The sequence below is a fragment of the Fragaria vesca genome, linkage group LG3 (assembly GCF_000184155.1).
Source record: "Fragaria vesca subsp. vesca linkage group LG3, FraVesHawaii_1.0, whole genome shotgun sequence".
Lineage (NCBI taxonomy): Eukaryota > Viridiplantae > Streptophyta > Magnoliopsida > Rosales > Rosaceae > Fragaria > Fragaria vesca.
Window position 1 is genome coordinate 14,031,174 of NC_020493.1, and position 70,427 is coordinate 14,101,600.

General features: G+C 38.0%; 7 protein-coding genes and 1 pseudogene across 7 annotated transcripts; 2 read left to right on the plus strand and 6 right to left on the minus strand.

Annotated features, from left to right (window-relative positions):
• The first annotated feature begins 3,929 nt into the window (after positions 1–3,929).
• LOC101292784 (protein MOS2-like) lies at positions 3,930–7,425 on the plus strand. The gene is made up of 3 exons (XM_004295755.1): positions 3,930–5,223; positions 5,884–6,518; positions 7,070–7,425. Exon 1 carries the CDS (start codon positions 3,930–3,932, stop codon positions 5,214–5,216), a length of 1,287 nt encoding a protein of 428 aa, XP_004295803.1. The 3' UTR covers positions 5,217–5,223; positions 5,884–6,518; positions 7,070–7,425.
• A 5,558-nt stretch (positions 7,426–12,983) lies between these two features.
• Positions 12,984–16,006, minus strand: LOC101293082 (annotated as a pseudogene).
• A 3,360-nt stretch (positions 16,007–19,366) lies between these two features.
• Positions 19,367–23,054, minus strand: LOC101302432 (transcription factor bHLH122-like). Its single transcript, XM_004294312.1, has 9 exons — positions 22,824–23,054; positions 22,522–22,586; positions 22,340–22,412; positions 22,000–22,040; positions 21,617–21,721; positions 21,228–21,276; positions 20,463–20,528; positions 20,302–20,370; positions 19,367–20,196 (listed from the first exon to the last, which is right to left on the minus strand). The coding sequence occupies exons 5-9, from the start codon at positions 21,625–21,627 to the stop codon at positions 20,173–20,175; spliced, it is 219 nt and encodes a 72-aa protein (XP_004294360.1). The 5' UTR covers positions 21,628–21,721; positions 22,000–22,040; positions 22,340–22,412; positions 22,522–22,586; positions 22,824–23,054; the 3' UTR covers positions 19,367–20,172.
• Positions 23,055–25,272: 2,218 nt separating this feature from the next.
• Positions 25,273–27,769, minus strand: LOC101302730 (protein LHCP TRANSLOCATION DEFECT-like). The gene is made up of 2 exons (XM_004294313.1): positions 27,487–27,769; positions 25,273–25,629 (listed from the first exon to the last, which is right to left on the minus strand). The coding sequence occupies exons 1-2, from the start codon at positions 27,754–27,756 to the stop codon at positions 25,372–25,374; spliced, it is 528 nt and encodes a 175-aa protein (XP_004294361.1). The 5' UTR covers positions 27,757–27,769; the 3' UTR covers positions 25,273–25,371.
• Positions 27,770–29,419: 1,650 nt separating this feature from the next.
• LOC101303016 (peptidyl-prolyl cis-trans isomerase FKBP12-like) lies at positions 29,420–31,282 on the minus strand. The gene is made up of 3 exons (XM_004294314.1): positions 30,965–31,282; positions 30,282–30,727; positions 29,420–29,568 (listed from the first exon to the last, which is right to left on the minus strand). Exons 1-2 carry the CDS (start codon positions 31,226–31,228, stop codon positions 30,389–30,391), a joined length of 603 nt encoding a protein of 200 aa, XP_004294362.1. The 5' UTR covers positions 31,229–31,282; the 3' UTR covers positions 29,420–29,568; positions 30,282–30,388.
• A 1,825-nt stretch (positions 31,283–33,107) lies between these two features.
• On the minus strand, positions 33,108–35,448 carry LOC101303307. The gene is made up of 2 exons (XM_004294315.1): positions 35,277–35,448; positions 33,108–34,458 (listed from the first exon to the last, which is right to left on the minus strand). The coding sequence occupies exon 2, from the start codon at positions 34,358–34,360 to the stop codon at positions 33,860–33,862; it is 501 nt and encodes a 166-aa protein (XP_004294363.1). The 5' UTR covers positions 34,361–34,458; positions 35,277–35,448; the 3' UTR covers positions 33,108–33,859.
• A 20,184-nt stretch (positions 35,449–55,632) lies between these two features.
• Positions 55,633–59,655, plus strand: LOC101293383 (microtubule-associated protein TORTIFOLIA1-like). Its single transcript, XM_004295756.1, has 6 exons — positions 55,633–56,352; positions 56,501–56,692; positions 57,064–57,163; positions 57,242–57,909; positions 58,003–58,863; positions 59,203–59,655. Exons 1-6 carry the CDS (start codon positions 55,633–55,635, stop codon positions 59,398–59,400), a joined length of 2,739 nt encoding a protein of 912 aa, XP_004295804.1. The 3' UTR covers positions 59,401–59,655.
• Positions 59,656–59,688: 33 nt separating this feature from the next.
• Positions 59,689–68,095, minus strand: LOC101293674. The gene is made up of 13 exons (XM_004295757.1): positions 67,921–68,095; positions 67,486–67,537; positions 65,693–66,416; positions 65,335–65,526; positions 64,179–64,855; positions 62,808–63,264; positions 62,574–62,669; positions 61,944–62,036; positions 61,681–61,875; positions 61,192–61,284; positions 60,894–61,106; positions 60,711–60,800; positions 59,689–60,235 (listed from the first exon to the last, which is right to left on the minus strand). Exons 1-13 carry the CDS (start codon positions 68,093–68,095, stop codon positions 60,074–60,076), a joined length of 3,219 nt encoding a protein of 1,072 aa, XP_004295805.1. The 3' UTR covers positions 59,689–60,073.
• Positions 68,096–70,427: the final 2,332 nt, after the last annotated feature.

Sequence of the window (70,427 nt, forward strand, 5' to 3'; positions counted from 1 at the left end):
TCATGTATGTGGTATCCCTAGTTTTTATTATTAATTTTCATCTTGCAACTCAAACTATTTTTCTTGTTTGTTTGTATTGCTTGAATTCACTCGTTGTATCAATTCAATCTCATATAAAATATTGGAAGAAATTAAACAGAATTTGTGTGAGAGTATAGTCTATTTGAGGGTTATGAAGAATTCTTGCATCATACCAAGAAGAACATCATATCTCCCAAATCGCCCGGTTGGATCAACCTCCACAAATAGTTATTTATGTGGATTGAAAGTATTTTGATCCTTGATTACCATCTTCAATGGTCAATTCGAGTTAAAGATTCTTAGTAAATGCAAAGCACACAACAAACTCAATGCCAATAGTATTTGTATTCTATTGTTTGGTTTCCAATTTGGCAAGAGATTCTTTTATAAGTAAATATAATATGGTGAATTTGGGGATTTTGTTTAATTCATTTTCTATCTTATATGGTCTGCTACTACGGTTTAAACTCTTTAATTTGTAAGTGATCTTTTCTCAAGAAGGCTTGGTTATTATAACCAAGGGTTTAAACTCTTTAAAAATTTAAACTGTAAGTGATCTTTTCTTGAGAATGCTTGGTTATTATAACCAATAGGATGATATTGCCCTAGTCTCTATCTGACCGGGAAACGAGAGGAAATCAATCTAATGTTTCTTGAGTGAGTGGCCAAATTTATATTGCGTGTATATAAGCTCTTAAGCCTCGTTGGTATGCGGAATGTTGCGTGTATGCAAACTCTTAAGCCTTGTTTGGTACGCAGAAAGGAAAATGGTTCCTTTGTCTTTCCCATGAGACTCTCTGTAACAAAAAAAAAAAAAAGGTGGAGTGTATGTAACAGATTACAACAAAGAACAAAAAAAAAACAAATTAGGGCTCAAGGAAATTATTATTTAAATAATTATAGATCACATTTAACATTATAGGAAAAACGAAACAAAGAAAACATCCAACTTAAGGTAGAGCAAAAAGCAGTAATATACATTTTGCGGTTGCCTCTAGCATTTGCGGGGCTTCTTATCAATACATGTAACTAAAATAGAAAGCCATAGTCTCAAGGGAGGACAAAATTTCTATCGGTTTATGTGACTTGTTCATGATGATTCTCAATCATATTAGTACATTTCCTATAACGAAGAGGCTTATAGAATCCTAGCACACATCTCTTTCGAATTGTGATAATTTACTTCAATTGTATGTAGTAGTGTAGTACTATGTACGAAAGTGAACAAGAAGAATGAATATGCAAGTAGTTTTTCAATCTCAGAGAAATCTTAGAGCATATGCAGCGGTTCAACTCCATCACACCAAAAAACATGATATTTGCTAGATTGATGCCAAGAAATAATACAGCAGGGAAAAATTAGTTCCAAATGCATGGGTGGGACTCACTCCACACCATCAGAAAATCAGAGAGGCAAGCAACATTTGCATGCCGGTGTGATGGCCATCAACTGGCGGGATCCACGCACGTGGGCTCCTGCCAACAGTTTTTTTTAATTTTATTTTATTTTTAAATCTGGCAACAGCTTTTATTTTTATTTGGGGAATTTTCATATACACCTAATTTTGAAGAGTGGTTTTTAAATAAAACCCACTTAATATTCATATCTGATAGACATCTAAAATGTATCAATTATGATAAATATTATGTTCTATTTTTTCTAAATTTTACACAATTGCCATCATTCAACTATAACATATAAAATATAATAAATAAGCTTAATTGATGCTGTCTTAAATACCTTGATTATGAGTTTTTCTTCTAACACTAACATTTTTCAATCAATTTGCAAGAATAATGCAGTTTTCTTTATTTTTATGAAAAAATCTAGATTAAAGGAATTCATCCTCTAATCTATACATAAGGTAAAATATAATATGAATAAAACATCTAATCTAAACTCTAAACCCTGAACCCTATACCCTAAACCTTAAACCCTAAACCATATACCCTATACTCTATACCCTATACCCTGAACCCTATACCCTATACCCTATACTCTATACCCTATACCCTAAACCCTATACCATAAACCCTATACCCTGAACCTATACCCTAACTCTATACCCTAAACCCAACCCTATACCCTAAACCCAATTTTGGGTTTCTTCTTTTTAGGTATATTATCATATCATGCCCTACTTAATAGGTACAATAGAAACATAAGTAGTAGAGAGTAAAATGTTCTCTCGATTAAGATGAGAAATGATATAATAATATACCTAAAGGAAAGAAAATTAATCAAAGAATAAGAACGTGTACCTTACAATTAGACATTTTTCGACTATGTAGAGAGACATCAAATGTGAGTTTAGGAATGAAAAGTATCATCCTATTACAAATGACATACTTTTGTATATAGCATATATATATGCACTCAAGTTAGTAATAACAAGGTAAGAAATTAAAGAATGTAATTGATTATGACAAAGTTAAATCCAACTAAATTTTAGCTAGTATTTGAGTTTCAAATTGATGCTAAAATTCAGAAATATACCGAATTTAGTTTTCTACTGTCTGAAGGGTAAATTAGAGAAACAAAAAAAATGAAGAAAACTATTAATTATAGACATTTGCTCTATATGGTATGTTTGTTTATGTGGAGCGGGTGTAAAATAAAAGAAAAATATGTATGGGTTTATATTAAAAGAGGTCTAGTATTTTGGGTTTTTATCTAATTTTCTCTTTTTATTTTTATGTTCCTCAATTTCAATACCAAATAAAAATTACAATACCAATTAAAATTTCAATACCAAATAAAATTTAGCTTACCAAATATTACAATACCAAATAAAACTCCACAATTGATTGATCGGAAATCCTATAACATTATTTGGGTGATCACAACATCTGACAATGCCACGTGTCGTATTGTGATTGATTAATTATAATATATGAAATCCAAAAAATAAAATATTAAATCGATGAATATTGATTGTTAAATTGATGGAGCTGCATCGCTGCATAAAAACAGGCCCAGAAAAGCAACTTACAGTGAATAGTAATTGATGGTTTGATGGTTTGATGTAGGCCTCATCATGGGCCGGGCTAGGGCCGGCCCTACCCTAAATTTTAGGGCTTAGGGTAGGGTCGGGTAGGGCCGGGCCGGGGCTCAAATATGCAAGCCATTACCCGCCCTTAAAGCCCATTTTGCTAGGGCTAATAGGGCCGGGTAGGGCCGACCCTTTGAATATGGCTAAATAGAGCCAAAATGGCTGAATATGACGTTATTTTGTTTAACGAAATAAATTCATGAGTTTTAATTTTTTTCCTCAAATATTACCTCAAGGGATATATGTGATATAATACCCTATTTTTAGTCATATATATACATTATATTTAACTTAAGATATCTAGAATTATTAATCCAAGTAGTTATATTCATATATTTCATTAACTATCTCTTTAAATCACTAAAAATCAATCGTTATTTAACAAAGAAAAATACAAATTAAAGAAATAAAAATTACAAGATTAGTTGTATTGTATAAAAAAATAAGAAACATATTAAAAACAATAGAAAATAAGTAATTATTAGGGCCTAAAGGACGGGCTTTTAAGGCCGGGCTTGGCCCTAAATGGTTCAATAGGGTAGGGCCGGGTTTCATTTGCTTGACCCTTGCCCTAACCTAATTGAAAAGGGCTAGGGCCGACCCGCCCTAACGGAGGGCCGGGTAAGGCTTCAGCCCTATAGGGTAGGGCGGGTTTTAGGTCGGATTAGGGCCGAAGGGCCAAATGATGAGGCCTAGTTTGATGGAGTTGAATGAGTGCATATGCTCTTAAAGATTTACCCATTCTAAAAAAAAGAAGAATTTTTTACATTGGGCCAAAGAACCCACCCAAGGTCGTCACGGCAAACTATATTAGAAGCCGAAGTCAAGAAAGAGTTGTCAAAATAATTCGAAACCATGAAACTCTCCTTCAATCTGCCCCCGAAATCGAAATCCTCTTCGAAGCCAAACCCTATCAACCCCTCCAATACCTTCGACGCCGCCACCGCCCGCCAAAACGGCGACGTTTCCAAGCAATTCGTCAAAGAATTCGACGCCTCCAAACCCCTTAACGACGGCCCCAAAGCCCCGGTCATCGCTCCGATCGAAAACGAATGGCGGCCGCACAAGAAGATGAAGAACCTCGAGCTTCCGATCACCGAGCCCGGCGGCCAGGGGCTCAAATTCGAGCCCGAGTCGCTCTCCATCGAGCCGGACTCCAATATCTCGTACGGCCTCAATGTCCGGAAGACGTCGGAATCAGAGAACTCCGGTAACGGTAGTGGCGGCGAGCGGCTGAGATCCGGCGGCGTGGAGGAGACGCTGCTTGAGAAATTCAAGAGCGATTTGGAGCGGTTGTCGGATCATAAGGGGATGGAGGAGTACGAGGGGATGCCGGTGGAGGGATTCGGTGCGGCGCTGCTCTCCGGGTACGGGTGGTACCCCGGGAGAGGAATCGGGAGGAATGCTAAGGAGGATGTCAAGGTTGTGGAGTATACTAAGAGCACGGACCGGCACGGGTTAGGGTTTCATAAGAATTCGAAAGAGAGAGAGAAGAAGAAAGAGAGAGAGGAGGTTGCCAAGGAGGTGAGGATAGTTTCGGGTAGGGATTATGTGGGGTCTAGAGGGAGGGTTGTGGAGAGACTGGGGAATGGAAAGCTGGTTTTGAAGCTTGCGAAGAGGGCGAAAGAGGATGAGGAAGCGGAAGTTAGAGTGAATGTGGATGATGTTGTGGAGGTTGGTTCGAGAGAGGAAGAGAAGTGGAGGAGATTGAGGGAGCAGGAAGTGAAGGTGGGGAGGAGTGACAAGCCGAGGAGAGAAGATCAGAGGAGTTATTCAACGTGGCTTGCTAGGCATATTCGGGTTAGGGTGATAAGCAAGGACTTGAAAGGTGGGAAATTGTATTTGAAGAAAGGGGAGGTAGTGGATGTGGTTGGACCGAATACTTGTGATATATCTATGGATGGGAGTAGGGAGTTTATTCAAGGGGTGTCGGAAGATTTTCTTGAGACTGCACTCCCAAGGCGTGGAGGACCGGTTCTTGTATTGACTGGGAAGCATAAGGGGGTTTTCGGCAGTCTGGTTGAGAAGGATTCTGATAGGGAAACTGGTGTTGTTAAGGATGCTGATACCCATGTCTTGCTCAATGTGAAGCTTGAGCAGATTGCTGAGTTTACTGGAGATCCTAGCTACCTTGGATATTGATTCATAGGTAATTCATAGCTTAATTCAGTTCTTTATTACTTTGTTTGCTAGCTGAAATTCTGATGTGTATGCGTCTCATGATTTACTGCTTGTACTCCTTTGTTGGAAACGTGGAAGTTTATTAATTTTCTTTTTCAATGGGTTTGAATGGTTGTGAGGATTTTATTTCTTGACAGTATAATCACGTCTGTGAATATATTATTAATTTTTCTTTGACATTTGTTCTCGTAGAGAATCAGCTCACTCTTTGAACCTCAGTCCTTACCCCCTTTAAACCTCAACCCCAAAGCTATTTAGCACTTCAAACACATTTTGCATTCCGCATTATGAAACTAAGTTTCAGAGAATGCTCTTGTAAAGTCTGACAGAAAAAAACAGAGAGAGAGAGAATACTCTTGCAGGATGAAACATAAACATCAGCTTCTCACATTAGGGTTTGTTAGCTGGACCATAAGCCAGACCCTGCTTACCGTCTGTCATAAGGTTATGATGTTTGTAATTGGACCCTAAACCAGACCCAGCATGGATCTCTCTATCAATCAATAATTTATGTCCTCTTGGAAAGGCTTGAACAGTACTAGATTCTGACAGCTGGTTAGATGTTTTTGTGTAATGATCATGTATTAGTTGAATCAGTAGCCTCACTCTGCATAGGTATTGTTTTCAGGCTTTTGATTTTAGCATCTCAGGGGCTCTTTCTTTGGGAATTTGTGGTTAAGCTTTAAATCAAGATGTGAGACTGATGGTGAAGAGATTCCACATTTGGATATTATGATAGGTGATGTTTAAAGTTGCTGTAGTTCACAGAGTATTACCTAGGTAAGTGCAGAAGACATCGACAGTGTCCTTGTACCTGTGATGGTGGGGAGTTGGATTCTTCTCCTTTCTGTTCAGAGATGGCCCTTCCATTTTGCAATAGTTGTCCTAAATCATTCTGTTCTGTCTTGTTTTGTATTTATTAAATAACAGGTTCCTTTATCTAAATCTTAGCCTCTTCTTTCTGACTGTAGACATTTAATTTATCAACTTTCAGGGTGTATAACTTTGGACATGGAGAGTACCATTCATTCAGGTTGATACCCTGTGTGTTCTTGGGACCCTGATGTTAATGTTAGGTGGTGTAAGGGGTAAGTTTTATAGTTTTCAGAAGGTGTGGACAAAGAATAGACGATGCATTATTGTTGCACGTGAGAAGTCTATCTTATTATTCCAACATTGCCATTTCTACCCCGAAGCAGCTACTCAGTGTCATTGCAACTAGTTATCTCTTGTTTCAGAGCGAAATATGGATGTTCTGTACAGGTACTTACCCGTGAATTGACGTTCATATTTGCGGGAACATGTATCATCTCATTTCTTGGAAACTTATCGGACCTTTATTTTTCAATCTATAGGCTCCCTAAGATTCAGTGCAGTTTTCTTGATCAAATGATGTTGTGCAACTCTTTCAATCCTGCCATATGTGAAGTCTGTCGATTTAGGATTTAGGATTTTGAGGTGTGAGTCTATTTGATTGTGGAATTCAGTTGCTAGTCCATCTTTGCCAACATAATGACTGGGTCTTCTAGGCTCCTATGCTCATTATTGATTAATATTTAATATTATAACTGCATTCCTTTTACATAACAACAGCTGCATTTTGTCAAAGAACTCATCATTCTGTTGTACATATTGGGTTGTCCACTGTTTATGCATTGTAAAATGGAAGGGCAATACAGATCTGTTTATGCTCTTGTTTTCTATGTAGTTGACACAATGTTGTTATGGGATGCTGGAATATCTTCTGAATGTTGTTTTTTTTTCTTGGTTTTAGAGTGATTAATTAAAAATCTATTTTGTCATTATTATTTCAGATCTAGTTGAAATGGCTGATCTGGGTCCTTAGTTCATAGAGGTGTACGAAAACTGCAGAAAATTGGAATCTAACCAACGAGGTCCAATATGTGCCAATCTGCAATGATGCCATTGCCCGTAGTGAAACAGGCCTTGACAAGGGTGTTTCTGATGCACAATCTAAGGCCGTGATGAGTTTAACTCTGCTAGTTTGATTGAAATCTAAATCTGGGGAATCTTTCTGTGCTTTACTTTGACGGTTTGAAGATTTCCCGAGCTTGTTAGTTTATGACCTTATGGAAGGCGTAGGATAGAGGTTGTGAGAGGTAAAATACATAGTGTTGGTGCAACACTTACATTTTGTTCTCTGTATCTGTATACCATTTTTTGGGTGCTCGCGAGTGCTACTCGAGAATTGCCTGGAATCAAAATTTATGATCATCAACAAAGTCATCAGATGCTTGTTTCTGCCAACCGTATTTGTGATTAGCCACAGTTAGCCGTTGACGTTATTTGATCTCTCTAGAAATTACAAAACAGGTTTCTCTTGTGATGAATTCATCAACCTGAGGATGTTTTAGAATCTAATGAATCACCCGCTATCAGAAACAATGAAACTGCCAACAACGGAGCTTGACAAGATAGTTTGAAGGTGTCTTGAATTCGGAGTGGATCTGATGATATTTGCCAGTGAACTTACCAACTCATCGAGTCCCATTACAACAATAGAAATACAAAGAATTAGGGATTCCTTGGCCATTAGAAGCGTTGAAGAGTTTTTCCAATGGTTATGTCCTCGATAGATACCCTAGACTCCTAGAGTTCTGCAAAGCTGAGTTTCTGAGTGTGATTGTGGTTTTGTACTCGGAAAGAGAGTTTTCAAAACCCTGTTTCGGAGGAGTGCATTTGTACAGTTTCTCAGCCTATCCATCCTTGGTGCTCTGAATGATTGTTTGAAACGATAAAATTTCTTCACTGGTGGACAATTGGTTATGCGTTTCCTGCTTCAGAAGCAAGTCTTTGAACAGATGTTCCTAGGCTGCTCACACTAGCTAGATTGTAGCCGTCTTCCCTTTGGACGGCAACTGTGACGAGGAAGATTGAACCTCTTTTCGAAGGTTATACCTCTTATAATTTCTCATGTCCTTTGGTGCTTTTTGCGCTAAAGGATTGTGATACAGCGGAAATATGAACGTTGGAATCCATGATCTAGAATTGAGGAAAAAGCCTCTGAGGAAGTATAGGAAAGCTTTGAAGCTGAAAGAATATGATGGTAAAATAGAAGAAAACAGAAGAAAATAATTGAAAACAGAAGACATATTTTTAGTTTCAATGTATTTGTGTATGTGTATAGTATGCCATACTATCATTATATGCTTAATCTAAAATTATGAGGGCAAACTGAAGCTTAATTAACAAAATCTAATATTATTATCCCAGTGGTCCTAATTGGCTCCGCCAATGCATACGCATAGTCCTATATATCTTTGCCTGTCCTACGTACTGCTGTTTTGTTTCAAAACGCATTATATGAATTCCTACCAAATTTCCTTCCATAATTTATTTTACATTGTTTGGTTTTAGTCTCATTGTGAAACTATTTACCTTCCGGAGTTAAATTCTGAATTTCCTAAAGGGTTCCTGTAAACCTCATCCTATTTATTTACTAAGATCCATTGATCTATTCTCACTTGTTAAGTTCTTATTCAAAACCAATTACTACAATGGAGGATTTCAGCGTGGACAAGCTCGAGTTCGTATGACTTTGAATTTCTTTTCCATTATTAGATGAACTGTCAAAGTTGCTACTGAAAAAATAAGACGCACATATTAGAGCCCAACATACAGTCATCCGCAAGGATTGCTTTTGACATTACACTCCTGGAACTCCAGTACTAAGTTCAAACATGAGAGCCTATTCAGCGCTCCCGGGTGCGCGGCGCACCTGGAAATTTAACGGGGAGTGGGTGGCACGCGCTGTTTGTGCAATTCTGAAATTTTTGGTCTGACTTCTTCCTTCCTATCTCCAACACAACGATAACAACCCTTCTAGCCTCCCTCCGTGTTCATTTTTGTCTCCATGAGAAAGAGGCGACGCTGGGAAGGAGAGGGAGGCGCTGGAAAGCCTCGCCGGAAACTCACTGTGAAAAAAAACCAGAAAAGAGATATTAAGGATTCGGGCACCATTCAAGGAAACAAAGACATAGAATTGAACAAGAAGAGAAGAGGAGAAAAACCCTACCCACCGTTGTTACAGTCGTTGTCGGAGCTCGCTGGAAATTGAAGAACACAGTGAAGCATCCTTGAATTCGATCTCTATTGAATTGGGTTGCATGTCTGATATATGGACTGGGTTTTGTAGAGTAGAAGAAGAGAAAGAGTTTGGTGGTGGTCTTGCCGTCTGGGGTGGCAGGAATCGGACGAAGGGCGGCGGAGAAGATGGATGCAGTGGAGAGAGAGGAGGAGGAGAGAGACAGACGAGTCAACGCCCGAAATCGGCTTTTGACCGAGGTCAACAGTCTCTTCCCTTTTATAGGGAAATGTATGGCCAAGATTAAAAGAAGGAAAACAATCAACGGCCTAGATTTTAAAATGTTATTTCCTAATTTCAAAAAATTCTATTAATTCCCGAAACTTCAATATCGTAAAAATAGCTCGATTTTCCGAAAATTAATCCGAAGACAACGGTGTACTCGTCTCACCACGTACTTCGACACCGGGTCCTTAAAAGAGGAATATGATATTTCGAGAAAAACTCGAAAATAGGCTCAGGAGTTAATTTAGAAATTAACCGGACGCGGTACTAACCTTCAGTAACTCAACGAACGCTCGGTAAATTTCTTCGGGACGTCGCAATAAAGTAGAATTCGAGCAAAGTTACAACTTCATTCAAGTAGAATGAAGTAAATGCAGAAGAATGTGAGTAAGGTTCGAGACATATCACATACTAATGTGGTGACTTATTCAGTAGGTTATATGTAAATGTACGTCTTTATGAACCAACTATATTGAGAAAGTAAAATTTTCAAAAATCTTGTCAAATATAATATGACTGGAATAGTGAAATACGGTTAGGGTTGAAAAATCATAAATATGTGGCGATACGAAGTCATAAATATGTGAAAATAAAAATTTCACCGTCCGATGTAAACATGGTGATTAAATAGGTCTACTGAAAAAAATCCACCATGTTTCGGATTCGTTAGACCACCCATCGAACCGGTCAACATAAATTCAACATCATTTTTTACACGAAAAACTGTTGACTGCATCGTGCGAAATCCTATTTTTTTTCGTTTTCGAACCTAAAACTCGTATACATGAGATTTAGGAACTCATGAAAAAAAATTGTTAAATTGGCTCTCCGCTGGTTAAGCGCCTAAGCGTATTTAGAGTTCACTGCTTTTATCGGGAAGCAAATGTTACCGAAAGTTTGTGATTTTTTAACCCTATATGTATTTCATAAGATTTTTGAAAATTTTGTCTCTTTAGTGTAGTTGATTCACAATGATATACAAGTCATATAACCTACTAAACAAGTTATACCGTTTAAGTATGCACGTGGCGATCCGAGGTCATAAATATATGAAAATAAAAATTTCACCGTCAGATGTAGATATGGTGATTAAATAGGTCTACTGAAAAAAATCCACCCTGTTTCGGATTCGTTAGACCCCCCTATCAAACCGGTCAACCTAAATTCAACATTATTTTTTACACGAAAAGCGGTTGACTGGCATCATGCAAAACCCTATTTTTTTCCTTTTCGAACCTAAAACTCGTATACATGAGATTTAGGAACGCATGAAAAAAAAATTGTTAAATTGGCCCTCCGGTGGTTAGGCTCCCCTTAGGAGCGCCTAAGCGTATTTAGAGTTGACTACTTTTATCGAGAAGCAAATGTTACCGAAAGTTTATGATTTTTTAACCCTATATGTATTTCACTATTCCGGTCATATCCTATTTCATAAGATTTTTGAAAATTTTGTCTCTTTAGTACAGTTGATTCACAATGATGTACAAGTCATATAACCTACTAAACAAGTTATACCGTTTTAGTAGGCATGTGGCGATCCGAGGTCATAAATATGTGAAAATAAAAATTTCACCGTCAGATGTAGATATGGTGATTAAATAGGTCTACTGAAAAAAATCCACCCTGTTTCGGATTCGTTAGACCCCTCATCGAACCGATTAACCTAAATCCAACATCATTTTTTACAGGAAACGCGGTTGACTGACATCGTGCGAAACCCTATTTTTTTTCATTTTCGAACCTAAAACTCGTATACATGAGATTTAGGAACTCATGGAAAAAAAATGTTAAATTGACGCTTCAGTGGTTAGGCTCCTCTTAGGAGAGTCTAAGCGTATTTACAGTTGACTGCTTTTATCGGAAAACAAACATTACTAAAAGTTTGTGATTTTTTATCCCTATGTGTATTTCGCTATTCCGGTCACATCCTATTTCACAAGATTTTTTGAAATTTTGCTTCTTCTGTATAGTTGGGGTCTCACACGATATACAAGTTTTTCCACACAATGTACTGAAGAAAATTTTTTCAAAAATCTTATGATATAGGATGTGACCGAAATAATGAAATACAGATAAGGTTAAAAAATCACAAACTTTCGGTAAAGTTTGCTTCCTGATAAAAACAGTCAACTCTAAATACGCTTAGGCGCTCCTAAGAGGAGCCTAACCACTGAAGGGTCAATTTAACAATTTTTTTTCATGGGTTTCTAAATCTCATGTATACGAGTTTTTAGATTCGAAAAAAAAAAAAAAGGATTTCGCATGATGTCAGTCAACCGCGTTTCGTGTAAAAAATGATGTTGGATTTAGGTTGATCGGTTCGATGGGGGGTCTAACGAATCCGAAACATGGTGGATTTTTTTCAGTAGATCTATTTAATCACCATGTCTACATCGGACGGTGAAATTTTTATTTTCACATGTTTATGACCTCGGATCGCCACGTGCTTACTAAAGCGGTATAACTTGTTTAGTAAGTTATATGCAAATGCACATTATTGTGAACCAACTATACAAAGGAAGCAAACTCTTCGAAAGTTATGTGAAATAGGATATGACCGGAATATATAAATACGGCTAGGGTTGAAAAATCACATATTTTCGATAATGTTTAGACCCTGATCGAGGCGGTCAACCTTATTAACACTTATGCTTCCTTAAGGGGAGCTTAACCACCGGATAGTTAATTTAACAAAATATTTTCATGAGTTCCTAAATCACATACATACGAGTTTTAGGTTCAAAAAGAGGAAAAAATAGGGTCTCGCAAGATGCAGGTTGACCGCGTTTCGTATAAAAAATGATGTTGAAGTCATGTTGATCGGTTCAATGGGGGGCTTAACGAATCCGAAATGAGATAGATTTTTTTTTTCAATAGTCCTTATTAATTATCATAACTATATTGGACGGTGAAATTTTTAGAATTGAAATGTTGTTTAATATTTTTATAAATGGAAATTTTAGAGAAATATTTTTTAATACTTGTACCTTAAACCCCAAATTTAAACCCAAACACCTACGTAAACAGAAACACAGACCCGAAACCTAAACCAAACCTAGTTTGGCCTAATTGAGATCAACCAACACAAATTCAAGTGTTTGGATTTAACAATAATAATAATAAGGATAATAATGAAATAGCCTCATTATCTCCTTCTTTTCCTTTCAATTTTTTTTTTTCCTTTTCGATGAAGTCTTCTACAGTTCTACTCTTCTCCTCCGAATTGAATGTCGTCTTCCCAATTATTGCCTAACCTCAAATCCCTTCCCAAACCCAAAACGAAATCCAGCTCTCTTTCCCTTCCTCCGTCGACCTCCAAAACCACCTCTGTAAATTCGCCGCCTCATTCTCCGACCACCACGTCCACCTCCACCTCAGTCAAAAGCCTATTTCGAGAGTTAACCCATTTCTCTCTCCTGCTCCTCTCTCTCTCCGCCACAGTCATCTTCTCCGCCGCACTCCGTCAGATTCCGGCCACTCCAGACGGCGAGACCACCACCAAACTCTTTCTCTTCTTCTACTCTACAAAACCCAGTCCATATATCACACATGCAACCCAATTCAATGGAGATCAAATTCAAGGCTGCTTCACTGTGTTCTTCATTTTCCAGCGAGCTCCGACGGCGGGTGAAGAACTGCGTTGGGTAGGGTTTCTCTCCCCTTATCTTCTTCTTCTTCTTCTTCTTCTTCTTCAATTCTATGTGTTTGTTTCCTTGAGTCGAGCCCGAATCTTTAATACCTTTTTTCTGCCTTTTCTGGATTTTTTCAAGGCGAGTCTCCGACGAGGCTTTCCAGCGCCTCCATCTCCTTCCCGACGTCGCCTCTTTCTCCTGGAGACAAAAACGAACACGAAGGGAGGCTAGAAGGGCTGTTGTCGTTGTGTTGGAGGAAACCCGAACCCAGAATCCGGCAAGGAAGGGCCTGCATCGTCGGCGGTGGTGTTTGGCGCCAAACCAGAAAAGTCATTGTGAGGACTGCATTGAAGATGGATGCACACCGATTTTCTTCCCTTTCTCCCCCTCACTCGCCTACAAACGTTCTCCAAAAGCCCAACTAACGTCCTTGATCCACGCATCAAAATGGACGGTGGTTATTCTGGGTGCGTTGTATAATTTTCGGTCGGTTCAAACATCTTATAAGAACTAAAACAAAGGTTCCCAGTTTTCACTTATACAGTCACAGGATCTACCAGTAGAGATGCTACAAAATCTTTGAGTATGGTTTCAGCATGAGTGTAACCATCTTCAAACTTGTACACTACATCTATCACACGTGTTAAATTCACAATTCGCATCAAGAGAGGCATGTCGAGAGAGGTAGGGTGGAGGCACTCTTCATTTATGTCCTTCCATGCATCACTCACTTGTTTTCGAAATTCGATTATGGTTTCTTCTTCTGTCGCACCGTATTGTGTCATGTAACATTCCACGGCCGAGGCAACATGTCCTCTCTTTTGCTCAAACTGTATAGCCAACATTAAGGTCAGAATTAGCTAAGGAAGTGTTTTAAGATATATTTCTACTGCAGCAAATTCAAGTACCTTGTGGGATACAATGTCATCCATGAGTCTGCAAACTACTTCTGAAGCCTTTACCATCTTAGGGTCACTGAAGATCCACTCGAAAGAGTCTTTAGTAACAATATCTCCCATTCCAACAAAGGATGTGGTTGCTAGCATTGAGTAGGCTGAAGTGACAAGGGCTACTTCCATGTATTCGTCCATTGTTGGTGTGTCGTTGTTGTGGAACCATTTGGCTTCAGCATGGTATGCCCTAACTTGTCTCTTCATCGATGACATATATGGAGCAAATCAACTGTTACTTAACCTTCAACAACCTTTGGAATCACAAACAAAATAGTAAACGCAAAATTGAGGCTTAATTAACTAATTACCGCTTCTTTTGCATAATCGATACAATACGATTTTGCCTCGCTTGCAAGCCCCTATTCTGCTTCAGCCTAGACATCTAAGAGTGCCTCGTAACAGACTTGCATATACTTCGACAGTTCATCCATGGCTGAGATGTCCCATCTGCAAATAAGAAGACGAACGGCAATGGTAAGTGGTGAAGCTTAAGTCCGGAATAAATTGAGGATATAATATAAGGGAGAAAAATATATATCAATTTCAAACCTCTCAATTGCTCTAGTAAAGAGATCTAGTTCTTCGACAGTGCCATACACATCGTAAATGTCATCAATAATGGATGCCATGGCAAGAACTTTGGTAAGGGTTCTCCTAGCAAAGTAATTCTTGGGTTCAAAGTAGACTCCTAAAGTCCAGAAGTAGCACTCAATCACTCTGTCTCTTGCAAAAGGAAGCTTGCTAGCAAAGTCCAACTTCTTCCACCACCTGATGAATCACACATATTTATCTAATTAATTGGAGAAAACATGTAACGTTAATTTTCATGCCTGGTGCCTATCTAATGTGTGTGGTAATAGATAGTATCAACCTTGCAATATCACTTAGTTCTTTCTGATGCACTTGTTGGAGCAGGTTGAAATCCAGCTTTGCAAATCTCAGCAAAACATGGTTACGTGATCCATGCAGTTCCTGGTGAAGAGACATGTAGTGCCTCACTTCTAGCCTCGGTAAGCCCTTCCGAAATGGCTGATTCAAGGCATGCCTTACTTGTTTCAAAAGCGGGGGGCTTAAACGATTTGCTGCCGACTGTAGATGTGTGGTTGTGAAGGCTAGTGCTTCTTCTAGAAAATCCTCTCCTCACACCCTAAGATGTGTGGCTTCGTACAAGCTTTGGAGTCCTGCTACATCGTGGTGAAGCGATTCGTCAAAATTCCCATCACAATCTTTGAACTTGTTGAACATATCTGCTTAAAATTTCATATGCCAGTGCATCAAAATTAACCTTATTGAAGACAAAATAAAATGAATGAATAGGATTGTTGGGATCTCAATTACCACAAGAAACATTATAACCATGCTGCCTTAACAAGCGAAAACGAAGAGCACAAGTGTGCAGGTCATCATCATCACAGGTGCCATTAAGGTTTTCGTGAATTTGCTGCATATTTTGGTCAATCTCGTATTCAAAGTGGTAAGACATGCCTAAGCGTTGAATGTCATCAATCAACTCCAGTTTCAACCGGTGAAGCTATTAGCATTCTCTTCAGTTCTTCCTTCAGTTGTTGGACTTGTTGCTCATCTTTTATGTTGGTTTCCTACAAACAGGCCATTTGAATAAACAAATTAATACATCGATAAGGCTCAGACACGCATACAACAAAATGTAACAGATGTAGTGTTGCCGAATGCCGAGGATGTACGAACCATAGTGTTGTTATAAGACAGAAACCGATCTCCCCAAATGCTAGGATGGAAGTTAGCCGAACGTCGAGTATCGGCATTATTCAGGGTTTGAGGGGATTGAGAAGCTAAAACGACCGAGGTGAGAGACATAGTTCAATGTGGCTAAATTAAATGAGAGGTTTAAGTGGTTGGGTAGTAGTATGAGTTGAAATGCTTCCATTTTCTTTGATATTTATAGTAAAATGTCTATGAAAGAATTGTATATATAAGAGCTTAATAAGCCAGACCAAAGATTAAAATATCTGCGATATATCTGATATATCCTCCGATATCTCCTTTTTTGGAGTGACTGATATATTTAGAGGGGTAAATATCTTATCTTACACCGATTCCGTCAAATATCTCTCATATTTAAGAAATCTACGATAAATCTCTGATATATTAAAGAAATATATGTAAAAAAATTGGGCGTAAACAAGAATCACCATCAACAATATTCGAAAAAAATATAAGGGGAACAGTTGACAGCTCCAAAAAGATATACCACTATCATATTCAACAATACAATTTCGTAAGATTATATGTTTTGGTTTGAATACCATACTTTTGTGGACCACCGTACATCTTTTCAACCACTTGGAGTCTCTTTCTAGATATAGATGAAGTTGATGTTTGTACAATTTATAATAAATCTAATAAATTAAATATTTTAGAAAAAAAAAATTTCCCAAATTTTCGATAATTTTTTTTCAATATCTCTGATATATTCGATGTCTCCTACTTTCAAAACACCGACAAATATACCGATACATATATTTTAATTCTTAAGCCAGACCAATAAAGGTGCAAGTAATTGTCGAAAAAAAAGAAAGGTACAAGTAGCGACCCACATACAAATTTGTGGCATAGAATGGAGTCGGCAAATAGTTCGATGAATCTCATTTTATCTCCTACAGTAGATCGATATGACATGATCTTGTACAATGTGCGAGCGAGAGACACGTTTTAATTTCTCAAAAGTTAGTGGGCTGAATTGGTGAGGAAATGGGCCAAAGATGTAAATTAAAGGTGTTCGATCGGATGTGACTGATATGCACAACATGTAGTGTGTGATATCACAAAGCTAGTTTGGTTGGTGGGATGTATTTTATTTTTAAGAGAATTAGTAAATTGAGGTATTAGATTATACTAAAAAACCACTTGTGACATGTTAATAGTTCAATGAAAACACCTCTAAAATGGTCTTATCTTTTATGCAAACAACATATGCACCAACAAGCACAAACTTATTAAAATGAGACTACAAAAGATTCTTCCAAATGAGACTACAATCCCAGTTTCAATCCCTAAGCCTAGTTCGATAATTGTTAACCTTGTTGCTACTTTTTGAATATTTCAATGTTCTCTTCTTGTCTTTAAAACAAGTTGTATATTAATATTTCAGAAAAATGTTCATTTACAACAAATTTTACCTTCTCGTTAGCCATTCCAATGACACATCAAGATAATCTTACGGATTTGCTTATTTCGACAAGTCCAATAAAATTTAAGAAAGACATACAAAACTTTCAGAATGATCCATAATGGATTCTAGACGTTCTCTAAATTGATTGTACTATATCAGCCACAATGAGCTTAATTTATATCTATATAGAGAAATCTTGATTCCACAAAACAAAATTAATGATATTGAAAAAAGATGCAACAATTTACTATTGAACTGATTACATGACGAGATTCAGAGAAAGTCATCAAACACAACAAAATATTGAACCAAAATTAACCATTCTGTTGGAGTACTTGCTGCTCACCTTTCATGTTAGTTTCCTACATACAGGCCAGTTGAAGAAACAAATTAATACATCGATAAAGCTCAGACATGCAGATAACAAAATGTAACAGATGTATGCCGAATGCATGCCGAGGATGTACAAATCATAATGTTGTTAGAAAACAGAAACTGATCTCCCCAAATGCTGGGATGGAAGTTAGCCGAACGTCGAGTATCGGCATTATTCAGGGTTTGAGGGGATTGAGAAGCTAAAATGACCGTGGTGAGAGATATAGTTCAATGTGGCTAAATTATGAGATGTTTGATTAAGTGACTGAGTAGTAGGATGAGTTGAAATGTTTCCGTTTCTTTGGTATTTATAATAAAATGTCTATGAAAGAATCGTATATACAAAAGCTTAATAAGCCAGACCAAGAAAGGTACAAGCAGCGACCCACATGCAAATCTGTGGCATGAAAATCGAGTCGTCAAATAGTTCAATGAATCCATCGACTATGTGATCTTGTACGTCTTGTACAATGTGCGAGCGAGAGAAACGTTTTTAACAAGTTAGCTCTAGTCTCCTGAGGAAATGGGCGAAAGATGTAAATTAAACGTGTTCGATCGGTTGTGACTGATAATCTGACCCAATAGGAAACACACGTTGTATTCCACAGTGGCTTTGCTGTTATGAGGGCTATACCAATTATAGTAGTACAGTGCTAGGTATGGCTAATAGCCTTAAAATGCATTTGCATGCATATGGCATGAAAATTGTGAATGAAACCGATCCATCCATCTCCTGGTACGAGTCTCATGTCAGTGTTGTTATTGACCCGAACCACCACATGACAATGTCATGTAGAAATATGGGATCGTAAAATTGTTATACGTGAATGTTTGGTTTAAAAAATGAGCCATATGCATTCTAATGAGTTTAAACTGAGATCCAATGTGTAAATATAATTTAGAATAAGTGCACCTCAGCAAATGGCCTAAATGACTTCATATCAGGGGCGGATTCATGTTAGGGCGAGCATATAATGCAGCTGCCCAACCTCAAAGTTCATAAATCCTATGGTTTAAGAACCTTTTGCCCAGAAAATTGGTTGCAGCAATACTCCAAAAACAGCTAATTATCTCTTCAAAATACAAAATTAAAAAATTAAAACAGCTACCCATTCATAGAGATAGAGTCATCGAAGTCATGGTTGTAGAAAAAATAAGCTTTATATGAAATCATGAACTTGACAGCATAAGCTAACATTAGCTCCCTTCGATTTAAATTTTTGGTTTCGCAGTAGAAGGCAGGTATGAAAGAGGGACGTGGTCATGCCGAACCAGTTCCTCACAAGTCACAACATGTAGGTGACAATATCCCTATGCGAAGCTCATTTTGTGGGTCTATATATCTGATTGTAGGGTGATATCACAAAGCTAGTGGCTATGGACATAAATTTCCTCTTCCATGTTTCCCAGTTTGGTGGAATGTAAATGATTTTATTTTTAAGAGAATTAGTAATTGAGGTATTAGAAGATGCTAAAAAACCACTTGTGACATGGTAATAGTTCAAGGTCGTCACTAACTAATTATTAAAGGTCAGTAACTCGGTTACTATGACGGAAATCCGGCGACTGAGAAAAATACGAGTTATTTGATAACATGGCATCCATTATCAAATCAAGGCTAGACTCAACGAGAAATGAAGAACAGCGAAAGAGAAGGAGAAGAAAAACCTGGAGGAATATTCTCTTAGTCTTTGAATTATGAAAGTGTAACTAAAATATGACAGGCCTTAGAGTATTTAGTAGCAGCAGAAATAAAGAAAAACAACAATTATTACATCAGAAAATGAGAAATGCCATCAGCTAGCTCCATGTCAGCAACAATCACTAACCATGTCAACACCTCCCCTCAATCTCAGTTAGGGTACCAAACTGAGATTGGTAGAATTTCTTGAAGATAGGACTTGGCCAACCAAACGAAGAATGAAGCTTTGTGTACTGCAGAATACAGTAGCATAGAAAGTAGACTTGATTGCATATGCTAGTATTGAAAAGAACGTTAACCCAATATTGGAGAGCACCACCAATGCAGCAATGAATCTGTAAAAGATATGATCGCAGATAATAGTACCTTCAATCTTCAGAACTAGTCAATCACCCACGCGTTGCTGCGGGCTAGGAAATTTTTGACCATCATTGTGATTTGGCTCAGTCTATTTCAGGCTAATCTAAATGGACAAAGTGAAAGAGATGTCATATCATCCCTTGAGGCAAAACGTGTTGCAGCGGGTGACATAGCAAATTACTATACAAAATTACTCAACACAATTGTAAAAATGGCTATGCAAAATTGCTAAAATGCAGTTACTATCCAACATTTGCTCAACACAATCGTAAAAAGATGCACTTACTATCCAAAATTGCACAACACAATTTTGTTAAAAAAGATGCACTTAGTATCCAAAATTGCTCAGCACAATTGTAAAAAAGGCTAGTTGTCACCAAAATGTTCTATGTTTTGTTTGTGTTGATGAGTTGTTCAACTGTTCCTGATTGTAGAGAGCTGCCAGTGAAAAAAGTTTAAATCAGAGAAGAAGTGTAATTGTGGTTATCAACAAACAAAATAAAAAAGTATATGAACTTTATCAAAAAGTTCTTCAATTATTACCTTAACCTCTTTCTGCAGGTCTTTAATGTACTGAACCGCCAACTTCAATATTTGTGCCGTGTTCGTTTGCTGCCAGGAATTCAACATTTAATATGTAAAGCTAAATTCAAGAAAACATGCACACACTATAGTTTTGATTAATGTAGAAAATTCTTTACTACCTTGTCCATGTTTGGGAAAAGATCCCACAGCTTCCTCATTCTTTCACTTATCTGCGTTCGTCTCATCTGCAATCGATACAAACAGTCTCGGTAATGCAAGAGATTTGAACAGAGAATCAATCAAAGACCTAAAGTTTTGTATCTAAAAGCATTTCAAAGAAAAGACTAAGATAGTGCGCATATGAACCAAAGAAAGTCAAGCAACCACAAAATTGAGAACAGCAGTTAGGAAGACTTTTCATTTTAAATGACCAAACTTTGGTCTAACCCAAAACTGAATCCTTGATTTTTTGCAAAATAAAGCAAATGGAAATATCAAGTTAACCAAACATCCAACATATTACTGTAGAAAAAGAATTCAATTCATTTCAAATTAATACGAACGTCATTACCTATGTTCATCAATCATGAACAACTCATAGTACAAATATATACCCTTAATGAATGCAATCAAGGCTATAATATTGAAATCATATTTACCTTAACTACTGGGGAATATCATATGAAGATCCTGTTAGAATGTTGGCCTATACCACTCATTAATTGAAATCGTATTAACTTAATATTAACTTAATTGCACGGATATTAATTTAATATCCACATAAACATTTCAGATAGGCAAGCAAGAAAACTCATCCTTTTACAACTCACATGCCTAAGAAGCTATTCCACATCAGTTTAATTAAATCAGCAACAGATCAAGTAAAAGGAATAGATGCTTTTTAGTCCAATGCTCACCAATGCTTTCAAAAATCAGAAACTTACCAATGCTTTTGTGTCCTCTTGCTCACATTGAACTGTGGCATTTGATACCCTGTGCAAATGAAAGAAGTAGATTACAAAAACTGAGACGAAAATGTTGAACATCAAGACCATAGGCAAGTTGAAAAATCAATGTTGATATGCATCTTATCAAAAGGTATTTACTATTCATATCTTTAAATGCATCTTGCATATTTCATAAAAAAAACTAATGAAGTATTCCGGGTAATCAATATTGATTAAAACTTATCAGTAGGCAAAGAAGTCATGATGCTTGGCTTATTGTCATATGTGAATCTGTGATACGAAGTATACTTTAGGCGTTGGTTACTAATTTGATTAGCAGCTAATGACATTCAAATATGAAAGCATTCAAAAAGAATAGTACTAACCTGGACCTCATATTTGCTTTCCCAGCTCAATTTTTTTCCCAAATTCAGACTTCCTCTTCTTTCTCTATGCCGAACAATACACGTCTGAGTTATGCCATGGACAACCTGTAAGAACAATCTAAACTACATCAAATAGTCACATATTATTACCAACCGTAAACCATATCAAATTGTTGGTGTGAAACTAAAAGCTAGAAGAAAGACTGTATGCACAGAGTGAGAAGGTGAGGTCTGTGTGATGAAGCAAAGGTGAGTATTTACAGCTATATGCAAGTAGTTGACAATATGCATCAACTAACATCCTAGCTCATACAAAACACAATAAATAAAAGCAAAAACACAGATAAATAATGAAGATGAAGATCAGTTTAAGATAGACTCACCTAGTCCAATATATAAGTCCCAATTACATAACTATTTCTACCTGCAAACATAGAAAGTATAGATCCATTAAACCAATTAACTGGGGAAATTGAAAGGAGAATCAACACATGGGCTGATACTTATCAACATACCAAAAATTAAGTATTTCATCTCAGACATTAACAGTACGAAACAACCCAATTTAACTCGGTAGCTGTAATCAATTCCAAACACAGAAAATTGGAACCTGAACTCTATTGCTATCCTTTCACAACAATCAAAATACCATATGACCGAAAATATGTGTAGTTGAGAAAATAAGACCATAACCACAACAAAATAGCAACACATAGCACTAACCTGGATCATGTATTGGGCTCCCCTCCTCTCTTTTTTTTTTTTTTTTCCTAAATTCAGACCTCCTCTTTTTCGTCTATAGAAACCCAGAAAACAGAAGTTCGTATTAGTCGCAAATGTTGAAGGAAATGGATAACATCGACTTGAAAGAGTAAACAAAGTTTACTTGCAGATGCAAAACTCACCAGATACACATGTCGAAGCCCAATTTGGAACCCCAGTCTCAGTCAATCGGCTCGGCAGGATTAGTCTGAGCAACAAAATACGTATACAACAGTTTGGTTGTATCAAATGGTATTGACCATCCTTAAAACCAAAATTCGAAGCTTCAAATTCACTAAACCCAATTAAACCCAGCAATTTGCAGAACCACGGAAAAAGTGAGAAATCGCAGCCCAGATCGCAAATCAAAATCAAGGAATAGAAAAACAAACGCAGAAACAACAATCGAGAAATAAATTTGGAGATTAATATAAGAGAAAATTACCCAAAGTTTTCAGGTCTCTAATAAAGCAGATCGCAACCTAGATCGTTGTGAAAGAGAACAAAGCGGTGCAGAGCGATAGGAAGGAAGCGGAACGGAGAGGCAGAAGGTGGTCTGGCGTCGAATAGGAAATATGGGAGTCCTGAACCTTCTAGTCTTCTGGAGCGAGCGTAGAGACGGAAATAGTTGTAACGAAGATTCGGGAGAGAGAGACCGACAAAAAAATCGGGCTCCACCGAAAAAAAAAAGAAAAAAAGCCCAACATAGAGCTCCAAAGCTCTTAGAAGTCAGTGTGCTAACACTGTTTTTGACTGTAGATGAACAGTGAAAATAAACAGTACTCACTTAATAGATACTAGCTTTCATGCGCCCGCGCGAAGGAATTCCACCAAATTTTATCAATTCAAATATTTATTGTTTGAATCAGAAACCAAACAATCAATTATTAACAAATATAGGTCAGGTCCTTAACCAAAACCCAGAAACACAAAATTTAAAACAAATTAATGTAGGTAAAAAGTAGGCTGGAGGATATGTCAAAACAATGCTGGTAAAGAGAATTCCTTCATAGTAAAGAGAATTCCTTCATGGCAATAATCACTAATGGTAGAGTTCGAGATCTTAATGTATAAAACAACAGCCTTCTAAAAAACTAAAGTTTTCGATCAAACCAACATTAACTTTATTCCCAACTTCATGAGAAATTTATGGTACTCAGCAGTGTAAGAAAATCATATATCATCAATACACTTTACAACCATTATAGCTCGATACAGGTACATGTACACCGTCATCTAGTATCCTCATTTCAACACCAAACGTAACAAAAGCAACATATTGATAACACCAAACTTAACACCGTCATCTTGTAGAAAACGGCTATCATTTGGAATATGAATTTATAACACTCGATGATCACTGGTAAAGTAGCAAGTGAACTGACTAAACTAATGCCCAAAGAATGTCGAACATGCACTATGGACCACCATGAATACTTGAAAACTAAACCAAAATATAAGTGCCTATGAATGAAGAAAAGAAAATCAATGTCCAATACCAATATGATTTACAACGACTTGAATGAAAGATAAAATGAAGAAATCATAGACGACTACCTATATGGACGTGCTATGATTTGGAGCTTCTAGGAATTTGTTATCCCTGTTGTTTGAGGAGAACAAATAGGGAGACTTACCCCTTCCGGATCAAAATCAAGGTACCACTACCTATTTTTTTTCCAATATGCAGATACACAGTATATCAATACAACCAACACATCAAGTTGATCACCACCAAAACTGAACACATCTAATATTTTAATAAGAAGAAAGTTGTACAAATGAAGAAAGGTGAAGAAGTATCCACTTCAAAAGCTCAAAATTAGATAATTAGATATCCACTTCAAAAGCCCAAAAAGGTGAAGAAGTATCCACTAGCAAATACACTATTTTTTCTTTCTAGGTCAAGGACGTGGCTTCTTGATATCATTGAGACGTGGCTTGCTCAAATAGGTGAGCAGGTAGGCGGCAAATGTAGTCTTCCAATTTTATATCACAAACTGGGGTGGGTGCGGGTACTGTTCTGTGAACAGTAATCTCCCCCGCTTCACTTAATATATACAGATATAGTAAATTTGAACATGTGACAAACAAGGAGATGAGCAAACTCTTGAGACACAAGAGTTTATAAGGGACATTGTCTGTGAGTTTATAAGATCGAGTTTAGGCCACTTCATCCATTAACAATTGGTTTTGGATTTGAACCCTAGACTACTTTATCATGGTATTAAAGCGGGTTACCCACGTCCATGTGTGAAGCTCAATGGCCACACAAACTCTACGTCACCCAAATAGTTGTCCACGTGTATTGCTTGAAGATTCGTCACACGTGTAGGGGGAGTGTTGAGATATATATCAATCCCACATCAGGAATATGAGACCTTGCATGTGAGTTTATAAGGATTTGAGCCACTTTATCCATTGTCAATTGGTTTTAGATGTGAACCCCAAACTACTTTATCGTTATTGAGGGTCAGTAATCGAGTTATTGGGGGTCAGTTACTGGTGACCGGAATCTGACGACCATAAATCCGAATTGCTAGGGGTCAGTAATTGAGTGATTGAAGGTTTGTAACCGAGTTACCGATGACCGAAGTTCAACAGCCGATGGCCAGAGTCTGAGAAGTTGCTAATCTTATGGTGTATTAATATTTCAGAAAAATGTTCATTTACACAAATTTTACCACCTCGTTAGCCATTTCAATGACACATAATCTTACGGATTTGCCCATTTCGACAAGTCCAATTTGATTTAAGAAAGGCAGACAAAACTTTCAGAATGATCCATAATGCATTCTAGACATTCTCCAAATTGATTGTACTATATCAGCCACAGTGAGCTTAATTTATATCTATATAGAGAAATCTTGATTCCACAAAACAAAATTAATGATATTAAAAAAAGATGCAACAATCTACTATTGAACTGATTACATGAGGAGATTCAGAGAAAGTCATCAAACACAACAAAATATTGAAACAAAATTAACCATTCATGCCTTTTGAACTGAAAAACCAAGAATAAAGTCTTTAATTTCATCATTTGCAGCCCTATCAAGAGCTGTCCGTCCATCAGCGTCTTTGACATTGTAACTAGCTCCTGCTCTTAAAAGTTCTTCAATTTTCGGCTTGTCACCTTCTGAGGCAGCCATCAACAGTAGAATATCTACTGGGTGGATATTTTGGCTTAAAAGAGCATTCATCTTATCATATGTACCCTCCACAGCAAGCATTCCCATGTAGTTAAAGTACTGTAATCAACAGGCATGCATCAGATCAATCTTTGCTTTCATAAATCACGATTCTGGATGAAATTTAACTCTAAAGAAAATGCGAGTGATTTTAAGGAGTACAAGTGTGAGGCAGTTAATAACACAAACACTTAACCCGCTCCCGAAAGCCTGCTTGAGTTTTATTTTTCCAAAAATGCATCGATAAAACAGCTAAGGTCTAAGGTCTCTCTGAGATGATGAAAAAAGATGAGAGTCCGATCCATTCATTCATTAAATCATGAGGACAAAACGAGGCATAAAAAAAAAATCCAAGGTCTCTCAGAAAGAGTTATGTTTATGCTCTCAGTATATGCTTTAGCACCAACAAGTTCTCCTACTTGCATCCTTGGCAAATTTTAACATACATGAGAAAGCTTCTCTTAACAAGGCAGCAAACAAGAAAATTATCCTGCTAATTAAGAACTCTCGTCATGCATATATGCAAATTAGTTCAACATGAACAAACAGATATGCCAAAATATATAATATTTGAGTTCTGTTATGCTACAATGAAACCACACAGAGGACTGCCTAATGTATCTGTTTCTAACACTTTCAGTTATACTTATAAGAGCATCTTCCCATGGACAGATCACACTATTCTCAAAGGCCAATAATCAGCCTATGTCTCTTGAACCTTTTATCAAACAAGTTTCAAGGAATAAATAATTGATGTTCCAACACCTTGTGCCATTATATACGAGAAAAAAAAAATTTCTGCACTGCAATAAATTCTGGCAAGGTCTTTTATTCCCTGTAAGCCGTGGCTCTATTGAGTGAATTAGTTGTTTAGCAGCCAGCCCTGATACTGCATCATTGTATCGTACAGCATCCTCATCAGCCGTGGAATATTTCTATTTTTCTTTTGAAAGAGATGATAATTATCATGATCATACTCCATTGATTTTGCATCATAAAGCACCCTATCAGAACTAATACTTAGAATTTGTCAGACATGCCAAAACTCGACAAGAAATATTTCATATATGACTAATATGAGTAGATATTTGGCCGACCCATAAGCTGATAAGAACAGACTGAATACTGAAGAACATACTCATCAAGATTTGAAAATAACATTTTTCATGATAGTTGTATGTTTCCCAGGCGAAGCAAGTTATTTAGCATATCATACAGATTTGTAGATATTCCCACTCTAAGTAGTTCAATCTCAAACACCAAAACTGAATTAGGTTGTATGCCCCAGGCTGGAAATCCACTAGGTCCATAAGCGTAATCAGGAGAGCACCGCAGACGAGCAACTTCTCCAACTTGCATCCCAATTACACCTTCATCCCATCCTTTTATGACAGAACCTTGGCCAATTTTGAAAGTGAAAGGCTGCTGCCCAGGGTCCTTGGTGCTCCAAAACTTCTGATTCAAATCACCATTTTTTCCATAACCAGTGCAGTGAACGGTAACCTTCTGACCTGCTACTGGTTTGGGACCAGTTCCAGCCCTCAGAACTTGCTTCTCCACTCCCATCTTCATATTAATAATAACAATTACCCTCTAAAAATTCTTCAAATTCATTTTAACTTTTGGAAGCTTTTTCTCCACCTTTTTCTAATAACTAGCATTGTTCTACTAGTAATGAGTATTAATCTGAAATATTGTTCTTAGTTTTTACTACTTTTGTACAGGATATACCAGAATTGCTGGTGCTTCTTTATCTTTTTCCAAAACACATGAACAAACATTTGACAAAACTATCAAGTGGTTACTCTAATTGTCACATACAGAATAACAATAATCAGTTAATCACTACTAACCCACATTCACACACAACACAAGAATTACATTGGTAAAAGTTGTAGAGAGAGATAGAGTAAAAACCTGCTCAACGTCATCTTTATCAAAATCATCACGGGATTGGCTTCCATAGATTCCAGCACCCTCTGCGTCTACACCGTTTTTACCGAACTTGAACCAGCACTTGGCTCTGGAGCCATTGGAGGGTCCAAGACCAAAGGGTCTGACCCAACCCAGCCTATTCCGGGTACCCAGAAACCTGGTGTTGAGTTTGACTGAAGAAGTAGGAGAATTGAAGGAGTTGGAGGCGAAGCATGAGTGGGTAGGAGCTGTAGTGCATGGAATGGAAGCCATGTCTGTGTTTTTAGTTCTGAGCTTTGATCACTCCTCTATCCACTCAAGTATAGGCAGAGTATTAATCAGGTGTGCGACGATGTACCATGTTTCTCATGATACAGCAATCTTTCACCGTCAATATTAATTACTTTCCCGGCAGTGGACTTGAAATCACTCTCATCCTAGATGTTTTGCCAAAAAAATTAAATAAATAAAGAGGATTACAGACCCATAAGAAGGATCATCCAATATAACCAGTGACGTAGCAGGATAAAATAGTTATCCGGCCTAGACACACAGAAGAATAAAAAAAATTTAATGAATATTTACAGTACGAGAAATTTTCACGAAAAACTAACTAAACTTCACAAAACAAAGCCGTAAAGCTTCAAAATCTTAAACATCATCTCATTCTCAACCGCTTCAACAAATTCCTTGTCAATGTGAAACACATTTTAAGTGATCAATTTTTACAACAAATTGGGAAATCAGTGGAAAGTTGATGCATCACATGCATTAATACACTTTACTCTTACCCTAGTTTATTTAAGATAGCTTAGTATGTCTGAAGAGCAATATGTAGAACCTAACTATCCAATTCCCTCACACCGAAATTGTTCTTTCTGTCAACCTAAAGTCAAGTCAGTTTCTCAGGTTGAAGCTCACTTTAGAGTACTTCACATATTAATATTTAACCATTGAGCCTATTTATATCTTAATTATGTGCGAAACATATACCTCCCATCAAGTAGCTAAAAGCATATTTGCTTACGTCCAGGTTTCACTTAGAAAACTCATATATACTGCCATCATTTTCTCTCTTTTATATATATATACATATATATGAAGTGGTGTTTTTTTATTATCTCAAAATCCCACCTAGGCTGAAGCCTAGGTGAAACATGGCTGGCTTCGCCAGTGAATATAACTCTGTTACTTTTTTTTTCCCGATTAGATAAGTTTGTTACTTTTGTGGGTTGTTGATGAGCTATGGTCTGACGTTTAGCTAGAGGGTCGTGTATTCAAATCTCATTGGTATAAGTAAAGGTTGAGAGAGTTAAAAGAGTTTGATAATCAGTTTGGTACAAATAAAGACTTACATGACGCGTGGTTCGTCTTCCCAACTTTTGTCACTGGTTTGGCTCATTGAGACTTGAGAGTGAAAACAGTGCAACTTTTGTCTGTGGTTGGGTTTATTGAAACCAATATAAACTCCTTTTTTTTTTTTGCAGTTTATATTCACCAGAAAATAACAAAAAGAAGAGAATGTCAGACTTGGTTTTCAAATTATGGTGAATGTATATGGTTATAACAAAAACTACATTCTTTTGATGTTTGATGACTATTTCTAGCTGTGGTGTTTTACAATGCTATAAAGTACATTGACATTACAAATAATTTGCCTTAAATACAGTATATGGGCATAAAAAAAAACACGATATTGAGTAATCTAATGACACCTCTTGAGATAGAGTTTCAGTGCTATGAACGTTTAACTAGTGATACAAAACCAGAAGGACACACTAGGTCGGCCTTTGAGTTCCAGCTCTGTTTTTCTGCTCAAGAGATGAATGTTATTCAAGGTTTCCCCTCAAACCACGCGAGTTCATTGCCAACAAACAAGTCAAATCAATCTACTTAGTCCGTAAGCTACATAATTAGAAAAAGCAAAAGTTTATTACATCACTGAGCGTTCCTAAATGTCATCTTAAGAGTGTCTGAATTCACTGTCTATGCTCTAGAAATGGAACTCGAGAGTCCAGTCCGTAACACCCTCAAGCTTTTAGGCTGTGTTCTGAGCACACACTCGTTCACGGCCCTTGTTTCCACCTGCAAAATATTGTAGCAGTTTCAGCATAACTATTATAACAGATCCTGCAAAAATGAACTACTTTGCTGCTTTAATTGATGTCGAAACAATTCGTATGTTCAATAAAAGTTCTAATTCAGGCTTTGCGTAACATATCCAAAGCATTTCCTAATAAGCCAACATCATGACAACTAGTTCCTCTTTCTTTCAGGTGAAATGTTTATCCATATTGTTAAATTTGTTATCACTCCGTTCAAACCCAGTACAACGACATTGATATACATAGTTGCAAACAATTGGTGCTAAACAGAACACCAATCAAAAACCTTTGTAAAAAAATGAGGCAAAAAACAAACATTCTTCTCCACATTGAAATGCCTCGTAACTAGTGATATTATCATCTCTAATATTACTAGTAGCAGATACTTGCATAGCAAGTCAATCCACTCAACCAAGATTCTAACAAGTGACAACAATGTGACTGAGTTCAGGTTATTATGTGCAGGACATTTGCTGCATCTTCTGCTAAAAGAACTATAGTTTATTTAGTATCATAAGACTGGAAGCTGCTGCGGTTACTTAAGCTTTCACCATAAGTTAAAAGAATAACGATATTCAGTCATGAGAATTGATTTTGCTTTAAACTTCATTAAAATTCATCATAAGTTGCAAAAATTCATACCAAGGAATAAGCACAGATAAGTCAAAGAAAGTGCCACAATCCAAAACTAACCTGTTCTCGCTTCTACTTCTTAGTCCTTCACCTCCTTAGTGACAACATGCCACTTGTTATGTTATGCGTATGGATTTGCAGATATTGCAACTCTCCTGCCCCTGATGTCAGTCCAATTTCAGTACTTCAATCTCAAAATCCAAAATTGAATTGGGTTGTATCCCCCAAGCAGGAAATCCACTAGCTCCATAAGCATAATCCGGAGAGCACCGGAATCGTGCAACTTCTCCAACTTGCATTCCAAGGACTCCTTCATCCCACCCTTTTATAACAGACCCTTGCCCAATTCTGAAGGTGAAAGGCTGCTGCCCTGGGTCCTCAGTGCTCCAAAACTTCAGATTCAAATCACCATCTTTTCCATAACCGGTGCAATGAACGGTCACATTCTGACCTGCCACCGGTTTGGGACCAGTTCCAGCCTTCAGAACTTGCTTCTCCACTCCCATCTTCAGTCAAATTTGACTAAGAACCATATTAACAATAATGATGATAACCCTTCATAGATTCTTCAATTTCCCTTAGCAAACACCTTTCTACTATGGAACCTATTACTTTTTTCCAGTTAATAGTTGAAATTCTATTAAGTGGGTACATGAAAATACACAATGCCAACTATTATTTGGGTATTCTAATTCTTTAACAAAGAAGTGAAGAACAATAGTGAGAGTGAGAGAGAATAAAACCTGCTCGACATTATCTTGACCAAACTCGCCACCGGATTGGCTTGCATAGATTCCAGCAACCTTGGCCATAGCATCTATACCGCTTTTACTGAATTTGAACCAGCACTTGGAGGGTCCAAGACGGAAGGGTCTGACCTGACCAAGCTTGTTTCGGGTACCCAGAAACTGGGCAATGAGTTTGAGAGAAGAAGATGGAGAACTGAAGGAGTTGGAGGTGAAGCATGAGTTGGAAGTAGCACTGGTACATGATGGAATGGAAGCCATTTCTAAGTCTTCAGTGACTGTTTAGTGTTGACTCTTCTCAGCTTGATAACACCATCTACTCGTGTTTAGGGACTCTACTATGACTCTAGGTTCAACAGTTTTTCCATCTTATTTTCTAAAATGGGGATGAAGAAGAAAGAAAAGTATTTATTCCTCAAATTTGCAGCAAAGCTTTCTTTTCTCAAAATTAAATTTTCCACGTGCTCCAACGAAAAAAATACAATAATAGAATATTTTATTAGGTATTTTCTCAATTTCCTTGGTTTTAGAGAATACTAAACCTTTTTTAGGTTTTTTAGGTCCAATAGCTTCCCCCTCTCATTCTCTAAAATGAGGATGGAGACGAAAGAAAAGTCTTCATTCTCCAAATTTGCAACAAAGTCTTATTTCCTCAAAATTAAATTCTTCACATACTCTAATGAGAAAAAGACAACAATAGAATATATTATTAGGTATTTTATTATTACAATAAAATATATAATGTTTTTTCTATAATTAATTATGAGATAATATATTTTATTGTTGTATTAAATGCTGAAATCTCCAAAATAGAGAAGCCGTTGGATTTTGAGCATAACTTTTTTGGAGATTTTAGCTTTTATTTGCCTATTTTAGAGAAATTTTGGGAAAGCTGTTAGAGATGCTCTAAGGAGAGTGTTAGACTGCTAGCCTCCATAAAAATCTTGGGCATTAGAATTGTGTTACGTTTTACCGCATTTCTAATGCCCAATTGGGCAATTGATCTAATCTCCGAGTCATGTAAATTTGTTAACTTCTATCTTTAGAATTGATAAATTTGTCAGTTCTATTTATCAATTTTTAAATTTATCAATTGTTTATATATTCTGCTAGAGCACGTTTTTAGCTTAAAATTTGATAAATATTAATATATATTTTGTTCTACTGGAAGGATGCTCTAAATGTACGCTTATAAGAACTAACCATACCAAACCATCCCAATTTGTTTTGGTTTGAGTGGTCTGCACATCCGAATACAATAGTTAGACAGATTTGAATATGTGACCACTTCATAATAATTTTTTTTTTCGATGATTAATCCCTTCATGATATTAGTTATGGGGCTTTGGTCAGCTAATGCAATATGTCACAATTCATTGGCGCTGTATTTGAATAGAAAATTCGAGAGCCTCTGTTCATGCAATGCTTGATTGTTTCCACCCAAAAAAGCAATTGTATAAATGCAATCTTTAAAGAGGTGGGAGACCGCTCTGGACATGATGAACTTGAAGAAATTGTTAAATCAAAAACGACACTCTACAGTAGGTGTAAATGTAAAAGCCTACCATCTGAAATTGAAATTTCTCTAACAAAAGAATTTAGTTGCCCCAGCGGCAGAGGCACCTCATATGTTGCTCTGCTCATCACAGGATGTAGGATGTTTCTGTACACAGGCAAAATGGCAGACTCTTTTGCCTAACAAGGCCATTTCTCCATCTGTTTCAATGAATGTTCATAACTAATTTAGCTCAAAAACCAATCCACCGGCCACTATTATTGCATGGTTTTCAACATAGCTTCCCCAGTTCTGCTACTGGTTTATTTCCATTTATTCCTCAGCCGCAACAAGAACTCAGAAATTGAAAATTGAAAGCTCTCTACAAACTAGGGGGGAAAGGAAGATCACATGTCTGTAAAAAGAATGTCCGTCATTTCTTCCCCATGACCCCTCTAACTTCAAAGGTGAGGGGCAAGTGACATTGGATTCATGGACCAGCCAAGGCAAAACCAACCATTGTCCTCCCACACCTAAAAAGCACTCGAGTTGTTTCACCAAAACTATCACCATCCTTTTATTTTCGCTTGCCATTCAAGACATGAAAAGAAAACAACTTACTTTAAAAGCATTGAAAAATAACCCAAATTACCTTGTTTCATCATCCACTTGGATTTCGAGTCTCACATCATCAGTGCAAATAACATATCAAACTAAATTGAAGATTGGATTCTCCTGTCCTAGTCCAAGTAGGGCTGATTGCAAGTAAATGATAACCCAAGTGGTTAAAGAGGTGCAGGTGAGTTAAAACTTTTAACTATAAGCACATGAATACAGTGATAATATCACCACCTACTCCTACTAGTTCAGTTCACTTTAGGTAGAATATAAGGTAAAGAAACCTTGTGAGTGACCAAAGCTTAAGACCAAATGTCCCAAACACAAAGCAATTTCCCCACCAAGACTGGACGGAAAACCACTTATCTTCGGCCTCAAGCCGCCAATTCCCTTCCAGCAGACCAAAAGATGTATAAAGCTAGAACCATCACCACAAGAGATGCTGCAAAAATGGCTGCATATGCTCCTGCAGAAGTAGGCACTAGAGGTACAGTTGGATCCCTCATAATGAGAGAAATCGAGTACTTCAACCAGCTTGAATTACGCAGTGAATGTAGCACACATAAGCCTCCACCGCCAATTACAAGAATTGTTTCCTCAAGTAGTCATTTACGAACAACTTTTGACTCGATGGCAAAAACACAAAAAAAGAAAAAGAGGGGCACCGGGCTCCTACCAAGCATATGTTCTATGGTGGACGTTGCAGACAACAATCGGCCAATTGGAATTTCTGTATACAGTTACAGGAATCTAAGATCTGATGTGAAGAAATTACCAGGTTAGACAACACTCTCAGAGAGCTTTGAGAAGCCCAGCTTCTTGAGCCGGTTCGTTACAGGGCCAGCCCAAGCTCTACCTGATCCCCCACATTTGATGTCCACAACTTCAACAATGTTAGGTCCTTTCTTGTTAGCTTTCTGCCTAATTGGAGTTTTATCCATCCCAAAATTGTGAGGGTCGAGCATTGGGATTTGACTAGTAGTTTTCAGATGAGTTTTCGGTTTCTGGGGAATGTCAGGGTGTCTCTGATTAATGTAGGTGCTGGTTCCACTGCTGCTGGCTTCATCAGATGACTTCCTTGGTAGCTTTTTTGGAGTAGGAACACCACATGGAATAGAAACAGGAGCTGTTTGATGTTTATTTCGGGAAGAAGCTGTAGACGTCGGAGGTTCAACCTTGCTGGATTCTAGTTCTCTTGTCATTAGGGAACTGACAGTCCCGGTGGCCCCTACCCTGATGGATCCTCCACCACCCTTTATAGCTTCAAGCTTCTGAACCATCTTTGTCTAGTCTCAATCAAAGGTCCGAGCAGGGGATTTCTTATTGACTGGAATCTTGTCGAAAGAGATGGTACAACCAACTCAGTTCAAGAGCTTTCCTGCAACAGCATCAGCTAATACTTAAGGATGTGAATGGTGTGAGTGTCAAAATTCATGTAGTTTATGATTCAGTATGTATGTAAGTTGATTTATAAATAGAAATCTACAGATATTTTAGAGCTTCTAAGCCTGACTGGATAAGGCAAGGTACTGAGTGGCTATGATCAGAACAACCTAATCATCAAATACCAATTATCTAATAGTTCCAAAAGCGAAAAGCACAGAATAAAAGGGAAAAGGTATATTTTAGCCATGATTTCATCTGAATATGCAGGAAATCAAGTTTTGGCATGACTCATTCTAGCATAATCGAAGTTGGTAAAGTGGTAGATTCAGCAAAACCAATGTCAACCTCCTTATATCAAACCACAGAGAAACTAACAAAGTACTAGAACACTTCTCTCCTATAGTTCCACAAATGCACATATCCAAAAAAATTCCCAGATGACCCAATTCTTTATCTTTTTTGGCAACTGTTGCATCAAGCTCAATCCAAACAATAAACAGCAAAGCTGTGGAATTATGATCCTTCAAAGATGAAGAAAAGTCAGTGGGGCAAACAGAAATTCTTGAATGACCCAGAAATAAATATCATTACTTACTCCTTTACCAGCATCACCAAGGTGAAATGAAGATCCATCAAACCCCAATAATTCATTAACAGCAAAATTTAAGGCAGAAAATTAAACATTCACATATTATCACTGAGACCCAGAATCACTGGACTACTGATAGTGATGATCAAACGTTAAAAATCCAAAATCAAGCAAACAAGAGATGGTAATCAGATCATATAAGTTGGAGATTAAAAGCTTACCGACAAGTGAGTTAGACTGTAAAACCAAATCCAACAATCAAAGCCAGAAAACTACTGAAACCCAAGAAACTGAAACGTCCGGATAACAAAGGCCAGTTTCCAGAAACATATCCAAATCTCAGTTGAACTCAACTTTTCTGTTCTTAACTTCTTATTCAAAGTGTGTAGGAACAGTCGACGCAAATCCCAACACGGTTATGTCTTTATTTTTTATTTTTATTTTTAATAAAAGAGTATAACACGAATAATTAACTTTTTCATCGAAAATAAAAAGAACTAAATAACTGGTATGCAATCTCATTTTTTTTATTTGATCCAGTCACCCAGGTGACACTATCATGAATATATGTAAATGCCTTTTTAATAAAATTGAAACTCAGAAAACCAGTTTAAATGTTTCAGACACAAGAGATGAGGACTTGAGGTCGAAGAAGTTATGAACGTTTAATCTGATCAGACTAAAAATAAAAATGTCAAAAGAAGAAATTGAGAGTTTTTAATCTTCATTCTATCTTTGCATCTCTAATTATATGACTTGCACATTAATTATGCAAGTGTACCTTGCTGTATGGAATCCGCTCTAGAAGTTGAACAGCCTTGAGCTTGATCTAGAAGCTTTGATCCCCTTTCTTAATCATCTAGAGGTAGTCGACATTTCCCTTGGTAATATCATCTCAGAGAATTCAATCACTTTTGCAAAGTTTGTGCTTAAATATGGAACAGGCCTGCAAAATCCGACTCTTAATTTTTGGAGGAGCCAAAGTTCTCTCCCTCCCAATTCGCTAGATGATACCGTTGCTTTATTACAGGGTTTCCCCAGGGCATCTGCGAATGTCAAGCTCTCAACATTCTGCTTTTGAAGATATATGTTAGACAGTTCAACTCTGCACCTTGATTTGACTGATTTCATGTGCAAATTGGGAGAGCTCAAAAAAATTTACTCTTATTTGTTTGGAAATTACTTGAATTCCTTGTTAAATACTCGTAATGTTACATTGGTTTTTGTGTCTGTTTGTATGTACACTCCTTACTGTGGTAATTTACTTGTCTTTATCTTTGTGCCTATAATGTTCGATGTGAGATATGCCTACTCCATTCATTTTGGTTTATAGAAACAAAATTAGAACAACTATATATACCTAACCGATCCGAGTAGAAATAGTTTGGAGAGTGACATTTGCACTCCTCATTTTACAATCCACACTCATTTTTTTTATAGTTAAAGATTTCAACAAAAAAAAAAAACAAAAACAAAATGTATGTGAGTAAAATTTACTATAAAAGGAAATAAGTGTGAATTGTAATTAGGGAGAGTGCAAATTTCAGTCTCCATAGTTTAAAAAGGAAACATATTGAGTTTGAATGGAGCAACACAGACCAACTAATAAAACTTCAGTAACACACTGAAACGGTATGTCACTATGCCTTTGACCATATTTTTAATTTGTCATCTGTTTTTGGCTTCCTATTCCGATCCCTTTGAATTCATATTTTGTGCTACTCATGATATTTTGATTTGTATCATGTATACAATTCTATATACTATAACAATAAGAAACTACCACTGTTCATTCCAGTGGCAGAGCGCGGTCTTATCGTTTCTCTTGATTTTGTCTTATTTTTTCTTAGTATATGTATCTTAGTTTGTTGCTCCTTAGTTTGTAACAGTGAGTTCAGTGTTTTGCTTTTGGTCTTTATAGTTAGTCATGTAAGAGCATTTTTATCGATGATAGCCATTTTATAGTTAAATTTTAGCCAAAACATCTAAAAAGTTATTTTGACTAACCATTTTAAAAATACATTTACACTAATACTCTCTATTTCAATTAAAGTTTGATTTATATTATAGATTAAATAAAGAAAAATTAATTTAATGTAAATGCTCTCCAAAAACAAAACGCTTTGTGGTAGTTAAGAAAACAGTTCCATGCTTGTCGTGCTTGTTGGGGTCTTTCCGTCCGGCCACCCGTCCAAGTGATGGTGTCGTCGGGCTTGTCGAATTCGTAGGTGTTTTATGTTTTTATAGTCAGCCCCCAGGTAACGGTTGAAGCCGGAGTCGTCTGGCCTTTCGGCAGCGAGGTGTGTATCTTCCAACGCCACCATTACAGTCAGCGCCCCTAATATCAACGGCACGTTCGGCACCTTCTCGACATCAGGGATGCTTCAAAGACACAAGGATTTCAGATCCGGTTGGTCTTTGGGCGTTATGCCAGTCTTTTACGGATTCGGGTCGTGTTCCGGGTTGGAACGTCAAGTGCACACCATGGTCGTCTACCTTGCTTCCACGAGCGGAAAGCAGTGTTTACATGGGTTGTGTTTCACTTTCAGGTATCCCCGTTGGCGTTCTCTAATTTGGTCATTGCAATATGTGATGGTGAGTTGTCATGGGTCATCGGTGGCAAAGCGTTAGGCGCACGCGGTTGACCACAGTTCTGGATCATGGGCTTAACCATCTAGGTCGGGGGCCTTTCCTCCTTTCGGCCAGTGCTTGTGGGTTGTCTCAAGTAGGTTCTTATATCTTATAGGTTTATGTAGGTTTGTATTTTCAATAAGACCCTATCGGCTTACGGTAGGCTGTGGTGAGCTGTGTCTCGGCATGTGCATTCTCAGTGCCTTGGCTGGCCTTGTGCGGTGGCCATTCTATGCTAGTTGGATGTCATCTGCTCGTGTCAAGATGAAACAGTGTGTTGTCGGTACATTCTTCGACTGACAACATAATGGAAAGGCTACTTATTTTTGTACACTAATGCTCTTCGAGAGTTTCACATTTTCGGTATGTCACCATTGTAAAGCACGTGCAATTGCCTTAGGTGCAACCACTGTTATTAGGTGCTTTTTAGAATACATTTCTTTTGTAGGAGTCGATGTTATTATTACAGGACTTTCCTTTGATGTTAATTGTAATCCGGGGTTAAGGTACCATGTCCCCCATGTATTCTATTGTTTCTTCAATCGAGGTGTGAGAGTCACTGCACCAACCCTCTTTCATAAAAAAATTAAAATTTTAAATGTGTTTTAATATTACATAAAATGACTTAAAAAGAATACATTGAATTAACATAAATTATAGAGAGCCTCATCTCGGTAGCTATATTTAAAAAGCGAGATAGCTAAAAGTTAAAATAGTTAATCACTTACAAGTCTGTTGGAGCTGATAAAGTTGATAAAAACTAAACTCGCTCTCTAAAATGGCTAAGGAGCCGATATAGAGTCTGTTAAAGATGCTCTAAGATTGTACTTTCACTCATGCGTGGCTGTTTTGGCTTGGTTTCCCTTGTCTGTACTTCTTTTGAGTTTTCAATATATAAAATATCAGGTAAGAACCAAGAGATAGCTCTTATACCGCTTACCCAAAAAAAAGGTGGAAATTTCTTTGAAATTGGCTGTAAATCAAAGAAGCCCAAAGCCAACATAGTGAAGCTCCATGCTCCCATGTTGGCTATGTGGAGGCTGAGAGAGAGGTGGGAGAGATGGAGGAAGACATTGGTAAACAAAATGTTAGAAATGAGATTGAGATTCGAGTATAAAGATTCAGCTTACAAAAGTCCCTACCCACTACACCATGTCTGTTGAATGTAGATAAATGGCAGACAATCCAATTTGGTGGAGATGAGATAGTTGGGCTGGCGAGTGAAGTCGCTCCCTGGCGTGATCAAGCGGTTCACATGCCGGGTTTGATTTGCTAGAGGTCTACATGTGGACACAGTGGTCGTTAGGGTGAGGCACAATGATGCTTAGATACCCACTAGTGGAGGAGAGATGATCTCAAATCTAGTTTCTATTTTCTTTGATCTGTTGTAAAACCAAGAACCTATAAGAATGCCAGTTTGATTATCTTGATAAGCTGACAGAAATGTGTGTGTTTGATGATAAATCTCATTTCGATCTATCGTAGCAAAGAGACAAGCTTGATAATGAGAATGTCCTTGTGTTAGAAAAAAATCCCGAAGAAAAAGAAAAAAAATAGCCATTATCATTTGATCTAGCGGCATAGTCTCTCGTTCATAAGTGTGAGTTCGTGAGTTCGACTCACAAAAAAATCGTTGTACTGCGCATTTGAGTTGTTTATAATAAAAAATTGATAAACAAATTTAGGGTAAGTCAGTTATTTACTTCTTTGTTTGTCTTCATGTCTTGTCACGTCATCAATTTGATCAATTTGATAGTACCGTTACGGAAAATGACCTCCAATATTCAACCTAACAATTTAGCCCGCTACCCTCTAACTGCCCACCAACCGCCTGCTAAAAGCTCGTTCGCTAACCGTCCAACTACATAACGTGTTAATGGGTTGTCAACCCGTTAACAACCCGCCAGTTAGCGGGCGAAAACGAGTTACACGTTGGAACCCATCTAACTCGTCAAGGCCCGCTAAGGAATAAAAAAATTTAAAAAATTTAACAAAAATATTCAATATTATTTTAAGAGGTTAAGAAACAGATATTAAGAAAAGAGAAAAAAAAAAGCATTGGGTTTTGATTACAAGAAGAAATATTAAAAAAAACAAAAGGAAAAAAAACCTTAACGAGTCTTAGTAGGTTTCAACGGGTAACCTACAAACCCAACACGGGTTCAACCCGCTATAACTCTTTAACTTAACGAGTTATAGCAAGTTGAACCTGCTAAGAGCGTATGCAGCAGTAGGCAATGCCTATAGGCAGAGTTTGTACAAAGACAAATACTATTCACATAAATTGCCTTTGCCTTCATCTTATGTATGAAGCAATTGAAGACAATAATGATAGACAATGTATTATTTTAAGAAAAAAAATTCATTTTGATAATATTTGAATTATATTTGGATATATATTGTTTTTAGGATTAATTACATTTTACCTCCTGAACTATGAGGTTGTTTTCATTTTCATACCCAAGTATGAAATTTTAACGTTTAGATACCTGAACTTTCTTCTATTAGACATATTCATACCTAGAGTTAACATGTCCGTTACAAAAATCTGTTAGTTGCTTGTGTGTCAGTTAACTATTGAGTTGGTAGTTGACTGATGATATGGCATTTCCCATACATCAAATAAATGAAAGGAAAACAATTGGGTGGATGTACCCAGCAAATGACTAAGTAGACCAAGCAATTAATTATCTTTCAATATTACCCCTCATTATAATTTATTAAAACCAAATATAAAACTAAATCTCTGTTAAAAACAAAATAAGTAAATAACTGTATTGGGGTGTCCACCTTTTTCTTCTGTTTTCTCAGATTTGAGATTTCTTCAATTCGTTTTCCCCAGAATCTAAAATTGAATCCCTAGGACCTCCACCTCCATGTTGTTTTTCATGAAATTAAGGAATGGCTCATCAATCATCCATACATATAATTCAGAGATGTTGACAAATCCTTCAAAGAGAACAAAATCCACAAACCTCTGTAACAAAATGGTTCATACTCATAATCATCCAAATATCAATTAAATAATCAATTATGATAATGAAGCTTGTGAGAAAGAGGATTGATCTTCAAGGATAATCCAGAACCCAGGAAACCTCACAAACCAAGGTCTACAAATATTTCTTGTATAGTGGGACTCAATTGCATAACTGAAGATATGAAACTGGAAGAAAGAAATAACAGAGATTGAAGACAAGAGATGGTAGAGGAAGATTTATGACGCCACAGTGAATTGTTTTTGTTGTTGTTTTTCTTTTTGTCAACAAATTGTTATTTTCTAGGAAAAATGCCCATTTAGTACTAATTTAAATCTCTTATTTCCCATTCCAATGACAATCTTTTTCATTAACCCATTTCAATATAAGGTAACCTTTTTTATGCCCAAATGCACAAATCTTTATATCCAAATGCACAAATCTTTACTAAAGTCTTAACAAACCATATTATTTTAAGACTATTTTACCCTCACCCCTTAAATATGCATAGAGAGAGAAAATGAAAAAGAGAGAATACTTGGCCGGAACCTCACCGGACTCCGGTCACCGGTAACTCGGTTACTGACCCCCAATAATCAGTTATTGACCCCCAATAACTTGGTTTCTGACCCCCAATAATCAGTTACTGACCCCTAATAATCAGTTACTGACCTTAATAACTTGGTTATTGACCACCAATAATCAATTACTGACCCCCAGTAACTCAATTTTTCTCTGGTCGCCGGATTCCTGTCACCGGTAACTCAGTTACTGACCCCAATAATCCTCCAATAATCAGTTACTGACCCCTAATAATTAGTTACTAACCGCTAATAATTTGGTTACTGACCCTCAATAATCAGTTATTAACCTCCAATAATCAGTTACTGACCCTTAATAATCGAGTTATTGACCCCAATAATCGGGTTATTGACCCCCAATAATCAGTTGCTAACCCTTAATAATAAGTTACTAACCCCAATAAACATGATATTGACCCCAGTAATGGGAAAAACAAGAGGTTTAACACCACAACATCTCCTACCAAGACATAAAGGACTCCAAACCTTACATACCAGCGGAATTCCCGAATGTAAATCTTAGTTTCCAAGCCAATTAAAATAAGCATAGAGCACCAAGCAAGAGCTTCAATGAACGAGAAAGTCACCTGCCATAACACATATAATTGCATTACTCGTAGGTTTCGTGTTGTATACAATCATATTGGGTTGGATATCTGATCAAGTTTGTAAAAAAAATTCCCTTCATGTTTTGTTAATAATATCTATTTTGTATGTATGCTTACATTTGAAAGACAATATCAGTAAGGCATGTCAAAAGCAAATGTTCCATTCAAAAAATAGAAACAGGAAAAGAAAAGAAAACGCACCTCAAAAGGAGCAAAGCCAGTTCTTCCAAACAGGTTAAAGAGTGATAAACCCATCACCAACCTCAGTAGAGGCTCAGCAGGGGAGTAACCAGCCAACAATCCCAGCAAGTAGTTATAGTAGTTTGACCTCAACCTGAACCTCCGGGCTTTCAAATTCTTCTTGATCATCCAAACTCGATAATAGCACAATCCCAAAAGAGATCGTGGGGCGGAGCTGCTGCGCGAGGAGGAGGAGGAGGGGGACGGTGACGTGGAGGAATCAGTGTAGTTGAGGGATCGTGGGGCGAGGGACGGAGGCGAGGTCGGCGTCGGAGTCGGAATTGGAGGAGAGAGAGAGAGAGACGGAGAGTGACGTCATTGATGAGTTTGTTGGCCTCGTAGATCTTGGTGTCGTTGTAGTGGTAGTTGGCGCCCTAGCCGGAGGTGCCGAGGGGGATGAAGGTGCCAGAGACGCCGCCGTAGACGTTGACGCAGTTGTCGTGGTCTTAGATGTAGCTGCAAGAGGAGCAATAGAGGCGGCCGGAGACGTGAGAGAGAGAGAGAGAGAAGAGAAGAAAGAGATAAGAATTGTGTGGGTTTAATTAAACAGAGTAATAACGTATTTTTTCAAGAATCATCGGAATGGACATAAGGATAAGACTTTAATTTGAATGGGTTTTAGCTCTCAAATATTTGGGTATTAGGGCATTTTCCTTATATTCTAAAGGGATTTCTAAAATTTCAGGTTGTTAGAAAATAGGGATAGTATCGGAAGATTAGAGGCAAAAATTTCACTGTTAGGTCTACTTAGTCATTTGCTGGGTACATTTAGCAGCACCCAAATAATTTAACAAAAATACAACCACGTCTTTCAATTCTATAGTTCTACTTCCCAAAAAAAAAAAATTTCTTATGTGTATAAAAAAATAAAGACAAATACCTCTTCCCAAATCTGCAGCCTGCATTTTATCCAAAAATAAATAAATAAATAAAAATTGCAGCCTGCGTCAATCTAATCCAACGAATTTCCTCATCCTTCACCCAAATATCATATTGTGATTTGGAAAGGAAGACACCAAGTACGTGTCAGATGAATCATGATCCATCTATGAAATAAAAGAAGAGTACTCCTACAAAAGCTACAGTCAGATTTCAAAAGGAGAATTTTGTGATTGACACAAACCAGTATGCCAGATGCCTCATTTGTTTCAATAGCACCACTAACACCGTGGCCACTGCATGCGCATCACTCTCTCCCTCCCCAATTTTATCTTTTGATCTAACGCAGAAAAATCGAAATTGTACAAATGATCTAAAGCATTGAGTCATAATCTGACTCAACGAGCTCTCAGACCACCACGAAACTCTAGCCAGGACCACCGCGGATCTCAAGTCTATTGTCAGAATCTCACCCACAACTACTACCATCCTAATAGAGATCATCGCGGCAACAGTTGAGTCGTTGTTGATGGACTTCTAGTAATCGGGCAACAGGACTCCAGTGCACAAATCGACTTGCCTCTCTACCGAAATCAAAGTATGAAAAGGAAACGAGCAAAGGAGGATATGGGTTGGGATTGCGTTTGGGAAAGCAAGGCTGAAATATTAATCAAATGTTTTCAATCTGCTTTCATTTTCTTTGATTTATTTTAATGTACGGGAGAAGTGCCATGTTGTTGTCAGTTAACTGATAACAAGTAAATGACAGATTTTTGTAACTGAGATTTGGACTCCGGGTATGAATATGTCTAACGGAAGAAAGTTCAGGTACCCAGACATTAAAATTTCATACTTGGGTATGAAATTGAAAACGACCTCATAGTTCGGGGGGTGGGGTAAAATGTAATTAATCCTTGCTTTTATCTTTAAATTAAAATATATATCAAATACAAGATAAATTGCTATTGACAAAATATCTCATCCGGATAAGATTTTATCCAATCTCAAGTTGACACGTGTAAATCTCGGATAAACCATTATCTTCGTAACAAAATTATCTTTAATTTTAGATAAGTTTTTCGGCCAATGAACATCTTACACATGTCGTTATTTTAACTTAACTTAAAGTGTACCATGATTGTCAATAAATATATCTCATATTTCCTCATCTACTTCCACAAACTCATTATACATCTGAATTTCTTCTGAAATCTCTTTTTCCACCCAAAACACTTTATAACAATTTCCTTTTTTAACTTTTAAATGGAAGAGTTGAACAACTGGTTGTTGCAGAGGCAACAAGAGAGTACAGAAGATATTGAGCGAATCCAAGCCACAAATGCTCAGCTTGCTGTAGTTTTGGCTGAGTATGATTCCTCTGATCCACCAAGCGGGCGTGGTTCACAGCTTGGTTGTGCTCGGAATGTCGAAAGACACAGGGAGTCACGTGGTCAATGTCTTATGGAGGATTACTTCATCAAACATCCGATCTTTAAGGAAATAGACTTCCGGAGGAGGTACAGAATGCGAAGGTTAGTCTTTAATCGCATCATGGAGAGCCTTTGCAACTACGACACGTTCTGGCAACAAAAACCCGATTGCTCTGGCAAAATGGGGTTCCTACCTCAGTAAAAAATGACAGGTGCCTTACATATGCTTGCATACAGTGCTGCTGCCGATCGTCGAAATAACCAAAATGGGGGAATCCACCACGTTGGAATGTTTGAAGAATATCTGCCAGTAAGTGGAAACTCTTTACTCCGAGTGGTACCTTCGTACTCCAACATTTGCAGACCTCCACCGGCTTCTTCAAAGAGCAGATAAGCGTGGTTTTCCAGGCATGGATTGGGAGCATTGACTGTATGCACTGGGGGTGGAAAAATTGTCCGACTAGATGAGCTAGAGCTTACACTGGTCGTAAAGGTCGCCCAACAATTATTCTTGAAGAAGTGGCGTCCTACGACACATGGATATGACATGCATTTTTTGGAACTCCCGGAGCTCAAAATGATATCAACATGCTCGGACAATCGAAAGTGTTCCAACATGTCATCTCTGGAAGTGCCCCTTCTGTGACGTTCAAGGTCAACAACATTACCTTCTCCAACCCATACTACCTAGCTGATGGAATTTACCCTCAGTGGTCAACATTGGTCAAAACAATTCCAAACCCAAGAGGTTTTGCTGAGAAACTCTTTGTCAAAAAACAAGAAGCGTATCAGAAAGATGTGGAAAGGTGTTTTGGTATTCTTCAATCTCGTTTTGCTTTTTTACATCACGGTGCTCGTTTGTTTAAATTGTCGACTCTTCGAAGCATCATGATAGCTTGCATTATTCTTCACAACATCATTGTAGAGGATGAGTTTGTTGAAGAAGATTTTGTAGAGCCTAACGAAATTGACAACATGAACCCAGCAGGAGCAAACGTTATGATCGTCCCTTGGACGATGAAGGACGTCCTATTCCTTTCCAGCCAGTGGGAAGAGACGGACAAAATCTTCCATTGACCGGGTGCAACAACTTCACTCATCCTATCTCCACAAGACTCTTTAGTTGTGCACAACTGGAATTTGGAAGCTCTTGTAGAATGATGGAAGTGGATGTTGGACTTTTTTGTTTTAGTTTAATTTTTAATTAATGCTTGTCTAACTGTGTGGTATGTTTTTTTTCATAAATAAGTGACAATTGTATCGTCACGTGGTGTGTTTTGTAATTTTTCTGATCAAGTTTTGTAATTTAAATACGCTTGTCTAATGTATGCTTTTGTTATTAATAAAATTATACTAATTTCATAATGTCAAACTTTTATTCGCTAAAATAAAACTTACATAAATAACATGCTAAGACTAGGAACAAAATTTCAAATAATAAAAATTATGGGGCTTAATCGAACCATTGAGTGTCTTCAACACTACTACTAACATCTTCTCCTGCTTTTGCTTTAATCGCATCTTTCCTTTTTTTCCACCATAGCTTTGAACCCGGAGACAGGGTAGTAGTACTTTTGACATAATTTTTGTGTGTTCTTTTTCCTCCTCAAGTGCCAATACTCTTGCCGCGTGATTTTAGGAATCCTCATCCCTTTTCCTAATTAGCTCAACAGTAGCAGCAGTGGATCGAGCAAGACTTTCTATTGCAATTGCTATACGGTCATCTTTCTCTTTCTTCTTCTTTCCTTTTCTTATATTGAAGCCTTTATTCCCATTGGCCTTGCAGATGGACTCGGTGGTGTTTCCAAAACTTCTTCCTCATCCAAGTTAGTGGGAGAATCCGTCTCTTCTGAGTCAAATGTCGACCAAGGAGGGGTTCTTGGTGGATCCATTAAAGACCGATGTTGCTTAACTTCCTCCCAGCATGCTTGTTTATCAAATTCTTTCCCTTTACTTTTGTCGGCATAATTAGCTTGAGCTTGGATGTATTATACATATGAAAAGAAAAAAATTAGTAAATTAAAACAAGGGACAATGCCCATTAGCCCTAATTTTAAGAATTTTATCCCCATCAACAAAATCAGATTTTAAAATTCTCAAGAGCCAACTTAAACAGAAAAAAGACAATTATACCCTTAATGATTCAAATAAACTACAATAGACCATTATAAGAACAATAGAATGTCTATTTTGAAATAAATATCTATGACCGGATTCTCGCAACCGATGATCGTTGACCGTGACTCCAGCGATCGTTGACCGGGATCCGATGACGTTGACCGGACTCCGGCGACCGAATGTTTATTGAGGGCAGTAGGGGATTCGTCGGGGGTTGTATTGGGGGCAGTAGGAGGTCCTACTGAGGGCAGTAAGAGGGTCTACTAGGGATAATAAGAGGGTCTACTGGGGGCAGTATGACCACTTACTGGGGTTAGTAGGACCACCTACTAGGGACAGTAGAACCACCTACTGTAGTCAGTAGGACCTCCTATTGGGGGCAATATGACCCTTGAACTTAATTGTGTGTTTCAGTCACTTATAACAGGTCCATATTGAGGGCAGTAGGACCATCTGCTGGGGGCAATAGGACTTTTGAACTTAAGATATGGACTCTTGAACTTAAGATATAAGCTATACATGTATCAAGAAAAGTTTTGGAATGGAAGAAATGGAGTCTCTATAATTTCTATCAAATGTAGGACTGAGAATATAACTTCTGTCCAAATCTACATCAAAAGAATGAAAGCAAGTGACTCTTGACGTCCTTATTGACTCAACTTGAGGATAGTTAGAAGGACAATAGGACATACACAAATAACATAATATTCTTTCACCCAAACAAACCAGAGGGTGTAAAGTGCAAGGCAAACAATCACAAAATAACTTTTAATGTAATTACGAGTATGATTAAAACAACAAAATATTATGCAAATGGATCTTCTATTTATATAACCGACAATTGTTTAAGGTCCCCAGATGCTCCAAGTCTCCACCCACAGTAATACTTAGTGGATTCAGTTTCTTTGAAACTAAACCCACTCGAGTCTTTATTTTCCTTTACAGACCTAGACGTAGCTGAAAGCAACCCATCTTTCAATTTCTTAAAAGCAGTTTCATTCTCCATAGGCTTCACTGTTGGAGCCACTGCACACACAACCAATACAAAATCCAAATAAGACACACAAAATACGAAAGCCACAAACTTTCCAAGTCCAAATTGAACAACAACTACTTTCTTTTACTAAAATCTCAAATGCTCTAAACACATTAAAGTGATTGATGACTAAAACTTTAACAAAACAAAGAGTAAAACTTTACATTCAACTCAATACAAACTGTATAAACAACACAAACCCAGAAAAACATCACTTTGAACTTGCAACAAGTATATGATCACAGATGACAGTTTATATGATTATTGCATGCAGTAAAGCAACCAGTAGGCTCTTGGATGTATTAGCAATGCATATATATAAGGCTCAAATAGATTATCAGTCCATACAACTATGAAACTATGAGGTAACCTTAGCTCCAAAATCTGAATAGCATGCTGGTATTTTCTTATCATCAGTAGCAACAACTAGGCAAAAAAAAGGTAACTAGCTGATCATTTTGACTGTGAAAATGTATTAAAGAAAAGTATTCTATGCATGAACCACAAATTGATTTAAAAGCTAGCTAGTAATATAATTCATTTCTAGTTCATTTGTTGCCGAGTGTACAACATATTATCACCCTCTGAACCAGAAGACAATGCAGCTTGCCAATTAAAACATCAAAGTACCATATATACCAGCAATATCCAAGTCAAATAGAAACAAGACTCTTAGACTTGCCTGTTAGATAATCCTACTGAGAAAACTAGTCTGTGTAGATTCTCAGTAGGATTATTATATCATCTCAGTTCCATAGTTATGGTGCTCTTTCTCAGAATATTACTTCTCATCCACATTGATGCTTACTTACACATAACCTACACATAGCCAAATTGATCAACCATATATCATCGTATATATGCAACAAATGAATGAAGACAAAGTTTAAGAACCTGCTTAGTTTAAAAAGAAAACCAGATGAAAAAAAAATTGAGGCGAAATGAAGAAATTAAGGCGACCAATCAATTTGAGCTCGTCGTCGGAGATCACGAACTGCTCGGAGTTCCAGACCTCTTTGGAGATCCAATCGTACCTGAATCGGTGATCATCTAGCACGGCGCCAAGCTTGTCCTTCCTGCACGGACCCTCAAAGCCACCAAGGACAACAAGGCTCGAGTCGTCTCTGAGTTTCGGGATCTGATATCGTTAGCGGAGGCCGGAGGCTTCTATGGCCCCGCATCCCCTCTCGTGTACGAAACCAGATCTGGTGCAGTTGGTGATGACAAGGGAGGAGGCGCCAAACAAGTCGAGGTCGCGGCGGAGAACGCCAACTGGTGAAGCCGACGTCAGTAAGTGAAGCCGACGTCGGTAAGTGAAGCCGGCCGAGGTCGCAGCGGAGGACGCCAATTGGTTGATCCGAGGCTTTCATCTAGTTGAGAGATCCGACTCGGATGATCTCAAGGATGAAGACGGCGGCGTCAATCGAGTGGTGACGTTGATACTCTCGGCGTCGTGTTGTGGAGAAAGAGAGAGGGGAGAGAGAGAAACTGAAAGTTTGGAGATAAGAGAGAAGGAATATCTAGGAAGGGGTATTTTAGACAACAAAAATAAGGAAAGAGTTGACAATTTTGTTAGTGGGAATAGGGTCGATGGGAATTATGAAATCTGATTTTGTTAGTGGGAAATTTTTTCTCAAAATTAGGGCTAGTGAGAATTTTTCCTTAAAAAACAACTATATATAATTAATTTATAATTGAACACAATTATATTTGTCAAAAACATATTACCTCATCCACTAGATTTTGACCACTTCATCGATTGTGTGCTGCTTTTTGCAAAGATTCATGCTAAACTTTTAGTGTGGCCTTCAAATTACGCCAATGGGATTGTAAAACTTGTTGGCTTCGACAATCGTTGAGATTTCCTTCCTAATTTGCCTTAAAGTTGCCATGAATTTTTTCCCATAACTTGTTACTTGATTGACGATTGCCGGTTATGGTGCATGTAGTAAAACGTACCCATGATCTACACAATTGAATTTCTTCACATGGAAGCCAATTAGCCATATTTAGAATGCAATGAAAGAGAAGGAAAATATAGCAAACAAGAAATGGAAGAGAAAGGAAATAGATGAACAAGAAAGAGATGAATAAGGTTGTAGGAATGCCCAATCCAACATTGGGTATATATAGAAATTTTGTATGGCAGATTTTTTCTACTGTTGCATGCTTTGTATATTTAATTTATATTGTTATCGTTTTTTATCTATTGGGTTCTTGTCTCAAAATCTCATTCAATTACATTGTTTAATAATACAAGTGTGTAGAATGGGCTCCACTATGTGATGAGAAGTCGGGCAACAAGGGAGGCAAATTTTGCCTCTTAAATTGGTTGGGCAGGTGGGCCCTAGTACATTGCCTACAACTGTTTCACATTGTTGCATATGATTTTTGATGTAATAGGCAGAAAAGGATGTCTTTGCCCATGCCTAAGCCTACTACTGCATATGCTATAACCTGCCATGACCCGCCCGCTAACTGTCCAATCCGCCTATTTTTCAGGTTGATCCAGCATTACGTTGTATCATATATGATAGTTTTGTAAGTATGTGTATCAACTTGACTTTGCAACTAGAGTTTAAGCAATCTATATATAATTATTGCTTATCCTACATATATTGTAACTATCACTTCATTTATCCTACATATGCTTTGTTCAAATTTTCATAGGCTGCATGTATTTCAACTTCCAACATCTAACTTTATCCTCCAAGGCAAACTCTCAGGTGGTAAATAACAAATACCTACCTATGCTTAATTTTCAAAATATCAGTGTCATCATATAAATAATCTTCATCATTCATGGTGCCGCAACTCCATAAAATATGATTATTTCTAATGATTACAAAACCTTAATATATCAATTTGGGTAGTTCAAACCTAATTCCCATATTGAGCCATGACCACTTTTCAAAATTCAAAAATGTAAGGAGGTATTTTTCGGATGAGGAATATCAAAAGGTGATTAAACCAAAATGTAACGAGCTTGGTCAAACCAAAATGAAAGTTTCTATTATACTTTCTCACAATTCATACGAAAAACCCTCTCCACACCTGGCCTATTGGATGTTAGTAATTTATCTTCATTCAAAAAAAAAAAATGTTAGTAATTTATGTCTTAAAATGCCACCACCAAGGGAGCTAAAATCCACTACCTCTATCGAAAAGTGTCAAGGTCAAGAAATGCCCCAACTCTTTACTCCTTTAAGCCTTTACATTAATCTTGTGTAAGCTTAAGTTCAAGCACTTCTTTTAAAACCAAAGGCAAACGCTTCAACTTTACCTTTTAAAAACCAAAGTTAATTATAGCAATTTTCTCGGTAAACAACTCAAACGCTACAATAAATCTTTCGTGAATCAAACTCACAACTTCCCACTTATTAAATGTAACGCCCCATACCTTATTTTTATCGGTTTACCGTCATTTGGACGGTAAATGATTATCGTTTTCATTTTCAATTATTTTTCTAAGTTTTTAGTGGATCAAATGTTGACTTTTTATTTATTTGAAATTTGAGGAATCGGTCTTCATCAAAGTTGTAGAGGGTGGTGATACGATTTCATTGACACGCGACACTCACAGTTTTGAGTCTGCTTAAGAAAGCTACGGTCTGTAGAAGTTTAAGGAACCGTTGGAGTACAAGGGTTAAAAGGTAATTTAGTCTCGGGTTAGAATATATAGGGTAGAACCCTAGAAGGGGAGGGGGGGGGGGGGGGGTGGGAACCCTCTCTTTTTCTCTCGGCCGCTCGATCTTAGGAGGGAGACAGAATTTCCCGGTCAACTTGATCCGATCTGAAAACCCGATTGGAGCTCTGCCATCAGGCTGCCCTAGGACACGGCACCGGCGTCGTTCGATGCCCTTCGCTCTGCTCGATCTCCTCCCGGCCTTCAATTCTATCAGTTCTTGCTCAGAACATCGACTTGAAGAGAAGACCAAGAACCCAGTCGAATCGGGTGACCTGATCGGTTCTTTTTTTTCCGGTCGACCTAGGCAGCGCCACCACCCACATTTTGAAGGTTTCCTCTCGTATATCAATCTCTCAAAAGGAAGTAAGCTGATTCAAAACGTGGAAGGAGAATCGAAGGAAAAAATTTCGAATCTTAGAGTGTTGATCTAATCGGTCTCAAGGTAGTTTTTCTGACTTTTTACATTGAATTGATGTTTTTGATAATTAGATAAGTTGCAGTGGGTGTTGAGAGGAACGATTTGGTGTATAGGCTGTAGCTAGAATCGGTGATCGGCCAGGGAGGCCGGCCGCCACTGCCGGCGGCGCGTGAGGCGCGTGCGGCCTCTTCAGGTAAGCCGAATTAGCTTGTTAGGTAGGGTTCGTAACAACGGACCCATCGGTGTATGATCTACCAATTTTGGTGATCGTACTTAGTCGGAAGTTTCCAAATTGTGGACCTTGGTTTGTTTATAAGGTAAACGAATCGTACATCTTGTTTTGGTAGAGTTAGGAGTGCATTTGGGGTTGTTGGGAATTTTCGGAAAATTTTACACTTGTGATGATCATATTGGGTAGATTCTATCCAACGTGAAATCGGTAGTTTTGGATTTTTAGCTTAGGTTATAAGATGCCTTAGATAAATTTAGTTTTGGTTAGACTCTATAGTATGGTATGATTAATGGTGGAGATATCTTGTTGGATGAGTGGACACTTTGTTTTGTTAAAAGAATATGCATGCATGATTTCTTTTGGAAATTATCGTTCTACTTTCCGAGCTTATATTATAGTCTCGGTTTATGATATGGTCTTGAAATATATCTGAGTTTGATGCATTGTTTAGGTGTTGGTCATGATTTAGAGATTTGAGCTCGGATCATTAATTTGATATTTGGGTTTGGATATTATTTATGATGTCCGGATTTAATTATTATCATCATGTTTTGTGGACTTTTATTTTGAATGAATGGTATGCGACAATTAATTTAGGGTGCTGAAATTTACACACTCTTATTTACAAACCACACACCCTCTAACTATTTTAATAATATATTATTTCACTCATACTTGCACTTCCTATAATACCCTAACTTGGTTTTTCTTTTTTCTTTTAGCTGTTCCCTTCTCTCTCTGTTCCTCCTCCAGACCCTGATATTTGGTTTTTTTTTTTTTTTTTTTTTTTTTTTCCAGTTTTCTCGTTTTCTCCCTGCTTAATTTCTCGAGAAACCCGACTTCCTACTCTTAAATCTTCGCTCCTCCGATACCGTCCCAAACAAGTCCAATTCTGACCGCGTGAGGGACCGGGACCCTCTACCGAGAGAGAGATTGTGGGCGAAGAATGAGTGCATGAGTTACCATGGTTATGGATATGAGATTTGGGGAGGAGAGAGAGAGAGAGAGAGAGAGAGAGAGAGAGAGAGAGAGAGAGAGAGAGAGAGAGAGAGAGAGAGAGAGAGAGAGAGAGAGAGAGAGAGAGAGAGAGAGTTGAATCTCGTCGGAGATGCGTGCTTGAGTTACCATGGTACTCATCGGAGAAAGGTGATCCTCATAGATGTTTGCCTCTGGAACTAGACGAATTGGCATTGGAGTCCAGTCGGTTAACTAGCCGGGAATGGGATTATCGTCACCGTCGATCGAGTGTCTGTACGAAACAAGAACAATTAAAGATGAAATCTGTAGATTTCAAAAAAAAGATGAAATCTGTAAAACAGTTTGAAAATACTGTAGATATTGTTGTTTAAATTTGTGTTCGGTCAGTGCAACATTCCCCAACATCATTTGTGACTCCCTGAATGCGATTTCTTGTCATCAGCGAATCACAACTCCTCAATTTCAGTTCAGATTTGTCAAATTTCAGTTCATATCGGTCAAATATCCTCACCAAATTCCAATCCAAAACCAGAGGCATCATCACCAAATTTCAGTTCAGATTCGTCGAATCTCCATGAAGCTTCTGCAAATTGAAAGCATAATTTTGTTAGGTATTGGATATTATGTTGTTTTCTTAGATGGGTACTGATTGGAATTGCATAATTTTGGATTTGAGAGAAGGACTTTGATTATGGAAGTAGATTGAGTTTAACAAGGAGCTGTTATCACCGAAGAGAGGGAAAGAATGAAACAAGAACCTAGAATTGAGAAGAGAGATGAATTGTGATATTCATAAAGCTAGATCCCTTAGAGATAGATCGTGATATTCATATGCTGATTAGAGGTATCGATTAGATTTGGAGGGAGAGAAGAGAGAGTGGTTTCGAGGAGAGAGAGAGAAAAGAAAAAGAATAGAACAGACTAAGGGTACTATAGAAAGTGAAATTGAATGTGGATAAAATATTATTAAAAAAATAAAAAGGGTGTGTGGTTTGTAACAAGGGTGTATAAATTTTAGCACCCTTAATTTATAAATATATTTTCTATAATTATTGGTTTTAATTGTCAACTTGATATTTATAAAAGATTACCGAAAATGAGATTTTCGGTAGTTCTCTATTTATAACTTTCTCGCTTATTTGTGGATGTGCGATCTTGACATTGAGAATATTTTTAGCGAGTATTTCGAATGAAGATATTATTTACGATTTATACTTGATAAATAAATCTCGTTTATAATTATAGATTCGAGAATATTTAGACGTGTGAGACATGTCATTGAATTTTACTTTATTTTCATTTGATAATTTCCATGTATTGTTGGGAACCGTACTTGTAACTGCTATTACACGAACTTGGGGAAGTTTTATGGATTTAGATGTTTTCGTATGATTTTAGTCACCATACTATGGTCGCTCTTATTCATTACTAGCTAGCCTTTATTAGCGGTCCTCACTATACGTGAGTCGAGCGTTTATCGTGGGACGCTACTATAGCCTGGGAGGCCCGATCGGTTTTTATTCATTGCTAGCTAGCCATTATTAGCGGTCCTCACCATAGATGAGTCGAGCTCTTAGCGTGAGACGCTATTATCTTATTCATTGTTAGCTAGCCATTATTAGCGGTCCTCACCATAGGTGAGTTGAGCGCTTAGTGTGGGACGCTACTATAGCCTGGGAGACCCCGATTGGATTTTATTCATTGCTACCTAGTCATTATTAGCGATCATCACCATAGGTGAGTCGAGCGCTTATGGTGATGATCGCTTAGCGTGAGATGGTACTAGAGCCTGAGAGGCTCCGACCCTAGCCTGGGGGATCATCTTTATGGTGAAACATTTTCCCCTTTCCATGATTGCTACGAAACAATGAGATTGGTTCATCACTTCTATTTTTAGAAGCATTATTGGTTGAGATTGATTGTTGACTTGTGATTTGAGATATATATTGATCGAGCTTACTAATTATGAAATGTGGAATTGTTAAGTTATTTGGTGCGGTAGAGTTGTTGATGTAAATATAAAAGCTTGACCCCTGTCGTTGATATAGTGGGTGGGTGGTTGTGGATATGAAGAGCTAACAGCTCCATGGGTTGAGTTAATATGTTTAACCTATTATGTACATGGTAGATTTTATAAGTTATAAATTATGGCTACAAGTGTTGAGAATGTAGATCGTTGATATACTAGTGTTTTTATGAGTTTCTTTGCAGGTCAGGGTTGTCCACTTTTAGGGGAAGTTTTGCCGAATTTTCGGTAGAATTTTCCTTTAAAGGTGGTTCCCGCAGGATTTTCTCAGGTTCGGGATGAAATTCGGGACGGATATTGTCATTAAAAATAGAGTATGCCACTAAATCAAATGGTACTGCAACACCATCATTCTAGTCATTTTCTTTTCAATTTTTTTTTTCTTTGGAAAAACTTTTTTAATCTCCTCCATGACAAAATAAAATTGTTTGCTTTAATGATTCAAAAAAAAAAAAAAAAATTTGTTTGCTTTAACCAATTTTTTTTAAAAATAAAACAAGGGAGGGATCAGTCCAATCGAATCAAACCACCTGTGTAACAAAACCAAGAATTTGGTCATTTCAACTCCCCTCAGATCTCTCTCATTTTCAATTTAATTTCTTCAGGTTTGAGTTTGCTTTCACTTACCACCCACTCCACCCTCTCACCTTCTCTCTCTGCTCTGCTGCAGCATTCCCTGCTGCGCCAGAGATCCACCCCTATATTTCCCCCCATTTCCAAAACCCATCTCTCTCACCATGAGCTTCGCCGGACCCAGAATCTCAAAACCCACAAAACCCCCAAACTCCACGACCCCACCACCACCGCAACACCACCTCAGGTCCTCCTCTTCTTCTCTCTCCTCCCACCTCGCCATGGTCGAACTCAAACAGCGCATCCTCACCTCCCTCTCCAAGCTCTCCGACCGCGACACCTACCAAATCGCCGTCGAAGATCTCGAGAAAATCATCCAGACCCTCGCCGCCGACGGCCTCCCCATGCTCCTCAACTGCCTCTACGACGCCTCCGCCGACCCAAAACCCGCCGTGAAAAAGGAGTCCCTCCGCCTCCTCGCATTGGCCTCCGCGTCCCATCCCGACTTCGCCTCCACCCACCTCACCAAGATCATCTCCCATATCGTCAAACGCCTCAAGGACGCCGACTCCGGCGTCAGGGACGCGTGTCGCGACGCCATTGGGGCCCTGGCGGCGCAGTACCTGAAGGGCGAGGGAGGCGCCGAGAATGTCGGGTCGGTGGTGGGGTTGTTTGTGAAGCCGTTGTTTGAGGCTATGGGGGAGCAGAACAAAGGGGTGCAATCCGGTGCGGCGCTGTGTATGGCTAAGGTAGTGGACTCGGCTTCGGAACCTCCTCCTGTCTCTGCTTTCCAGAAGCTCTGTCCCAGGATCTGTAAGCTGCTTAACAATCCTAACTTCCTCGCCAAGTCTTCACTTCTGCCGGTGGTTTCGAGCTTGTCCCAGGTTCGGTTATAAGCTTGAACTCTCGATTTGAATAATGTTGTAGTGTTGGAGTTGATGTAGTAACGTACATTGTTGTGATTTAGTTGTAAGTTTGGAAATTTAAGGATAATGTAGTAAGAGTTTTGCTGATCTCGATGAGGTTTTGCAGGTTGGAGCGGTAGCACCGCAAAGCTTGGATAATTTGCTGCCGAGTATTCATGACTGTCTTGGAAGTCCGGATTGGGCAACACGTAAAGCAGCAGCTGATGTGCTCATTTCACTAGCATTGCATTCGAGCAATCTGGTCACGGATCGGGCTGCTCCCACGGTGACTGTGCTGGAGTCTTGCCGGTTTGACAAGGTGGTTTTTTGTTACATCATCAGTTACATTGATTTCCCCATTCTTTTTTGATTTTTAATGTTTGTATTGATGATTACCTGATTTTAATGGAGACTTGATTATGCCGTTGCACAGTTGATCATTTACTAAATGTTGACAGTGCTTATAACTCTCTTATCAAGTAAATTGTTGGATTTAGTTGCTATAAATCCCTCTGGATATTGAATAGGTTTTTCACTTATCAGACAAACATTAGTCCGGCCAATTCAGCTTCAAATTTTACCATTGAAATCAGGCAATGTTCATATGCTATATAATATGTTGTAAAAATAGGATGGTGACTATTTTCTCTTTGCCTAGCCTCTGAATATTATGTTTCTTGTGTTTTGAAGATAAAACCCGTCAGAGATAGCATGACTGAAGCATTGCAGTTTTGGAAAAAGATCGCTGGGGGAGATGACTCTCCGAAAGAGCAGAAAAGCCCATCTCAAGGTTAGCACATCAATAACTTTTTGTTTTTCTTTGTCACGCACCTTCATTTTTTGACCTACTGTGGAAATCCTGAATCAGCTGAGGTATCAGAAAGGAATGAGCCAAAAGTTTCAAAGTCTAGTGAGAAAACAGAACAAGCAACAAAGGTTTCACCTAATGGTTCTTCCCCTACTTCAGATTCTGTTTCTAAAGCCAAAGATGGTAGTATTCCAGATAAAGCTGTTGCACTTCTGAAAAAGAAACCGCCTGTGTTGACTGACAAAGAGCTCAACCCAGAATTCTTCCAGAAACTTGAAAGGGGTACTGGTGAGTTGGCTGTAGAGGTGGTTGTTCCTCGTAGACATCTCAATACTTCAAACTCAACCAATGAGGTAGAACCAGAGTCTATGGACTCAAAGGAAAGGTCAAACAACATTGGAAACAGCCATTCAGAAGAGTTTCGTGGATCTTTCAATAGTAAATACCGTAACATTGAGAGAGGAATTGCTAGTGTGTATTCTAAACAACGAGATAATGAATGGGCAGAAGAAAGAATGAACGGAAAAGACACTAGAATAAGAGCAGTGGATGTTGATGATAGAAGTGATATAAATCAAAGGGAGTCATCCAGCAGTCGTGCAGGGTTCTCTAAAACTGATGGTCAATCTGACGGATCCTTTGCCAGTAACAAAGGAAATTGGATGGCTATCCAAAGGCAGTTGTTACAGCTGGAGAGACAACAAGCTCATTTGATGAGCATGCTGCAGGTACTGTAATTATTATTAGTATTTTTATTCAGCATTGAGGAACTCGTACTATGCATCCTTTTAAGAGTATTATCTACCTTTATTAAATTGCAGGATTTCATGGGCGGGTCTCATGACACCATGATAACTTTGGAGAATAGGGTAAGGGGCCTTGAGAGAATTGTGGAAGACATGGCACGAGATTTATCAATATCATCAGGTAGGAGAGGTGGTAATTTTCCGATGGGGTTTGAGGGATCTAATCGACAACTAGGAAAGTATAATGGTTTCCCTGATTATGCAAGTGGCAAATTTGGAAGAGGTGGTGATGGACGAATTCCGTTTGGGGAGCGATTTTCCCAAACTGAAGGAATTGTTTCTGAGATGAGGGGAAGGGGCCCTTCTTGGAGATCTGACATGTCTGAGGTGTGGGATTATTCTACATATGGTAGTTCCAGAAATGGGCAGAGGAAGGCTATGGATGGTAGGTCACCCAAGTCAGAAAATGGAAGTGATCATGGTGGCAGCAGGCGGGCATGGGAGAAAGGGAGTGGACCTCTTAGGTTTGGTGAGGGGCCTTCTGCAAGAAGTGTTTGGCAAGCATCAAAAGATGAAGCTACCTTGGAAGCTATTCGTGTTGCTGGAGAGGATAATGTACCATCAAGAACAGCAAGAGTAGCTATCCCTGAATTGACTGCAGAGGCTATGGGAGATGATACTATTGGCCAAGATCGGGATCCAATCTGGACATCTTGGACTAATGCAATGGATGCTCTTCAAGTGGGTGATATGGATACAGCCTACGCTGAAGTATTGTCTACAGGAGACGATCCGTTGCTTGTAAAACTAATGGATAGATCAGGTCCTGTGATTGACCAACTTTCAAATGAGACAGCAACTGAGGTTTTGCATGCGGTTGGACAGTTTTTACCAGATCAAAACTTGTTTGACGTCTGCCTGTCTTGGATTCAGCAGGTAACTGAGTTTTCTTATTCTTGTTTTTATACTAGCTTAGCAAATGTCTTTTGAGGATGTTTGCATGTCAATTAATTTAGGGTATCTGAGTATAGACCGCACATACTATAGATGATTAATGCATATTTACTTCAAATTAACAATGAGATTTTGCATGTCAATCAATCCTGTCACATTTGTACGAGGGATTGGAAAACCTTGCATTTCTCTGCTGCTACTCCTACTTTAAAAGCATGGATAACATGTCTATTTTCTCGAAGTTATATCTTTTGCTGTTTGGCTGTGGAGATGCCTGAAGTCCATTTGATTTTTACAATTAGTTCTGGTTACATTTTGCAGTTGGTTGAAATAGAGATGGAAAATGGACCTGATGTCCTCGGCATCCCAACGGAAGTAAGGAAGGAGATAGTACTGAATTTGCATGAAGCTTCTGTAGCAATGGATCCACCTGAGGACTGGGAGGGTGCAATGCCTGATCAACTTTTGCTGCAGTTGGCATCCACCTGGGGAATCAATTTGCAACAACATGCCAAATAGGTTAATGATTTAGCATTTTGAGTGGGTGGTTTGGTATGTATAACCCCACTAGGGGTTGGAAATTGCTGGCTAAAGGGTACTGGAAAATGATATTAATGGATCATCGGGTGAGCCACTTGGTTTCTGATTCAAGTTGAAACTAGACGTGCGAGATGATGGGAGCTTTCTGATTGTTATGTTGAAACAGATCCGCAACAGCGGGGCTAAGTTGTGCCATGAGAACAATCGATTTTTGGGTTTACGGTGCGCAAAAGAACAATTGACCAAAAGGAAGAATCATCTAATTCTGTAGGAAATGCATAGGCAGATTGCAATTGTTCAAAACTATACATTTGGTTTCACCACGAAATAATAGACAGCAAGAATAGCATTCATCCAACATAACAAGCTTACAAGCATGACACTAAATACAAAACATGTGTCAATGGTTAGAATAACCTATGTACAAGTGATGCTTTTCAAATTGCCTTCTCGATGGTCTAAGAACCATATGATGCACAAAAGCAGAGCACCTCTTCTAGTAATCCTCGGCCCGTAGTGTGACAAGCACATCACCAAAGATGATGGAAAACTTCACATCAGCAAGCTATAAGAACCGATTCATTGGGCAAAACCTCTTGGGAGTGAATGCAATATAGAACAGTGGGATTCATTTTGTAACAAACCACTGTATCTACTTGGCAGCATACCAGTTCTGTGCACACTTGGCATCAACAGCAAGGTCAACATTAAGGATGTTCTTGCCATTGAAGGGCTTTGACATGCAGTCAACAACTATGGCCTTCGCAACCTCCGCTGATTCTGATGGCCCTTCCAAGATGACTTCATCATGGACCTGCATTCCATAAAAAGTTAATTCTGAATCTGGCCTAACTAGACTTTACTAGAATATTGCCCGGTTAGTCAATCATGAGACTCTAGAGGGCGTAATTTTCATCATGAAGCAATTTTTATAAATGAATTACACTTAAAGCATGTTTTAAGCCTTTAGCTTTGTGCTTTTGTTTTATTCTTTTTGTAAAATATATATATCACATAGGCAGTATATATATGTACATCAGTATATGATACTCAGAAACCCCCAGACCTGGTTCTGGACCCACCCTCAATAGGAAGCGGGAACCAGAAACTCTAGCAAAGCTAGGTAGGTATACCATGAGGGAGTTTGAACCCAGACCCCGTGGGAGCAAACCATGGGACTGGCCATTCCTGAAAACCCCTCTATCGGTATAATATTTATAACTTGCATTTTATCAGGCAATGCACAGGATCATCACTCCTTGATAAAAGGAAAAGAAATTGGAGCTAACCTGTAATAGCAGCCTCCACCCAAGCTCTTTCAAATGTTCATTATTGGATATCTCCAACATGGCACACATGGCAACATCAGCAGCACTACCCTGTTGCATTCGACTAATTAGAAACTTGAGACAGATAGATAGCAAAAGAACCTGCACTGCAGTATTAACGAGATAGATAGATCACACAAAAACCTGTACTGGAGTATTGATAGCAGCCCTTTCAATATGTCCTCTTTGAGCACGGCTAGCACGAGTTAATGAGGGAAACCAGCGTGCCCGTCCTAGCAATGTTCGAACACATCTATATTCTTTAGCTTCTTTTTTACGTTCTTCTTGCCACCTTCTCACTTCTTTTCTTTCTTTGTACCAAAGTTCAACTGTTTTCTCTGCATCCTGGACAGATACCTGAGGACCAAAAAAACACCAAGGATCATGGAAATTGCTAAAAAGAAGAAAAGGACTGCCAGATTATAATTTGAATCAGCACTACCTTCCAATCCCGGGAAAGCCCAACTGGAGTTTTCCCATATGCAATGGAAAAGTTGAGCATTTTAGCTTTCCTTCTCTCAGATCCATAGGTATCCTGAAATGTAATACTTTGGATGAGAATACAGTTATTCAGAGTAAAGCAGAGCTACTCATATTGTTTGGACTACTTGTACATATGGAACTATAGAAGTAACCGCATCAAACAAGCCAGATTTGACTGGAAAAAAGGAAAGAAGAAAATGCTAATAGATGGTAACAGGTGCACCTTGATAAACATTTGTTAAATACTTTAAAACTGGATATAATTCACCATAAGTCTGCAACATGTTGAGACGTAAAGGATAAAAAGTAACTTTTCTTTCAATGGCCATCAGAGCAGTTTACCCATAAAACAAAACTACAAAAGATTCCCCACACTAAGGAATCACAAATATATTTTGTTAAACTGTAATCTCAGTCACATATACATTCACAAAGAAACAAATCTTACCTTCAACATTGGAACTGGGGGTTTATCTTGACCAGGTTGAGGATCCCACTCAAGTAGCACTTCCTTATTCTCAACAGCTTCACGAATATGCTGGTACATGTTCATTGCAGTCCTTGAGTGGAAATCCCCACCAGCTTTGAAGGCATCCAACATGCTCTTACAGTTAGAAAGATGAGCAAGAATCCTAAGTTCCAGCTGTCATATCAACACATCAGTCAATACATTATGAATCATGTAATGAGCATATAGTACAAACAGCTAACCTGTCCATAGTCAGCAACAATTAGAGAATTTCCAGGTGCAGCAACAAATGCCTGACGGATCTTATAGCGGTCCTTTTCAAGAGCTGGCTGATTCTGAATCATTGAAAAGAAAAACAGGATGAGCATACATAACTCATAGGTTTAGAACGTATTTGATACTTTGGAATCCCTCAAACCCACTTGCACCCCAGCCTGAGGGCCTCCTGCCAAACCATACAACCCTTAGAATGGCCCATTTTCCCTTCAATATGATATGGCATACACATGGTACAATAGAATGGAAGCTAGATGAAGTCAACATTTTCACTTCATCCTCCTTTCCAGTTTCCCTTCCTTTCATATGGCAAGCACATGGATCCTAATCTAACAAAATCTAAATGGAATCATGGAATTGGGTGATAGAATGCACCAAGGGTGTTGTTAAACACAGGTCACAGAGATTCAAAGTTATCAGGAATGATCAGTGACATTCACCCTTGGTTAAAAGATCAGGAAACCAAGAGAATATGAGTATCCAGATTTCATCATCAGTCAGGTGAGGGAGGTGAGGGGAATAGTGATAGATCTAGGATAAAGGCAGTAATTTCATTTAATTATAAGATTGCAAGAATATTGGAGGGCATCACAAACCTGCAAATTTGGTCTCCTAGCAGATAACCGCCCAGTTTCTGTGTTGATATTTAGCGAACAATGAATCCGTCTGTTCTTGCCAGCTATATTACTGCCCTACAGTGTTCAAAGTAGAAAAAACACAAGAACGAGGAACCAAGCTTGAGAGCATTGAAAATTTGATGTGGCCGCAAATACCCGCATGCGCACACATGAATAAAATACTCACTAATATGAATATAAGTGTAGAATCACCTGCAAAGGGAGGATGAAGTTGGATATCAACGAATCAATAGAGCAAACTTGACATAATGCAGCAATGGCATGGCAAGCATCCTTCCCCTTCTCATCTGACTCGAATGCTTGCAAAGCTGTTCCATAATCAGACCTGTCTACATTTTTGGACATAATCTCTTCCTTTTCCAAATATTCATCAGTCACTGTCTCACAAGAATCTCCATCATCAATATCCGGAGCATGATCCATAAAATCATACTCTGAAGAGATCTTGCCAGCTAAAATCTTCAAAGCATCTCCACTAACTGAAGGCCAACCAGTTGCTGTGTAAATCTCAGTTAGCAGATTGACACCAATTGTGTGCAGAGTGATATTGCGAAATTTTGGAGCTGTATTTTTGCCATCTTCAATCACTGTTTCAGTGTTTGGAACTCTAAAAGTCCTCTCATTTGGAAGAGCCTGACTGGAGTCCTTGCTGTATCAGGAAATAATCAAGTCAATCATTAAAGCTTCTATTGCCTCAAGAAGGCCACGGGAATTGTATCAGGAATAAATTTTTTAACTTGATATTGTACCTTTATTTGAATAGCTTACTATGAAAATGCAGGATGGTTAAATCACAGATTTCGAAAGTTGATAGCCAAAACAAAAAAAAAACAAAAAAACAAAAAAAAAATAAATGTTTCCAGCATTTTAGTGGGACATCTGAGGATATTACTATCATATGAACCAGTGGCTCCAGCAATCCTGCTCACTACTACATTAAATTTTGGGTTTTGAGGTTTAAGTTCCAGGATAGGCAATTTCACTGACATTAGCCAATAACTCCAATAAAATTTGGTACCATATATGTTTCTTCCCATGTGCTAATGGTGACCATGCTGTCACAGCTCTTAAAATTAAGGTACGCAGGAGATGAGTGCAAAACAGATTGAAAACCCTCAAACTTAACCTGTTTCTTTTTAGAAATAAAAGGAGAAACAAAAATAGTGTGCATAATTACTATTAATGATAATCAACTGTGTCTTCTGCACCCTAGGCATAAATTATTAAAATTTAATGTTTCTACAAGAGTAAAACTTTTGAACATGGCATAGATGATGAATTTCTAATTCTACATAACCAGTGCAATCAAGTTGCACACCCAACAGATTCTGGGATCATATTCAACATGTAATCAACTCTTAATTGTATCTGTATTTACAGAAAGTGTTTCACTGATTTCAAATCTCTAGTACGAACAAAAGCTCATTTAGTCAAGACTTGCAACTGTCTTAAGATTTATCTTTCACGAGGTAAAGTACATAACGCCAATATAATTGTCTAACTCACAGAGCACATATAGTTAATGGTGACAAGTCCATGTTTATATATTTTGATAATATGTACCTGTTCACAGTCCCACCAAATAAAAGCTGGCGTAGTTGCACATCACTTCCCACGTTCATGTACTTGGCATCTGGGCAAAAGCTGGATGCCCACTTGCGAAATCTATTAACAGCAACCTCTTGTTCTGATTTGGCCAACTTCTCAATTTCAGCTAGATATCCTCGATCAACCAGCATTCCCTCAGTTTCCATCTGAACTAAGAGCTCACCAAATGGTCGCCAGTATTTTTCATAGAAATCATACATGGTTCCAGGAGCTGGATTTCCATCAATTTCCCACTGCCTATTGGAGAGTTGGTTTTTCATACTCTCATAAAGCTTATGTGTGCTTATTGCATCTAATGCAGAATAACAGATCCATGGTTTTCTCTCCTCTCTTTGTAGCACTTCAACCGGGTCAAGAATTATTATTTTCCCATCAGTGCCATCTTTTTTTACTTTCTTTCTGCCAAATATTGATTTCATTGATATCTTCCCAATCAAGTCATTCTCCTCAAATGATTGCGTCCCAGACATGACCTTTGGGTCACGTGTTAGAGCTTCGAGAGAGTAACCACCATTTAACCGCCTCGATGAATCCCACAAGCGGGCCATGTGCATGGTGTCAGCATGAAAGCCTGAAACCTTAATCCCATAGTTCTCAATTACATGATTATCAAAGCTGTAATTGTGCCAAACCTACACAAGTGATTGTCAATGTCAATTTTGTTTCTCCACCAAACGTGCACCTTTTATGGCCTATGCAATTGAGCCATGTACCAGAAATCAGTTTTCAGCAAACTTTCATCAATTAAGTCCAATAACAGAGGAATCTAAAAAACTTATCAATAAAAGTTTGTGCAAGCAAACAATTCATTAATTGGAGCAATTTAGAAAGAGTAAAGTGGGTTACTCCAACGAGGTAACCACAACTTCAGCATACATCATTTGTGCATTAACTTCTAGACATAGACAACCAACTCCAAGCTCAGATCGTCAAAATGAACCAAATTCTTCATATATATAAAAAATAAAAATAAAATAAAGAAGTGACAGTGTCATTGCGGTGAAACAAAACAAATAAGTCATCTTCTAAAGATGCTGTTATGTAATTAAAGTTTCATTGTTTGAACGTTCTGACATTCAATAGCACCTTAAAGGAGAGGAAAATAACCAACCTTTTTAATGGAAGGATCTTCGAAAAATGAAGCAAATTCAAGTAGAATTTCCTTGCCACCACCATCAAGAACATCCACCCAGATGCAGGACTTTCCATTTCCAAAATCCACATCTGGTCCAGAATATATACTGAAGCATATTATCTGTCCATGATCTACAGGTGTTTCTTTCTTAACATCTATCTCGGCCACCTGTTAGCATTCTATCATCAGCAGTTAACAGTAGCTACTATATAACAAAACATCAAGTACCCAACAACTAGTCACACATCTAGATATAGGCAATAAAGAGAAAGGCTATTTCTATTACACAGAACTATACCAATCAAAGACGAGAGTAAACTCAAAGTATACATACCTCTGTGTCACAGGCATGGATAAGATGCCTGTATTCACCTTTAAGCATCCTAATGACTTCCTTTGCTTTAGAGACACTATTCACAATAAGAACTTTGTCATAAATGTTATTAAGTGTCTTGCGAAGATCTTCCTTACTATCTACCGGTGTAGCAGCTTTAGAATCAGAAACCTTTACAACAGACTTTTCCCTCTCAATGACAGTACTGACTTCATCTTTACTAGGTCCAGAATCAATCCCTTTCCTGACCTTTGAGGTCTTCTTTAATAATGACCCCTTGGACTGAATTTCCTTCCCAGATTTGAGTGGCATGGCCACACCCCGTGTTGGACCATCATGCGCATAACCATTCACCTTTTCCACTCTAGGATTGTCAATGCCTACAGAAGCTACAACATCCGGACTATCGTGTGCATGACCGTTTACTATGTCCACATTACTTCCTTCATCATGTGCCTCATACAAAGTTACCTCCCCCTTCTCACAGTTACTGGTATCAACCTTTTCAGCGGCAATTGTTTTTACATTTCCTTCAGAGTATGTCTTACTTCTGTAAGAATTTTCCACTTTCTGTTTTTCTTTCCTCAGGCGAGTAATCTCAGCTCTCCAGGCATATCTAGAGTCATTGGGTTTTTCTTCAGAGATCAAAGAATTATACGACTTGGCAGCCTGGACACCCCTGAGACGCCCAACATAGACCTCTGGCTTACAATCTAGAACTCGCCTGCAATTTTCAACTCAACATTAAACACTATACTAACTTCTCCCTGCATTCTAAGTATGCAAGCGGAAAATATACTACAAAACATTCAAAAACAATCTGACATTCTCATGCTTGTGGATTTGTACTACATTTACGCATATAACAAAATTGAAGTCCCCAAATTAACGCCAAGTTCCAACTCAAACTTCTCAAAATATACAGTAGGATAAATCAACACGAAATAAACTACTATCATATTTTCCACCAAAGAAATTTAACTATCCCCAACATACCATGAGTCAAGAGCCAACACAACACAAAAAGACTAAACAACCAGTACCCAAGTAAAACACTCAAAACTTCACCACATTAAAAAACCCAGAAACACAAAATCCTTAAAACAACACAACTGAACTGAAAAACAAGCAAGAAAGACAGAACCGAACCTTGAAACAGAAGGAGTCCAAAGGGACCTAGAAGACAGAGGGCAAGCCCGTAATAAGGAGAAATAAGAAGGGCAAGGCCTCAAGTGGCTGGTGGTGGTCTGGAAAGAGGAGAACCCCATAGCCATGAGGTCGGTGAAAGCAGCTCTCCCCAGCTTAAAATGGGTAAGACAAGAACAAGTAGAAGGAGCCGTCTTGAGAAAGCTGGGGTGGCAAAGCTGTAAAAAGAGTGGGTGTTTGGGGGTGGTTGTTATTCTGGAAGAACAACAAGTGGGTCTGAGAGAGGAGCAGAGGAGCAGAGCAAGGCCATGAGAGAATGAGGTGATGATGGTGAAGGCGGTAAACACTGTAAGAGAAAAGAGGCTAAACCCTCGCTGGGTTTTGATTTTCGGCTTCCAAGTGTTTTTATTTTTATTTTTTTACTTTGTGATTTTCTGTTTTATATGGCTGCTAATATGTTTGTCTCTCTGCAACTTGTAATAAAATATAAAAAGGAAATATGGGATTTTACTGTTTCAGGCTTGGTGGACTTGGATATTGCAGATATGCCATTTTGGGAGGTGAGTTTACAATTTGGAAGCTGGTACATAATACTATGAAAAATCATGGTTGAAATAACAATAGTCACTTAAGAACAAATGAATAACCTTGAATATCCTTTCAAATCTTCAACATCTTTTTCCAAACTCCACATGTGCGCTTGATTAAGCACATGTTACACTCATAAAAGCACAAAAACGCAAAAAAAAAAATTTCAAGCATAACGTAAACTTATTTTTCGGCCATCTCGAATTTCAGCCACTCCAACTTCAAGTTAGGGTCTTCAACAGTGCAAAACATCTCTCTCTTCTCTTGATTTAGAAACAACCGAGTGGCAAAAAACCACAACTTTGTACCCTGCTCGGCCCCGGGCAACGAGGTGACCACCTTCATCACTTCTTTAATACTTGTACTTTCTACGCTCCTCTTGGTCACAGAAATCGCTTCACATCTACTCTCAATTACCTCACACATTCGGTCAATTTTTTCTGCTAGAAGAGCAGCATGTTCCTCCCTTCCAGATTTGGTAACCACTCATTTGCCTTCCTCAACTGCACCACTTCTTTTTCTTTTAGTCAGAGTGGATGTTGGTTGTAAAATTTCCTCAGAATCACCACTCTCTTCAAGGCTTTGTTCATTGTCCCATTGCTCTGGACTTCTAGGAAAAGGTAGTGATGAACCTGGTGCATAAGCATACTTACCCGTGGCTGTATCCATGACCGTTTTATCCAGCTTCACTACAAAATCAGATGCGAATCCTTTGTTTCCGCGACTTTGCATATTCCTTGCTCAACTGCACAACTGAGAGGAAAAAAATTCAAAACATGTTTAATTAAAGATGAAATTAGCACTCATCAATATCAGCTTTGCAAGTTCAACAAAAAATCAATAATGCAGTGACCCAAGTGTTTCTTCAGATGCTTCTATAAGCAAAGCTCAATGAGCGTGAATCTTCTAGATAATAACCATAAAAATATGAGTGAAAAGGAATAAGAAAATAGAAACTGGGAAAATGGAGGAACCCAGGAGATAAAAACCATTGTTTTAAGCCCCAAAACTGAAAATTTGTATCCAAAAAATGAATAAGCCCAAGCAGATAAAAATACAGCAAGAAACATATACATTATACAATAAATATCAGAAGGATATAAAATAATAATTATAATATTTACAGTCTGTAGGAGACAGATTTGAAGCAAAGCTTGTGAGTTGTGACTGCTATGAGGAAACACCCAGCAAAAAAAAGAAGCCAAAATTCAAGAACAAGGAATAAACATTGAAAAGGGCAGTAAACTCACTATCTTAAGTATACTCAAAATTAATGCCTAAGAGAAAAAAACCACCACCGTCAAATACCAGAGATTCCCAAAGGGCAAACAACGGCTTCCCTCTTTCTAAATTTCCTAACATTCAAGCCACCACCTCTGAAGCTCTGTGCGTTTTCTGGAGACTCACTCACTCACAGCCTCAGGGATGGCAAAGCAAAACAAAGACCATTCTTTCTTGGTTTGCTTTTTCTTTTTCTTTTTTTCTTAAGAGAGAGAGAGAGAGAGAGAGAGTAGGGGACATGGGTGTGAGTCCATAACAAGTATTTATAAAGGCAATCATAAACTGAGGAAGAATAATTCAAACTTGCAGTCCTCTATACAGCAGAGACTCTCTATACTCTCAAGATTTCACAATCTAAGCTCCTGAAGTAATTGTCACTTAACAGAGTCTACATAAATTGAGTACTTTTTCGTTTCACACCGTTTTCGATCACATATTCACACCAGCAAGCACACTATGACGAAATTCATAAAACCCCAGAAAATTACACAAAAAAGCACACAAATTTATGAGAATTAACACTGCTGAGACATTTTTTTGCAGAATTTCGAAGCATAGAGACGAACAAAGAATAAGTGATGGATTGTTTACCTGTGAGGCGTGAGCAATGGAGATTCAAGTGGGAGACCTAGCTGTTCAAGTTTGCCGAGCAATTGAGGCGTCTCTTTCTACCTTACAAGGCTATATATAGTGGGTGACAGGAAAAATGGTAAATTATCCGAACCTTTATGTGTTTTTTTTTCTATTCATATATTGTCTTCTGTTTTTTTTTTTTTTTTTTTTTTAAGTAGAGTGAGGGGAAACTCTTCTAATGAGTACTTTTAAGTTAAGGACTTGTTGAGGGCTTTTAAGTTAAGGACTTGTTGAAGACTTTTCGGCTTATCCCACTTTTCGATCTTATATACACATCTTGACCGTTCAGTTTATGGAGTAGATCATTTGTCCAAATTTTCAACTATATTGAAAATTGTTAAGACATTCATAAGTGTGATTTATCAATTATGAACTTGAACGGTTCATATTTGACAAATTTGGTTTGTCTATTAATTTGATTTAGTTTGTTATCTTAACGAACACCAATTTGGCTAAAAATTTGTATAAATGATCTACTCATATAAACTTAAAAACTGAACGGATAAAATGTCAAAATCTGATCGAAAAATGAGTTTTTTAAACTATAAATCGAAAAGTTCTCAACTAGTCATCGACTTAAGAGTCCTCACTAGAAGGGCTCCCTAAAGTGAGGTTGAGGTATGAAGCAAGTTACTAGTCGTAACATGTCTAGTTGTCTACATGATTAGTATTCGGACTAAGATTCATGATAGTATTCCAATAAAGTCATAAATATGTAAGGTTTCTCTTTAGCTAAAACATCGAATAATATATCTAGGTCAGTTGATCCATTTTGTATGCCACCAGCCTTCTTGAACAAACTTGTTAAAGTTCCTCTTCCTCCCTTGACTTAACATTTTGTTTGTGATGGTTTTCTTCATTACAATTATGGTTTTGCCAAAACTAGTTGTGAAAATTCTACGCATCCTTCACCCAAACATGGCAGAGGGAATAAGAAGAGAAAAAGAAGTGATAGTTGAAACAATGGTGTCATGGTGAAATGGGGTACTGGCATTTACTTTTTTCTGTTTCTTTTTTTACAAAGCCTAGCTAGCTACAGCATGCACAATACATTTCTTCAGGAAAGATTATTAACAATATTGTCAAT

Bases quoted from the DNA above. Each gene is read 5' to 3' on its own strand.
- LOC101292784 (XM_004295755.1), top strand. From the start codon at position 3,930: ATGAAACTCTCCTTCAATCTGCCCCCGAAATCGAAATCCTCTTCGAAG.
- LOC101302432 (XM_004294312.1), bottom strand. The intron at 20,371-20,462 runs GTAGTAAAGAAT...AATTCCTGGCAG, and splicing joins TTTTCCCAAACATGGACAAG to CAAACGAACACGGCACAAAT. The intron at 20,197-20,301 runs GTAATAATTGAA...TTTCACTGGCAG, and splicing joins ACCTGCAGAAAGAGGTTAAG to CTCTCTACAATCAGGAACAG.
- LOC101302730 (XM_004294313.1), bottom strand. From the start codon at position 27,756: ATGGCTTCCATTCCATGCACTACAGCTCCTACCCACTCATGCTTCGCC. The intron at 25,630-27,486 runs GTTTTTACTCTA...TGTTGATTACAG, and splicing joins ATAAAGATGACGTTGAGCAG to TACTTTAACTACATGGGAAT.
- LOC101303016 (XM_004294314.1), bottom strand. From the start codon at position 31,228: ATGGCTTCCATTCCATCATGTACCAGTGCTACTTCCAACTCATGCTTC. The intron at 30,728-30,964 runs GTTTTATTCTCT...ATTTGACTGAAG, and splicing joins GTCAAGATAATGTCGAGCAG to ATGGGAGTGGAGAAGCAAGT.
- LOC101303307 (XM_004294315.1), bottom strand. From the start codon at position 34,360: ATGGTTCAGAAGCTTGAAGCTATAAAGGGTGGTGGAGGATCCATCAGG.
- LOC101293383 (XM_004295756.1), top strand. From the start codon at position 55,633: ATGAGCTTCGCCGGACCCAGAATCTCAAAACCCACAAAACCCCCAAAC. The intron at 56,353-56,500 runs GTTCGGTTATAA...GAGGTTTTGCAG, and splicing joins TGGTTTCGAGCTTGTCCCAG to GTTGGAGCGGTAGCACCGCA. The intron at 57,164-57,241 runs GTTAGCACATCA...ATCCTGAATCAG, and splicing joins GCAGAAAAGCCCATCTCAAG to CTGAGGTATCAGAAAGGAAT.
- LOC101293674 (XM_004295757.1), bottom strand. From the start codon at position 68,095: ATGGATACAGCCACGGGTAAGTATGCTTATGCACCAGGTTCATCACTA. The intron at 67,538-67,920 runs GCAAATGAGTGG...TGCTTAATCAAG, and splicing joins AAGTGGTGCAGTTGAGGAAG to CGCACATGTGGAGTTTGGAA. The intron at 66,417-67,485 runs GTTATTCATTTG...TGAAAATTGCAG, and splicing joins GATTTGAAAGGATATTCAAG to GCGAGTTCTAGATTGTAAGC.